Genomic DNA, 60,948 nt, shown 5'->3' on the forward strand with positions numbered 1-60,948 from the left:
GTAACATCCCGTGTCACCTAAGTGACAAACCGTGTCACCTAGGCGACAATTGTCACCTCATTCGCGATGACTCCAAATTAGTTACGTCACTCGCCTCGCAGAATAAGGGTGAGTGTAACAGCTTGTTTGATGTCGAATGCCAGAAAATGACAGATGAGAAGAACCAGGCCAAGAGTCGCATGCCCACTGCGGATCACGTCAGAACAGAGAAATATGTAAGCTTTCTGCGTATTACGTAACCAGCAGAACCAGTCCGAAGGTTGCCAACTCTCATAAGCGCAAATTCTACAGAACGTTAATGCTCCCGGTAACCCTTAACGGACATGATTCATGGACACTGAAGGAAGATGATCAATGCTTGGGGCTTCTGAGTGTAAAATTCTGCAATTGGTGAAAACGCTGTAGATCGCGTGTAAATAACAGTATGTATCCCGCTTTGTGCTCTCGATGTCTGCAGCGTGAAGTGCGTGAGGCCTGCCATTGCCGATTACGAGCACTACAGCGAGTGAAGTCTGACAATTGTACGGCGCAAAACAAATAAAAAATTTACGGCAAACTGAAAGATAATCGAATCGCCACTAGACATGTAACAAGTTTTAATTCAACCGATCAATCTGCGTATATTTTACACGAAAATTGATTTGATTCCAAAGTTGATCAACAATATTGCCGGGTAAACAAAATTTCCCTGATTGAATTTCGAAATTCCCTGATATTCCCTGATTTCCCTGATCCAAAAATGAATTCCCTGATATTCCCTGATTTTCCAGGTTTTTCCAGGAAATCGACACCCTGAGTATAGATCCACCGGGAATTTTGATGCGTTTTTGGATGAATTTCCGTCTGCTTCCGCGTATGACGGGGAACTGGTTGGTTGACCTTTAAAACCTTTGACCTATTTGTTATTATTTTTGATTTTTTTTTTCATAGATTGACATCGATTTTCGTAAAATACACAAAAGTACGACAGTATTTATAGATCAATGGCGGATCTGGCAGGAGAAAATTCTAACCGCGTATCGGCATCTCTTCAAAGAGATTTCGGATGGTAAATGGAATGTTTATGAATGTGTGAATGTTTTAACTTAACGCATAAATTCTTGCAGATTTTTTTCGATCCCTGGCTATCATTCGGTCTAAGAACCCTACCAGAGGCTGTAAGCGCACGCGTGATGCAGCCGCAACACAAGAAAATCCTTTAAACGGGTTGGTGCAATGGATTGGAGTAAGCTTTTTTAATTACTGTGCTGAATTTTGGAAGATAAAATATGAAAAAACATTTTTCTAGGTTGACGATTCCCTCCCAACCCATAACGTCAATCCAGTGCTAATAATTCGTGGTGAGATGTTGCAGGGTGGAGGCCAATGCGTCATCTCATGGAAAGAATACAACATCCCCGTTGGCTGCCATGCAGTAGTAGGCTTTCTTAGACTATGCGAATGCTACGATGTATTTGCCACCAACTGCATGCCCAACGACAAGCAATTCTTTGTGTTTATCAGAGCAACAATTTTTTCAGTAGGCAAATTAACCATTACAGGTGAAAAATTTGCTCGTTCTACCTATTAACTTTGCCATTATATTTCTTTTAACTTTACCTTTATATTTCAATAGTTTATACTATTAACTATACTATTACACTGTTAAACAATGATTGTTTAAAATAAAAAAATGCGCATATAGATTAATTATGAGTTTCATTCAAAATTTTATTGATTTTCATAAACTTATTAAAAATGCCGAGTTTTCAGCATATTAATACCGTAGTTCGGCATTTTCAGCTAGTGTTTTACCGAAAATCTCGTTAAAATTTGACAGTTTGGATCGCTTACGCTTTACGAATATTCGGCAATTTCAGCCGAGTTTCAGTATTTATTACCGGATATCTTGGAAAAACAATACCGAGATTGTCGGTAAAGTTTGACAGTTGTTTGATTTTTTGGATTTCCAAGATCTCGGTGTTTCAATGTTTTACCGAGATTTTCATCGAGATCTCAGCTGTTGGGATCTCGGCAATTTATTTTACCGTGCTCGGTGATAAAATCTAAGTGTGAACGTTAACAAAAGTAGACAGAATTAGTGAAGTTGGCACGTGGAAATTTATAATAAAACTATAGTTTAAGTTAATTGCAAATTGCATTTACGATTGATAGAAAGGTGATTCACGCTTACGGCGATTAAATAATTATCCTAAAGTGGAAACAATTTGTAGGCCGGACTAAAATTGTTAACGGTATTTAATAAATTAATTAAAACTATATGATAATTAAATTCACAATTGGTGTATTATACAGATTGTAAAACTCGGAATTAAAGGCTGGGCAAAGAGGAAAAATTGTAGATTGACAGTCTAAGGAAAAGAAGGACTAGAGAGGTAGTGAGAGGAAAGCATCTGCACGAGGAAGTAGAAGAAACTAAATGTAAGGTAACCGCTAAAACACTTATAAAATACTAATTAAAATGCAATAAAATTGTAGCTTCGATCTACAAATACGACGAAAGGGCGACTAAAGTAGATTTCAAAGCTTGGTTCTTTTTGCTCCGAACAAAATCGAAGATTTATATAGGAGCTAACCTCAAAAGATGGCAACCGATTCACAGAACGCTAGTAATGAAGGTCGAGCAATATGCCTAATCTGCAATGGTCCAGAAGAAGAAGATTTCCATATGGTGAGTTGCAATCAGTGCAATTTGTGGGCGCACTTTTCATGCGCTGGAGTCGGCGATGAGGTGCGTGATAATGACTGGTATTGCACCAAATGCAAGAAATCCGATGTCCAATTGAAAGTGCCTAAAGTCGGTAAAAAGAGCGGGAAAAAGCCTGGGAGCTCACGAAGTGACGGAGAGTCGATGCCCAGTACGAGCTCAATTCTCGATTTGGGATTTCGAAAGCTAGAAGAAGAGCAACTTGCGAAGGAAAAGGCCTGGGAGCAACAAATGGCCCTTCGGGCTAAACGTCTCGAAATGGAGAAAGCTTGGAGCAAACGCCAGCTGCAGCTTGAGAGAGATATGCGAGAGCAAGAGTTGCTCCACGAACGCGAGCTGCAAAACCTAAAATTAAAGCAGGAACAAGAATTGTTATATCAGCAACTGAAGGCAGAGGAAGAATTCCTTCGTAAGCGAGAAGATATTCGACAGCGTGGAAATAAAAGTGCTTCAAATTTGAAGCGAATGATGGACGAAGTTTCACTACACGGTATAGATGATGGCGCAGAAGGTACATCAAAGAATGAAGTGCAGCTGTGGCTAGATAAATCAAAATTGCATAATGATGCTAAATCCAAACCCGTTAGCGTACAGGTTCAGAGCGCATTAACGGAGCGCCGAGCGCCAGAAAAAACCTGTCCTGCTCCCAGTGATTTGTCTCACTTCTCGGAGGGTGATGAGGATAATTGCCAAGATTTCCCTGAAAGACGCATAAGTGGAGTGACTAAAGAGCAAATGGCAGCAAGACAGATTGTGTCCAAAAATTTAACGGTTTTCAGAGGGGAGCCAGAAGTATGGCCGTTATTTATAAGCAGTTTTGAACATACAACGACTGCATGTGGGTTTACCAATTTAGACAATCTCAAAAGACTGCAAGACAGCCTGCAAGGAGACGCGCTAGAGGCCGTCAGAAGCAGACTAGTGCTTCCGGATGCCGTACCAGACGTGATCGCAGATCTTCGTAATCTGTTTGGAAGGCCAGAGAAACTGCTTAGAACGTTGTTGCTGAAAGTGCGAAAAGCCCCGGCCCCCGACACCGATAACTTAAAAACCTTTATACATTTTGGTATCAGAGTGAAGCAACTCTGCGACCATTTAGAAGCTTCGCAACTAATGGACCATTTGAGTAACCCTATGTTGGTACAAGAATTAGTGGAAAAGCTTCCGACCAGCTACAGGTTAGATTGGGTCCGGTTTAAAAGGAATAGGCAAGGGACTCCATTGCGTATGTTCACAGAATTTGTGACAGAGATCGTATCCGATGTGTCAGAGGTGTCAGACCTTGTTGATTTGTCACGTGGCGAACCTTCGTATTCGGGAAAAGGCCGGAATAAAGGGAAAGAGTTTGTACACCTACATGCAGTGGGATCAAATCCAGTCGGCTCATCGCAAACCGACAAAGCAAGCAAACCTTGTTATATTTGCAGACGTACAGATCACAAAATTAGATTTTGCGACAGTTTTAGAAAAATGAGTTTGGCAGAGCGATTAAAAGCTGTAGATAGATTGAAATTATGCGTTCTCTGTTTGAATAGTCATGGCAATACCCGTTGCAATTTCAAGTTGCGCTGCACGGTTGATAACTGCAATGGAAGCCACCATACACTCTTACACAGGAGAGAAGAATCTCTTCGATTGATGGAGATCGAGTGTAATACCCACAATGATCGTGCGGTATGTCGATCGATAATTTTTCGCATGATACCCGTTACCCTTTACGCAGGAAACGTCTCGCTTAATACTATGGCATTCATAGATGAGGGTTCTTCTAGCACATTAATAGATAAAAAGGTAGCAAATGCTCTGAAAGCGAAAGGCATAATGGAGCCGTTGGTGGTGACATGGACAGCGGATATCAAAAGATTTGACAATGATTCACGAAGAATAAGTTTGCTGTTGTCGGCAAAAGGGTCGCACGACAAAATTATGCTGGAAAATGTACGTACCGTATCTGAGCTTGTTCTGCCTAAGCAGAGCAGTCGATATGTAGAAATAGCAGCACGATTTCCTCATCTTTCCGGACTACCAGTAGCGGATCACACTGGAGAAGAACCAGCGATCTTGATCGGTCTGGACAATTTACACTTATTCGCACCTTTGGAATCCCGAATAGGGAAAGCTGGTGAACCAATAGCAGTACGTTCGAGAATTGGTTGGACAGTTTATGGACCAGAACAAAGGAAAATTTCAAGACCAGAAACGTTTCTGAATTTGCATTCAACAGAATCCATTAGCAATCAGGAACTTCATGACATGTTGAGGGCACAGTATGTTCTCGACGAAGCTGGGGAGTCGTTTTATGGGATACCGGAGTCAGCAGAAATTAAAAGGGCGAAATCGATACAGCAATCCACGACAGTTCGTGTTGGAGATCGTTTCCAGACCGGGCTACTGTGGCGAACAGATAGTCGGCAATTTCCTGATAGCTTTCCAATGGCAGCGCGGAGAGTGAAGGCTTTGAAAAAAAGATTGGAAGCTAATGTAGACTTGATGGAAAATGTTTGCAACCAAATTGAGAATTATCAAGTCAAAGGTTATGCTCATAAGGCGACAAGGGAGGAGCTCTCAGAAACACCACTGTCTTCAGTTTGATATTTGCCACTCAACGTAGTGCTGAATCCAAAAAAGCCTAAAAAGGTACGGCTTGTATGGGATGCAGCAGCATCGGTAAATGGTATATCCTTAAATACGGAGTTGCTCCAGACTCCAGGTCCAGACATGCTGACGTCTCTGCCGGGCGTGATAAGTCGTTTTCGGGAAAGGCCGATTGCCTTCGGAGGAGACATCGAAGAGATGTACCATCAAATTAGAGTGCGGTCAAAGGATAAATCAGCCCAAAGATTCTTATTTCAGTCACCAAAGGACAACGAATTGCAGGTATATGTGATGGATGTGCTCACCTTTGGCTCCACGTGCTCCCCCAGTTCCGCACAATTCGTAAAGAATTTAAACGCGAGTCAATTTGCCGAAGAGTTCCCAGAAGCAGCCGCTGCGATAGTTGATCGCCACTATGTGGACGACTATTATGATAGTGCGGACACAATTCAGGAAGCAATTCATCGCGCTCAGACAGTAAAGTATATCCACGCCAAAGGAGGTTTCAATATTAGGAACTGGGTGTCCAATTCTGAGATGGTCTTGGAAAAAATGGGCGAAAAGAGCGAAAGATCCGCTATACATTTTAACCGAAACAAAGATACGGATTTCGAACGTGTATTGGGAATCATATGGAACCCATCCATGGACGCGTTTTCTTTTGCTGCTTTTTCAAAGCCAGAACTGTGCCAAATTCTTCAAGGCGAAGTACGCCCTACAAAAAGGCTGATTCTTAGCTGCGTGATGTCACTATTCGATCCATTAGGACTGTTATCGCCGTTCACCGTGCTAGGTAGAATCTTATTACAGGACATTTGGAGGACGGGCTGTGAGTGGGACGAGGAGATAGATGATTCATCGTTCGAGAGATGGAAAAAGTGGTCCCGAATGTTGCCAGAAGTCGAAGCTTTCCACGTACCGCGATGCTACTTCGGGAATGCTAAGTCTCATGAAGTCCATGACGTTCAATTACATGTGTTTACTGATGCCAGCGAAACAGCGTACGGATGCGTGGCGTTCTTTCGCGCCATCATTAATGGCGAGGTCAAGTGTGCCTTGGTGATGAGCCGATCCAAAGTTGCTCCACTAAAGTTAGTATCAATCCCGCGACTGGAATTACAGGGTGCGGTGGAAGGTGCCCGATTAGCGCGAAAAGTTCGTGAAAACCACAGCATTAAAATTAGCAGACAATTCTTATGGACCGACTCGCAAACGGTTTTGTCGTGGATACGATCAGACCAGCGAAACTATAAACAGCATGTTGGATTTCGAATTGGAGAGATCCTGAGCTTAACGACATTGGGAGAATGGCGCTGGATTCCGTCGAGACTTAATGTAGCGGACCAACTAACTAAATGGGGTAAAGACCCGGACTTCACTACTGAAAGCCAATGGATCCGAGGACCGGCGTTTCTATATCGAAAGGAAGAAGATTGGCCAAATAAAAATATGCCACCGGCGAATCCAACAACGGAATTACGAACCCATCTGCTGCTGCACGACGTAGTTACACCAGAAGTTGTCATAGAATCTCGACGATTTTCTAAGTGGAAGGTCATTGTTAGGGCTATGGCTTGCGTATACAAGTTTTTATCCAAATGCAAAGCGTGTACAAAACTGGAGCCAAAAGAAAGGATCAAAGCAAAAAATGATCGCAAGGAGAGGTTGGCCAATATAGTCTCACGAACAATTAAATTACTGCTGAGTCAGGAAGAGTATCAGAAAGCTGAATTGTATTTGTTAAAAGTGGCGCAGGCGGATTCATATCATGTAGAGTTGAAGATACTGATGCGAAATAAAGAGCGCCCCGCAAATCAGTGGCTTTCTTTGGAAAAATCTAGCAATCTCTATAGATTAACACCATTCATCGATGAAAACGGACTGATACGGATGGAAGGGCGTATCGATAACGCAGGACTGCTGCCATTTGATCTGCGGTTTCCTATCATACTGCCACATGATCATCAAATCACGACGCTATTAGCTCAGTATTATCATAAACGGTTCGGCCATGCATATCGCGAAACTGTAAAGAACGAATTAAAACAACGGTACTACATCCCGAAGCTTGATGCTCTGATCAAAAGAATATCATCATCTTGTATGTGGTGCAAAATTAATCGAAACGGTCCTCGATTCCCCCGAATGGCTCCGCTACCCAAACATAGAACTACACCGTATCTTCGACCGTTTAGCAATATTGGAATCGATTTCCTGGGACCTTTTGAGGTAACAATATTGCGCAGGAAAGAAAAGCGTTGGGTTGCACTGTTCACATGTTTGGTAGTCCGAGCAGTGCACCTTGAAATAGTCTACGGGTTGACTACCCAAGCGTGTGTGATGGCTATACGTCGGTTTATGTGCAGACGAGGACCCCCTGCAGAATTTTTCTCGGACAATGGGACGAATCTGCGAGGTGCCAGCAAAGAGATATTGGAGACTATACGAAACATCGGATCAGACAAGTGCGCAGACCAAGTGGACGTTTAACCCCCCTGCGGCGCCTCACATGGGTGGGGTTTGGGAACGATTAGTGCGCTCAGTAAAACAAGCACTAGTGGCACTAAATGACGGTAGAAATCTTACGGATGAAATATTGCATACTGCTATCCTTGAAGCAGAAGATATGATAAATTCTCGGCCTCTTACCTATGTATCGCAGCTCTCAGCTGAGGCTCAAGCACTGACTCCGAATCAGTTTTTAAGAGGCGTAGCACCAAATGAACCGTATTTTACCCCCCTTTCTCCGCAGCCTGCGGAAGCTTTGCGTGATGCCTATAAACGATCACAGCAATTGGCGGACGACATGTGGAAACGATGGATTAGAGAATACTTGCCATCAATTAACCAGCGCACCAAGTGGGTAGATGAGTCGAGACCACTAAAAGTTGGAGATTTGGTTTACGTAATTGAAGGTACTTCGCGAAAATCCTGGGTTCGCGGAATTGTTGAAGAGACGATTGTATCGAGCGATGGAAGAATTCGTCAAGCATGGGTGCGTACTCACAGTGGAGTATTTAAGCGAGCAACGGTGAAACTAGCAGTGATGGAGATAGATGACAGTAACGCTGGGCCCGATTTACATCCGACCAGAGTTACGGGCGAGGGATATGTTGGGGACGATATTCCGGAACAAATTAACAACACTGTTACTTGATTTACTTAACTTACTTAACTTACTTAACCTACATAGCTTAAGGGCGAAATATGCAGCCCGCTCAAGTGCACTTGAGTGACAGTGATCGATGCTGGTAGGAAATACGTATGTCATTTAAGAAATAAACGTTAACAAAAGTAGACAGAATTAGTGAAGTTGGCACGTGGAAATTTATAATAAAATTATAGTTTAAGTTAATTGCAAATTGCATTTACGATTGATAGAAAGGTGATTCACGCTTACGGCGATTAAATAATTATCCTAAAGTGGAAACAATTTGTAGGCCGGACTGAAATTGTTAACGGTATTTAATAAATTAATTAAAACTATATGATAATTAAATTCACAATTGGTGTAATATACAGATTGTAAAACTCGGAATTAAAGGCTGGGCAAAGAGGAAAAATTGTAGATTGACAGTCTAAGGAAAAGAAGGACTAGAGAGGTAGTGAAAGGAAAGCATCTGCACGAGGAAGTAGAAGAAACTAAATGTAAGGTAACCGCTAAAACACAATAAAATTGTAGCTTCGATCTACGAATACGACGAAAGGGCGACTAAAGTAGATTTCAAAGCTTGGTTCTTTTTGCTCCGAACAATATATGTATGACCGCATTTCAAGGTCAAGACTAAAAACTTGAGATTAGTCTAGATTCAGTGTTTAAAAATAAAATAGGTTGAAAGGAAGGGGTGGTTTTATGCTTTAATAAAATTGTTTACTTTCAGGACATCAAACTGGACTAGGTTTGTCGCAGTGCTAAGAAATCTTGTTAGGACAAGAGGACTTTATCACTCTTTCTGGCATACTTCCCAAGCACAGATATCAAATTAGTATATTAGCAGTCTCCATACGTACATCTTCCCAGTAAGATGTTATTTTTGCAGTCGAGTCCACATTTAACATCTTTGGCTCAGATGGTCGTCGTTATAACACAGTTTAAAACATAAACAAAGCACAAAGTTGTTATATATTAGTTTACATTTGCTAACTGTGTACAAAAAAAAACAATTTAAACAAATGATTTCTTAGTAAAAAGACTGCTCCCATTTTTCCTACTCTGAAAATACAATTAGTTACTTTACTTACCAATCGTATAAAAACAAGCAAAGCAATAATGTAATGGATTAAACTTAAATAAACAATAGATAATACAAATGGTTATGTAAACAAATAAATGTTTTAGAATTATCAAAAACGCCAAGCGCAAATATATTGCAAGTAACTCCGCCGTTTTAAGTAGGTATCTCCGGATGACGGTAGTTAGCTTGACGATTGCATCCATTGTTCCAGATCACTTCATAAAGATGAGTTCATTGCATCAGGAATACTTTTTGTGCATGGCATTAGTTACTATCCCTATAAATTGATTTACACGAATACGACGAGAATTTACACGAATCTATTGGCGATGCAGCTGAAGCGACTACAATTTAAAGCAACTGTAGGAAAATGCGTGCGTGTGACTATTGTGTCGACTATGAATAACCAGTGTTGGGCACCGTTAATCCGCTAACCGACCAATCGCGAAACGCTAATTTAGAAACTCAGACTAGCCGAATTATTGCTGATCCATAATTCCAAATGAAGTGCCGTTGTTTATTTTAAAATTGATAAACTGTAAAGCATTTTATTCATTATAATAGGTTTTGATCCAAGTTTCATTAAGAAAAGCCGTGTAATATATATAAATTAGTAATAATTTGTACAGTGATAGATTACAATGCAAGTTGTAGCGATATGTTTAAAAATAAACAGTGAAAATAATAAAAAGTGAAAAATAAAAAGTGATAAAAATAAACAGTGAATTTTCAGTTTGCGATTAGTAATTTGCGAAATTTCCACGATTATCGAAATTGTTAGCGAATTAGCGGTGCCCAACACTGCGAATAACATACCAAAATCTAAAGGGCTATGAAATTGACAATATCTAATGTAAACTAATACTAATGCGCAGGATTGCAAAAAGATAACCCAACAAATATTTTGGTTGTAAAACAGCTTATCAAACGATTGTTTCTCAGCTCAGCTATATACCAGTTGAATATCCTTTTTATTCTTTTTTTCGTGTTATCCAGCTGGTCATAGCATATACTGCCCATAAATGAAAAATTGGCTAATATGCCATTTTTTCCAAAATTGAGATCATAATATCACATGATAGCATACACTCCAACCAATGTTCCCACGGAAGCCGATTGTAAAAAAATGTATTTTTGGAGGCACAGGACGTGAAACAATTTTGGCTAATATCCAAAATAAATGAGAAGTGGGCTAATATCCATAATGATTTCAAACCGCATGCACAGCAACCGATGTGTTCTTATTTCGCATTTTTCCATCACATATTAAAACTGATCATGTGGTGTGGTGGTTTCAGACGTAAGGTTAGCAATCGCAAGATTTTTGGATCGAATCGTGTTATTTTTTCACATTTCATCTTTTTTTACAATCTAGACGGCAGGATTCGCAGCTTCCATTAATGACGGCGCATGGAGTAGCTGCTTCTTCCTTCTGGCTTCAAGCGCTTGAAGCACACGCTTCGTTGGCAACTTCTCCGGGGTGCACGGATTACTTGTTTCGTCATCCACTTCGTCTTCACTTGTGCTTCCGTACTATTTTAGGTAGTTTAAAGCCATTTTGTAGACTCACTAACACGAGATAATTCACAACGTATGGACGTTAGCCAAATTTGCTTTCGAATTGTAAACTCTACTTGTGTTTATAAATGAAAAATTGGCTACTGCGTTAAAAACGTCCGGCCGAGGGAATTTGGCCACATCTATCGCTGTTTAAACTCAACGGTGTGGCTTCGGCGTGTATGAGGGGTAATATGCACATTAAACAGGTTGCCATTACCGCGTAAACATCTTTTGCAGACATAAGTAATAAAATGGCATTTTTCTCAAGTTCATGTCGGTGGCATATTAGCCAATTTTTCATTTATGGGCCGTACAACACTCTATACTGGGCCATTTTGTGTTGTCATCATCAGAGTATCAGGGAGACCTCAAATAACAATTATATATTAGTTGAATAAGCTACTGTTACAAAAATGTTTGTTTGGGAAGCCATCGGAGCGTCATCAATCTTCAAATACAATTGTGTAACTTTTATAAAACAAGCTTTTTTTCAACAAAATTTATGCGATGAATAATGAGTTTAACTTTAAATTCAACGTATTTCAGAGTTTCCTTTATTTTTAGTTAGATCCTGGTTATTAAAATTCACAAAAGTTAACATCAATATATCATTATTCAGAAATATATTTAGAGCTAATAAGCAACGTAACTTTTAGATAGACTTACGAAATGTTCTGTCTTACTAGCTGTTTTAATCGTCTCTCCTGCAATCTTTTCAGAGCATCTTGACGCTTTTGTTCAATTTCCTCCTTAGTACATCTACGAATCGGGTGCTGCATGGAAGCTAAGAATATAATTAACTATTTTAGTTGCTATATAAACAAGAGATATTTGAAAAAAGGCATTTCTATTATTTATGTTTAAGCTGTAAATAATTATTTACATCCCAGCTAGCACCATGCTTACTATGGGCTCCACAAGCAATTGCGGTCGAGCAGAATAAGTCCCCGTACAAAGTGCACCCTGTACAAGACGCTTATTAGACCGGTTGTTCTCAACGGGCATGAAACATGGACAATGCTCGAGGAGGACCTGCGAGTGCTCGGAGTTTTCGAACGACGAGTGCTAAGAACGATTTTCGACGGCGTACAGGAGAACGGAGTATAGAGGCGGAGGATGAACCATGAACTCGCACAGCTCTATGGCGAACCCAGTATCCAGAAGGTGGCTAAAGCTGGACGGATGCGATGGGCAGGGCATGTTGCAAGAATGCCGGACAACTACCCTGCAAAGATGGTGTTCGCCTCAAATCCGGTAGGAACAAGACGACCAGGAGCGCAGCGAGCAAGATGGTTAGACCAGATAGAGCGAGATTTGGCGGAGAGTACTCGGTGTCCGAGGAATTGGAGAGCGGTAGTCCTCAACCGAGTTACATGGAGAAATTTTGTTCAACAGGCTTTGTCTTAGGACGGCAAGCCACCTAAGTAAGTAAGTAAGCTAGCACCAAATCGTACATCAACGTACGAAATTTATCGTAATAAATTTGGAATCGTAACTAAAGCAAAATAAAATGCGCCCAAGTTGACTATCAATCGTATATAGTGATAACTGTCACACATACGATTTTCAAAATTGTATAGCAGTACGGAACAGTACGGAAAGAATCATTCTCCAGAAAACCAATGCTCAGAAAGTATTAAATTCCAGAAAACCAATTCCCAGAAAGTATTAAATTCCAGAAAACCGATTCCCAGAAAGTAATATTTACCAGAAAGCTATTGACAAGAAAGAACCAATATCCAGAAAAATATTTAACGAGTAATCCGAAATGAGTAAGTAAATTACACTTCTTTTTTTCGCGAATGGGTTACGCTCGTTACAAGATGTGGCACCTATTTTAGTAGCAAACGTTTCCTATGATTCAGGGCGAGACGGCCGTAGGCCGCGAGTGTTTGCCGGCGACCCGCCGTCGGAAGCGCCGGCCACCTCTCCGCCGGCCAGAAATCACCTCTATTTAGGTGCATGCGTTTTTCTAGGTTTACTGACTAGTAGGAGTTATCCCTTAGTTGAGTCCGAACGAGCGATAGCGAGTAAGGTCAGCACATAATTATCCAACAATTGAGTAGGCCGAAAGTTGTGAATGGTTTCTATGGTAAAGCAAAGCCTAGGTGCTACATTTCGTTATCGAAACTTGACCTTCTGTTTTTTTATACGACAGACTTCGCAGCCAGCTGTTAGAGTGCAGGACAATTGCAGGGCCAGTTGCTACGATTCTATTGACTCTAACAGCCTCTCCCAGTCGAGATTCGATTCGATTAGCTTCATTCCAACTAAATGGAAAAGGTAAATGGCACTCCTTATAACTGCGCTCAATTTTGCCAGGAGCTCCATTTTTCATCACTCTTCTCAAAACATTAATGTTCTTCCGCTTATTTTTAAGCTAAACAAGAATTGAATAGTATTTCATAGAATAAATTGAGCATTTTTCAGTACAACTCAAATTTATTACGTATTTGTGACATTTTTTTCGGAAATTTCCAGAGTTGTTTACGTCTGGATGTAAACAACACGACATTTCAAAACCCCACTGACATTAGTTTGACTGCCGGATTATCGAGTCAAAATTCGTTAATCCGGCCATGAATTTGTCGGATTAGCGGGTTGGAACTGTATTCCATAACTCACAAGATACTACTTTACGACTTAACTGATTCTTGGGAATTTGTTAATAGTTTATAATCTATAAAGAATTATAAATTATAAAATTTATAAAGAAATATATAAATTATTTATAATAATTTATATAGAAATTTTATTCGAAAATCAGACTTTCAGAAAAACTAAGAAGGTTAAAGTCCTACACCTTGCTCCCAATTGTGCGCATCGCATATTTTAAATAAAAATTGAAATATTCTCTAATTAAGAACTAAATGTATACATATTTTGCGATAAAAATTCATCGGAAATCGGAAAGTTTTAACTGAAATGCGGGGTGCGTAGAATTAGGCGCGCTTACGGTAACTGTTATTTCGCGGATTTCGTCTTCAGGAATATATAATTATTTCTGGGGAATAGTATTCTGGCGATTAGTTTCTTCTGGAGAATAGCATTCTGGCAATTAGTACTTTCTAGATATTAATTTTCTGGGGATTAATGCTTTCTGGTCAATGGTTTTCTGGTTATTGGTGCTTTCCGGAGTTTGGTTTTCTAGGAAAAAAGCTTCGGCGTTTTATTTCCTGGGGAATAGTTTTCCGGGAATTGTTATACAATCAGTACGGATATGCCAGTTTTGTGCATCATATGATATATAAGTTATTAGCATACATATCTGTACGCAATGCTGATTTTTGACTTTTATATATGTACTAGCTGACCCGACAAACTTCGTATTGCCACAAACTGTGTTGTACATAAAACCTTAATCTCGGATGACCTTTATCACAATCTCGAGTTTTGCAAGTTTCTGAGGAGTTCATGGGTGTTTTAATATGCAAATTTTCCTCACAGTAAAATAGAAAACAACTCCCCCCATTGCTTAGCCTGATAAAATAAAGCGGATAGTATTTAAATATTCGCCATCATTACAAACCATAACCCGGTTGACGGTTGACCATAACGCGGAATATAGAGTTTCGCAGAATACCATTTCGCGAAAAATCTTACGCGGGATGTACCATTTCACGCAAAATCTTTTCGTAGAAAGTACCATTTCGCAGGGGTGACCCAACTGGAAAAAAGTAATAGAGGCTGGTAGATCTAGGAAAATAAATAAACCTAGATAGAGGTGATCTCTGCGGGGGGCTCCCCCCCCCCCCCCGCAGTGGCCGGCGCATCCAGACGACAGGTCGTCAGCAACACTCGCAGCCTGTGTCCGTCTCGCCCTGAATCATTTAATGTTGCTATTGATAGTTACTGGTGGTCTTGTTATCGACTAATGTTTTATGAGAGTCTAAAATTTCTCGAGTTCGATTAGTTTTTGAGTTACGCAAAAATTTCTGTTTTATTTGTATGAGAGTCGTTATCCCCCTCCCACAGGGGTGATGGTTCTCAAACCATCATAAAAAAATTCCTGCCTCTAAAACCCCCCACATGCCAAATTTGGTTCCATTTGCTTGATTAGTTCTGGAGTTATGAGGAAATTTGTATTTCATTTGTATGGGAGCCCCCCTCCTAAAAATGTAAGGGGTCCTAATTCATCATAGAAAAAATTATTGCCTCCAAAAACACCCACATGTCAAATATGGTTCCATTTGATTGATTATTTCTCGAGTTATGAGGAAATTTGTATTTCATTTGCATGAAAGCCCCCCTCCCCTCTTAAAGGGGAGAGGAGTCATAATTCAGACAGACAGACAGAAATCTATTTTTATAGGTATAGATAAAAATGCTAGCTGGGATGTAGCAACATATACATTGTAACAATATTAAAATTATAAATTGTGTTTCAAATGTGTAGTATTATTTAGGTTACGTTATGTATAGGGAAAGTAGTCAACACCGAGACATGCAGGAATAATGAGACGACGGGAATAGCTTTGCCAAAAGAATTCAAGATTCATGGTATTTTCAGACACGCAGAAAAATGATGATAGTAAGAAACAACAATATCTGTTGTTGAGTTTAACCTGTATTATATTTTTGAATCAAAAAAATATTTTTTAAACTGAATTCATACTTCTTTTGTTACTATTAGAACGTTAATAAACCCAAAACTACTTATTTTTTATAGAAGCTGGTTATTTTTAGAAATAATAAAGATTATTGTGAACTAAAGGTCAACCAGTTGAAATCAAAAATATATCTGGGTAAGCCGTGAATCTACAATATTTTTTGTTGAATTTATACAGATCCTTTTGCATTTACATATTATTTTTCTGTGTGTAGAAAGTAAAGTTAGTGAACCTACATAGCACGATGTATAGGAACAAAAATTTAATTTCTGCAGCAATCATTTTTGGGACCGCCAAAGTTAATTTTACTGTAATTATTTTCAGGTGATTTTCTACAATAAAATGCATATTAATTCAAAATCCAAGTCCAAATTAAATTTACCCATGGTACCACATAGTAATAAGAGTTAATAATAAAAAAATATGACGAGCATGCGTCTGGTACTGGCGTTGCATATTTGCCAACGAAAAATTTGCGTTTTCGTCACTAAACGAGAATGACATTAGCTGGGGCTCGTATGTATAGGGTTCAGGTGGGAGCGAAGATTGGAAGAGATGATCCGAGAGTGGAATTTGATGTTGTTGATATTATTCTTACTGTAAAAAGCTTCAGTGAGGGTCACAGCTAACGAAACGTGGTGGTGACTACCGAGGCAATTCGTCTGCGCAAGGAACCGGTGGGAACCCAGGTAGTAACTATAAGACTTCCACTGGTAGACGGAAATGCAGCCTTGAAAGTGGCTAAGCTGAAGGTGGGATGGTCCGTATGCCCACTTAGCGTGTTCCAGCAGCCGGAGGCCTGCTTCCGGTGCTTTAAGAGAGGGCAAGTCTTGGAGCTGTAAGGGTCCAGACCGAAGCCGCTTGCGTAGGAGAAGTGGCGGTACGGGCCATATAGCGAGGGACTGTACTGCGCCACCCAAGTGCCTGATATGTACCGGCCAACGGGACGCTAAGCACGCAACAGGAGACCCAAAGTACCCGACAGGCGCGCTGGCGACTAAAACACGGGCGTAGTGTAGGTAACGCAACTGAACTTAAATCACTGCTACGCGGCCCAGCAGCTGTTGTACCAAGTAGTTACTGAGTCGTTGACGGACATTGCAATCATCTCGGACCCATACCGCATCCCTGCCGGAAACGGTAACTAGGTGTCGGATAGGTCCGGGACGGCGGCTATATGGACGACAAGCAGATTCCCGGTTCAAGAAGTTGTGTCAACTGCAGACGAGGGATTTGCGGTTGCCTAAGTGGATGGAGTGTTCTACTGCAGCTGTTATGCTCCGCCGAGTTGGTCTATCGAGCAGTTTACGCGGATGGTAGACCGAGTATCACTTGTGCTGACTGGTCTTAGGCCGTTGGTTATGGCGGGCGACTTTAACGCTAGGGCGGTAGAGTGGGGAAGTCGCCGCACGAACCATAAGGGTCGGATTCTGCTTGAAGCTCTAGCAAAGCTCAACGTAGATCTGGTCAACGTCGGCACCACAAGTACCTTCAGTAGGAACGGTGCGGAGTCTATAATCGACGTGACATTCGGCAGTCCTGGTCTGATAGGAGACTGGAGGGTAGACAAATGGCTACACTCACAGTGATCATCAGATCAGATCAGTCGGTCAGATAACGAGGCGGCAGGCGGCGAGTAGAACCGACACTCCAACCACCCGTGGATGGAGGACATCATACTTCGATCCCGAAGTATTTGTGGAAGCGATCCGAAGAGAGTGCGGTGACCGCGGTATACCCGATCCGAACGCTGATCATTTGGTTGAGCTACTGTCGCGAGCATGTGACGCTACCATGCCTAGGAAAGGTCGACCTAGGTATGGCAGGTCACCGGCTTACTGGTGGATAGATGAAATTACGGAACTCCGCGGAGCGTGCTTTCGTGCGAGGAGAATTATGCAAAGAGCTCGTTCGGACGAAGGCAGGGCTGAATGTCGAGTAGCACTTGCTGCTGCACGCGCAGCGCTTAGGAGTGGGATAAAAGCTAGTAAACGAGCCTGTTTTGAAAGGTTATGTGCTAGTGCCAATGCGAACCCGTGGGGTGATGCCTACAGGGTAGTAATGGCAAAGACCAAGGGCGTGATGGCGCCCTCAGAGCATTCGCCAGAGATGCTGGAGCAGATCATAGAGGGCCTCTTTCCGCGCCATGACCCAAGGCCCTGGCCCCAGGCCGCTGAGTCGTCGCATGTTACACATTTAATGTGATTGCTACATAACCTACCGGTAAAATATTAATGTAACAATGCTACCATTTTTTTATTTAAATGTTACGTCAAATTTTGATAACTTTGTAACATTACAATGTTACTTAACAGCAGCATTGTGTTACTTTCAGTGTTGACCGGGTAATTACTATATATAGTTTCCTTGTGTAATGTTACAAAGTTATCAAAATTTGATGTAACATTAAAATAAAAAATGGTAGCATTGTTACATTAAAATGTTACCTGTAGGTTATGTAGCAATAACATTAAATGTGTAACATTACAACTTTTATCGAAATTTGACGTAACACTTAAATGAAAAAATGGTAGCATTGTTACGTTAAAATGTTACCTGTAGTTTGTAATGTAACAAACTTAATGTTACTGTTACATAACCTACAGGTAACATTTTAACGTAACAATGCTACCATTTTTTTTATTTAAATGTTACGTCAAATTTTGATAACTTTGTAACATTACAATGTTACTTCTGTGTTACTTAACAGTAACATTGTGTTACTTTCAGTGTTGAACACCGTGTGTTCACCACAGAGGTGCTGGACAAAAGGAGACTGCAAACCCTCCTTATTAAGCTAGCGACATGGGTTGGGTTATTTTGAGACACAAATTGTGCCTCTTCCTTCGTCTACTGTAGAACCACCGACCGAGAAGTTTAATGTAACTTTGTTTTTACTGGCGGGACGACGACACTATGCAGGTCCTTGCGACTTACAAGGCACTGTGTGTGACGTTTGATACTTACCAAATGAAACTGGTACTGGTATATCGATACTTGATATTTTTTTTTGAAACGATAGTTTTTAAAAATTGAAGGAGGGACGGTAGGGGAAAGTAATGAAATTTTTTTTGGAAAAGGAGGGGAAAGAGTGGAAAAGAAGGGGGGGGGGGTAATAGGTAGCTACGCTTAACAAGTTGTCCTATCTTTCGTCCAATGCTTGTTAAGCGACAACGACAACTTGTTAAGCGTAGCTACCTATTACCCCCCCTTCCTTTCCACTCTTTCCCCTCCTTTACCAAAAAATTTTCTTTACTTTCCCGTTCCGTCCCTCCATCAATTGTAAAAACCAGGGGGGTGGCGTCAAGCGTAAATTTCGTACCTAGCATCGAAATCATCATCCCCATAAAAAATTCCTCCTATTTAGTATTTGCAGTAGTATTTCAAAAACAATAATCCCAGTTCTTCTAATGTTCGTTCTTCATAAAAACACAAATACTCAATAGTAAAAAGTATTCAGTCTATTCGTAATAAGCTAACCAAACTTGTTTTGTTTGAAGGTCATTGATAATTGTCGTAATGAATTTTTATTGTAATTAATTAAAACAAGCTTAAAGTTTCACAAGCGGTTTAGTTTTATATGTAAGTCAAATTTTTTCTTCGCTGTTATTTCAATTTCTAACCAATAGGCGAGCTCGAGCAAAACTAATAGCAACCGTTCGCTACCTGGTTGTGATTATTGGAACTACAAAAAAAGTACAATTCCCAAAATGCTTGCTGGTACCTATATGGAACTCGACTTTAAATGTAATATTTTATTGAATTACCAACAGTGGGAATGATGAAAATGGATAATAAAGGTAAGAAAAAGTATTACCTTTCACTTGATATATATTGTTTCTGTTTCGGGAGATTATTAGAGCTTCGCAAGTGTATTTATGTTTAGGAACTGATAGGTTATATGTTTGGTTCTTGGCGCAGATTATGCTAATCACGAAAAAAAAATTTGAAAACACATTGGAAAACACTGAAGACTGAAAATAATTGGTGATTCTCTATCCAGGATATGTAAACTTTACATCTGACTCTATGTACTTTTGTTTCATGCGGTACAAAATCAAACATTAACATTTTTCTGTCATAAAGTTAATACATTCGAATATTTTCACTTGCCTTAACGTAAATAAACAAATTTCTTCCAATATTTCGCTATCTAAAATCCTGACAATTCAAAGGGTTAATCAAAAACTGCATTTTATTTCAGCTTTTTTCAAAAATGTATGGAGTTTGACAGGGATTTTACTTTTCATCACTTTTTTTATGCAGCGCCTCTAAGCGGGATAGCTTGTCAAAAACGCCTATTAAAAAAAACGCCTTAATTGAAAGTAAAAAAATTATAAAAATATTGCAAAAATTTCTTGGTCACTCTAATTTGGAAAAAATGGTAACCCTAAGAGCCAAATTTTTGGTGCATGTTAGTAACGCATCGAATATATGGAGTTTGACAAGCACTCCATAGCCCTGGTAAAAACCATCGTTTCAAAAAAATATTAATATTAATGCCTGACCGCATTTCAAGGTCAAACACTAAAACACGAGTTTGGTCAATATCGATACTTGTCAAACTGTACCAAAATCTGCAAAAATAACGGAATATTCAAAGTTTCCACCACTATAGGTACTACCACAACTACTCGAGCATCTACCCTACATGAATTAAAAGGAATCGAATAATAAATGATTTGGAATCTAAATGTACTTTTTATTTGTCGATTATTTAAAGAACAAAGATTGGTGACGGAGGCCGAATATATGTAAAGTCTCGAAAATACTAGGCGAATTGACTATGTAGCTGCTAGCAAATGCGCTTGCAAGCTAATCGTAAACTGCGTGAGTTTATGATCAGCTTTTAAGAGCACTTGCTAGCAGTTAGTCATACATACTGTACATACATTCTGGTGGCAAGTATTATTGAGGTGTCACAGTTAAGTATTTTTTGTGACGTTACAAAAACATTTATATTGTTACATAACAGAAATAATAGGATTGTTACATAACAATGGCAATAATGTAACGTAACGTTACATTGCTTTAATGTTATTGCAATGTTACATAAACATTATCGCAATGTTACATTGTAATGTAAATTTGGGTAATGTAAATTATGTAAAAAAGTGGGAAATTTCAACCATCCTGTTACTCTCAGGTTACATAACTACAACCTCACATCATAAACATTATCGCAATGTTACATTGTAATGTAACAATGTTACGTAAAAAAGTGGGAAATTTCAACCATCCTGTTACTCTCAGGTTACGTAACTTCAACGTCACATCATAACACAGTTACGTAACAAGCTGGTTAATGTTATGTAACAATGTTGACCGGGTTGGCCATTAAAGCGGCTATGTTAGAGGCTCCCGAGTTATTCGGGACAGTAATGAGTAGATGGCTGGAAACTGGTCACTTCTCGGACAGATGGAAGCGACAGAACCTCGTGCTGTTGCCGAAGCCGGGAAAACCTCCGGGTGTCCCCACGTCATATAGGCCGATCTGTCTGCTCGATACCGCCGGCAAGATGCTGGAGAGAGTTATCCTTAACAGACTCGTACAGTACACGGAGGGTACAAACGGTCTGTCAAGGAATCAATTCGGCTTCCGAAAAGGTAAATCTACGGTGGATGCCATCTTGTCTGTCACTAAGACAGCCGAGGTGGCAATCCAGCGCAAGAGGACAGGTATCCGCTATTGTGCAGTTGTTACGCTTGACGTGAGAAATGCGTTTAATAGCGCTAGCTGGGACTCCATAGCCAACTCACTTCCGAAAGTCCAAGTGCCGGTGTCGCTGTACAGGATTCTGGAAAATTATTTCCAGAATCGTGTGCTATGCTACAACACAGAGGAGGGTGCGAAGTGCGTTCCAATCACCGCAGTGGTTCAGCAAGGTTCCATACTGTGCCCGGTGTTGTGGAACGTCATGTATGATGAGGTGTTGAAGCTAGTGATGTCCGAAATTTTCAATTATTCGATTACCGATTAATCGGCGAGCGTTGTCTGCACTATTCGATTAATTCAACTATTCGTACTAGTGGTATTCGATTAGAAATATTCGAATACTTTTTTCATTAATTCGATTAATCGAACGATTATGAACGATTAGCGGGCATTATTCGGGGATTATTCGCATTCATACTATTTCCTTTGAACTATTCGATTAATTCAACTACTCGTGCTGGCAGTATTCGATTAAAAATTATCCGAATATTTTTAAAGTTATTCGATTAGTTGAATTAATCGAACGATTAACGGACATCACTAGTTGAAGCTAAAGTTCCCGGTAGGGGTGGTGATAGTTGGCTTTGCGGACGACATCACCTTGAAAGTCTACGGTGAATCTATCAGAGAAGTTGAGTTGACGGCTGCCCACTCTATAAGCATTGTTGAAGATTGGATGCGATCCAGCAAACTGGAGCTAGCGCATCATAAAACGGAGGTTATCGTGGTGAAGGCTTTCACAGCTATTTCGGCATTGTCTCGTATAATGTCTAATAGTTCTGCGGTATAGCGGTATAGCAGCAAGAGAAGGCTATTAGCCAACGTGGTCCAGTCCATACTCAGGTATGGCGGACCGGTGTGGTCATCGGCGTTAGGTACCAAAAGCTATCTAGCCAAGCTGGAAAGCACCTATAGTCGGGTTAGCAACATAAGGCTGAAAATCACAAGGCTGAAACACGAAAGGCTGAAATTCGAAAAGCTGAAAACGAAGTAACGCCTACATAAGACTGAAAGGACAAAAGGCTGAAACCTCGTAAGGCTGAATGTTCGAAAGGCTGAATAACGAATAGCTGAAACTTAGAATAAACAATGTGTACGTAATGCTAAAGGCAGAAATTTCAGAATTTTTCGCATTTCGATGTTTATGTGCCAAACACATATCTTTGTATACGCACAAAATTTGCACATAATAAAATGCGAATAATTTACATGTGTACTTCTGAGCGGATTTTGATTATACGAGCCACATGAAGATCATATGAAACTTCGCTTTAATCATGTGCAGAATATTTTGAGTGCGCTTGATTGTAAAATATCAGTAGGTATTTTAACCGCAATGTGCATAACATTATAAGTTATTTTCTAAGCAATCGTGGCAATATTGTGCATTAGAAAAGTTTTTTTTAACTTTTCAAGGACTGAGAAAAAAAAAACTTTCTGGTAGTAAAAAAATCGAATTTTTTCCGGCAGCGAAATTATTCGATAGGGCAAAATATGATTGTTTAGCAAAATCATTGAAAACAAATAAATCGTTTGAGAAACCCCACAAGCGCTATTTGATATGAGTCAATTTTCATGAGTTTTCGGCATTTTTTGATTCCCGGGGATACATCTTCTCTCAAATACTGCAAAAAGGTTAATTCCATAAATCCCTTTTAGTTGAGGTTGGGAACATTTTAAAAAAATCAAGTTTTTGTTATTTTCCTATACTGCCGCTGGAAGCATATCTGTCCCATGTTACAAAACACGAAAATGAGAAAATCGCACTCAAAGTTGAAAAACTGATTTTTCTAAAATTACTTAGTTTTGATGTAATTATTTGTCCCTCTTTGAGAGAATGTTGAAAAACTTCACTAAATTTTGTATACAACTTGAAAACATTTTATATGAAAAGGTATATGCAGCGAGACAAATATGCGTCCATTTTTCCAGTGGGACAAATTGTCCTCAAATTTTTTCGAGTTTTTCTTGTATAAACACCATGTTTTCGATTCATATTCTAAAAATACATATATAATTATAAAGTTAGATAACAAAATGTCGAAAATGGCAAAATGTAACATGGGACAATTATGCTTCCACCGGCAGTATACATTTGTGTCAAAACCACATATGGGCGTGGGGTTTCTCAAACAAATGATTCAATTGTAATTATAGGTTTACTAGTTTTACAGTTTTCTGCAAAATGTATTCTTTATTTTCGATTCGAAAATTCGAAAAAGCGAGGTTTAGAGAACTATAAAAGAAGAAATAAAAGAAGGGACTCAAGAAAGTCATTTTATTGTTTGATCTCCTTAGCATCTCATGTGTTCTTGTATCAATAGGTGAACAAAAGCTTCATTCGACAAGTAGTTGGCGCCGCGGTAAAAATGATGATATTTTTATTTAAAACTGTCAAAACACATAGAAAACTAAAATCATCAGAAGCGAATTTGAATTTTTTTTAAAAATACGCTCTTTGGAATCAATCAGATATTATGGTTGGGTTAGAAAATAACATATATACTTATTATAATTTTTATTTGCCTGCATCTTGTTTAAAACTATTGAAATTTTATTACATAATAAATACTTAACAATAAGGACATTAATTCAGCATGCTTTGGATGAAATATTGTTATAATTTTGTTTAAAACCATTAAAATTACCTTAAACAATTAAGTAGAACACTTTCATGAATATATCTGGATCTAAATTTTTCGGTCCCGCACCTATAAACATAACCATACACACCTAAACTAAATCCGGATCTCAATTTACTTGTCCTAAGTACACATTTCATTTGCAACCACCAGTGCGCTAGATAGTAAATAAGATTTCTAACCCGCTGCTGAAAATTTAATGTTCGCAATATTCATTTTACTGAGATTTAAATAAGAAACGTTTTCATTTGTATATCCGTCCAGCGAAAAATTGTAACTGATCATCATTTTCCTAGTTCGGACAACCAAATGTAGGAGTCGCATGGGCTTCATTAGTTTTGCGTTTATTCGCCTATCGATGTTATTTCATGCATACCTAAATCACACAGATAATTTAGATGAAATGGTATAAATTTAAAACGTGTTTAAAGCAATATTTTTCTGTGAAAGCAGTCATGCACCGCGTGGTTCGACGTCAGTTTTCTGGTCATATCACTTTTCCTCAAAAACTTTTTTCACGAAAACGATTTTCCCGAATAAATTAGCCTAATAAAGTCTTTCCCAAATAGACTACTTTATCGAATTTTTCTCCGAACTCACTGTTTTTGCCGGAACTGTACCTCGAATAATATTGATAGGAATATTTTACCCCCTTTACTGAATAAGTTCAGTATTTAGCTGCGTGAGCATCAAAAATTATTTTCGTGCGTTTCAGTAAGATATGAAATGAAACATTTCGTAAAATTCTGCACCTTGGTCTCAGAAAAACAAGATACATACACATACACATGCAACCTTATTTTTATTTTGGTTTTTTTTTGTGTAGTTCAAACAGTAGAGTATAGATGATTAAGACTTCTTTTATTCCCTTAAGCGCAAATGAGTTACGCTAATTACAGGGTGCGTGACCTATTTACCGGTTCAGTAGTAAACGTTTCCTAGATGATTCAGGACGAGACGGCCGCAGGCCGCGAGTGTTCGCCGGCGACCCGCCGTCGGAAGCGCCGGTCACTGCGGGGGGCAGCTCCCCGCAGAAACCACCTCTATTTAGGTGCAAGCATTTTCCTAGGTTTACTGACTAGTAGGGGTTATCCCTTAGTTGAGTCCGAACGAGCGGCAACGCGTAAGGACAACATATAACAAACACTTGAGCAGGCAGAAGGCTGCGAAAGTTTTATATGACATACTCGCCCATATGAATAAAACAGTTTGCTTTGCTTCCCCCTGGCAAACCTCATAGACGAAGTAAAGCATACTCTTTCACTCATACGCGAATTTTTTTACTGCAATTTTTGGGACGCTGTTGATCAATAAATATTTTCAAAGAAATTTTGCACGAAAAAGCGAGGTTTAGAGAACTATAAAAGAAGAATTAAAAGAAATAAAAAAAGGGACTCAAGAAACCCAAGTATTTTAAATGAAATTTACCTTAAAATACTCAAACACGGAAAAAGCACTACCTTGGCGGATATTCTATACTCGCAACGTAACGAATTGCAATATTTTAATCTTACTGTTAATACATATTTAACGGTTTATGGGGTTTTTAAGCGAATTTCAGGATTTGCGCGATTTTCACGCGAATTTCGGAATTCGCGGATCCTTTTACGCGAATTTCGGGATTTTCGTAGAACACACCCTTTGCGTAAAAAGTGACTTGACTATACAATATTGCCGCGTAGCGCCACTTATATTGCTTACTGTTAACCCTCTGGTAATGCCTCCCAGTTGGCCTCGAGGTAAGACGCTGGTCTAAATAAGCCAGTCGTCGTATGTTCGAGTCTCGGCTGGGAGAGGCTATTAGAGTCAATAGGATCGTAGCACTGACCCCGCACTGTCCTGTATTCTAACAGCTGGTTGCGAAGTCTGTCGTATAAAAACAGAAGGTCGAATTTCGATAATGGAATTAGCACCCAGGCTTTGCTTTTGTTAACCCTCTAACGGGTAAGACCGTCTGTCGCAGTGGTCCAAGGTCCCCAACAAGGAAAAAAAGAGACCGTCTGTAGACGGCCTTCGCTTTTCGAGCTCCACAGCCACATACGAAATTTGTCTTGGATTGACAATATGAGAAATAAGTTCAGAACAAATTTCCTGACATGTTGATACTAATATCACAACATTCTGACCATGCGTTCAAAAGTTATCATCTTTCAAAAATAAGAATTCCGAAAAATTCAGAAAAAAATCATGGTGCGAATATTCCCTTTTTTACGTTTGAAGAAAAAGGACATCTAGAACAGAATGTTCGATCGCAAATTTTTCCTATGAGTAATTTACATGCTTTTTTTTTCAATTTTGTGATATATTTGAACTGAAAAAAATATTTGAGTAGAGCGTTAGGCATGAAAAACTAAAAAGAGAAATTGGACTATTTCATACCTAGCGGTCCCCCAGATAAATAATTTCCCATGCAAATCAACACTTGAGCTTCTTTTGAGTGTACTTTCATGATAAAGTAATCATTTGCTAGATCGCATGTTTTTTACGATGTTGCCCGTTAGAGGGTTAACCCTTAACCCAACCCTAAGTTTCTTGGAGAAGAAAAAAAAGCTTGGAATTGCTATTTCCTAGCAAAGTAGAACGTCGCTTCCAAGCCTAGAAGGAAAACCTATCCGTTTTAAAATGGCTTTCTATGAAAGTAGTCACTCATTTTTGATTTTTAACAACCTGCTTTCCGGGGAACTGGCATTCGAGAAACTTATACTTAAAACATTTTTCGGCGAAATTGTTTTCGAGAAAAAGCGTTTCGGAAAATATTCGCGCATACGAAACTGTAAGGTGACGGACACAAATTTCCTAAGACGGGCATGTCGATTCTCGTTTGTCGCTCCGCCTGCAGAGTGCTTTAATTTTAATTTTGAACGAGCGGCAGTGAACAAGGATAACACGTACTGGGTTATTGAAAAGGCCGAAGGTGGCGAATACTTTCGGTTAGATTGTTGAAATTTGGTAGAAACAGCAACCATACTGCATACTGATTACAAGTATTACTTCAGGCATTGACAGCTTATTACCGGGAGCTGGATATATCCCCCCCAATCTTTTTAACAGTTTTTCGACAGCAGATTAGAAATTAGAATTAAATGCTAAATAAGTAATCGAGTCTTATTAAAGCGACGCAAATAAAAATTGCACTTAAGTTTTCATTTAAAATAATAAGCTAAACTTATTTTTTTCTTATGTCTTAAGTTTTAGCCCAAATTTTTCTATGTGGGGCTAATTCTTTTCTACGAATAGCAAGACATTTTTCAACTGTTTCAAAAACCTAACGTTAGTTATTTTTGGATATTTGTGTGCACTCCATCCAACTATGAATGGCAAATAATAACTGTAGTAGAAGAATTTGATTCAGATATAATCTTTATGTCAATAAAGCTATAATATTTGGCAAAAATCTGTAAAACAATGCACTTCTTTTCAGCCTTATGATTTTTCAGCCTTACGTCATATTCAGCCTTTTGATCTTCAGCCTTTTGTAGCTTTCAGCCTTTTGAAATTTCAGCCTTTCGGTTTTCAGCCTTTCGATTTTCAGCCTTTCGTAGGAGACCCCTATAGTCTCATGTGCTTGAGAATGGCGAGTGCGTATCGCACAGTTTCACATGACGCAATCTGCATCTTAACGGGTATGATGCCTATTGGCATCACCATCAGCGAGGACGTAGAGTGCTTCAACCAACGTGGAACTAGAGGCATACGGAGTACCACAAGCAGTGGTGACTCGTGGGGGTTTAGCTTGCCTGTTCAACAAGCGAAAAATACAAATTAATACGCAGCTTTTTTTATTATCGCATTTCTATATTTTAATCATAAAACAAACATTAGGGGTATTCACCGTAGCGCTTGCTATGTTGCGTAAACGGTGTATTTCGTGTATATACTGCCGCAATTCGCATTGCAGTTCCAGATTCTGATGATGAAAGATGAACGAGACAATAAAGCGCCCGCGCTTTCGAGTAAAAGCTGTGTCACATTCTGCATTGCATTTGCATTGCATATGCGTCGGTGCAAACAAAATGTTGTCGGGCTGAATTTTGTTTGCCTGTCCTATGAACAGGTTGAACAGGCGGGCGAGTCGCCACTGACCACAAGATCGGCCTCGATGACCACATGGCAGCGGGCATGGTCTAATTCCACAAAAGGTCGGTGGACACATCGACTTATCACGGAACTAGCCGGGTGGGTCAACAGGCGCCACGGCGAAGTCAACTTCCACCTTCCACAGATTCTGTCAGGGCATGGTTGTTTCAGACAGCATCTGCACAAGTTTGGGCATGCGGAGTCCTCCGCGTGTCCCGAATGCGTACATGTTTGGAAACTGCGGAACATGCTTTCTTCATACAACCTCGTTTCGCGGGCGTGAGAAGCAACATGATGGCAGTGAGCGGACAGGACACTACTCCGGATAACATAGTCCAAAGGATGTGTTCCAGCTCGGACGTCTGGGGAGCGGTCAATGCGGCAGCTACCCAGATTGTATTTGAGCTACTAAACTGGCCAGGGGGGATTGAGGCTGGAGACTCGAGTAGGGTTTTAGTGGGTCCGGATCCTCACGTCCCATTAGGGGGGTCGGGATACCAAACCCCACTTCCTGAGTTGTCTTCTCAGGTGTCCGATAGTACCGTATCTTCTAAGGTGCCCAGCAGATTTCCCTACTCGTAAAATATATATGTCGGGATGTTCCTTATAGAATCAAAAACTACTGAACCAATCGGCGTGAAAATTTGCATGTAGAGGTTTTTGGAGCCAGGAAAGGTTTTAGTGATGGTTCGAGACCCCTCCCCCCACTAAGAGGGGGGGGGCTCCCATACAAATGAAACACAAATTTCTGCATAACTCGAGAACTAATCAAGCAAATAGCAAAACCCCTCACATGCCAAATTTGGTTCCATTTGATTGATTAGTTCTCTAGTTATGCGGAAATTTGTACATATTTGATTTGTATGGGAGTGTTCCCTTTTATAGTGGGGAGGGGTCATAATTTACCTCCTGAAAAGGGGAGAGGTCTCAATGCAGCATAGAAAAAGAATTTGCCCTCCAACACACCCACATGCCAAATTTAGTTTCATTTGCTTGATTAGTTCTAAAGTTATGAGGAAATTAGTATATCATTTGTATGGAAGCCCCCCCCCCCTCTTAAAAGGGAGAGGATCCATAATTCCCCTTCTAAAGAAGGGAGGGATCTCAATTTACCATAGAAAAAATTCTTGTCACCAAAAACACCCACATGCCAAATTTTGTTCCATTTGCTTGATTATTTCTCGAATTATGCAAAAATTTGTGTTTCATTTGTATGGGAGCCCCCCCCCCCTCTTAGTCGGGGAAGGGGTCTCTAACCATCATAAGAACCTTCCCTGGCTCCAAAAATCTCTACATGCAAATTTTCACGCCGATTGGTTCAGTAGTTTTAGATTCTATAAGGAACATCCCAACAGACAGACAGAAATCCGTTTTTATATATAAGATACTAGCTGACCCGACAAACTTCGTATTGCCACAGATTAAACTATTAGCGAATTTGTTTATTCAATCCGGGTTGGAACTGGATGAATTTTATCTGTCAGATAGGAGCAAATGAACACAAAAAATTCATCCGGTTCCAACCCGGATTGAATAAACAAATTCGCTATATGTTGTACATAAATAGTGAATCTCGGATGACCTTTGTCACAATCTCGAATTTTGCAAGTTTCTGCGGAGTTCATGGGTGTTTCCAAATTTTCCTCACAGTAAAGTAGAAAACAACTCCCCCCATCGCTCAGCCTGATAAAATAAAGCGCATAGCATTTAAATATTCGCCATCATTACGAACCATTTCGCCGAATACCATTTTGCGGAACACCAATTCTCGGTTGACCATAACGCGGAATATAGAGTTTCGCAGAATACCATTCCGCGAAAAACCTTACGCGGGATGCACCATTTCACGGAAAAACTTTTTGTAGAAAGTACCACTTCGCAGGGGTGACCTAACTGAAGGAAAGTAATAGAGGTCAGTAGATCTAGGAAAATAAATAAACTTAGATAGAGGTGATCTCTACGGGGGGCTGCCCCCCGCAGTGGCCGGCACTTCCGACGTCAGGTCGCCGGCAACACTCGCGGCCTATGGCCGACTGGCGCTGAATTATCTAATGTTACTATTGATAGTTTTTGGTGGTCTTGTTATTGATTAATATTTTATGAGTCTAAAATTTCTCGAGTTTGATTAGTTTTTGAGCTACGCAAACATTTCTGTCTTATTGGTATGAGTCCTTATCCCCCTCCCACAGGGGTGAGGGGTCTCAAACCATCATTAAAAAATTCCTGCCTCCAAAACCCCCCACATGCCAAATTTGGTTCCATTTGCTAGATTACTTCTAGAGTTATGAGGAAATTTGCATTTCATTTGTATGGAACCCCCCCCCCCTCTTAGTGAGGGGAGGGGTCTCTAACCATCATAAGAACCTTCCCTGGCTCCAAAAATCATTATATGCAAATTTTCACGCCGATCGGTTCAGTTGTTTACGTTACGTAACTATGAAAGCATCCCAGGTAACCAATAAGCATCACCAATGCTATTCAAATATAGGCCAATAAGCATTTAAGTCGCCTTAAATGCTACTTAAACGCTATTTTAGCAAAATATATAGCTACTTTACTGATAACCGTCTTATAGTACTGACAATGCTAATTTACAGCTAATTACCGACACGAAGAATTTGAATACAATTTTGGATGCCAATTTACAACACCTATGCAGTCAAAAAGCTAATATACAACAACGTGCAGTGTAAAATGCCAGATACGCTGATTTGCTGCTTATGTTAATGCTTATTAGTTACCAGGAATGGGTAGTTTAATATACAAACTTGCAATTTTTCCTCACAGTAAAGTAGAAAACAACTCCCCTGTCCCCTCATTGCACAGCCAGAAAGCGGATAGTAATATTCGGCATGATTGTACTCCAGTTACTCCAGGGTGCAGCATTGTAACTCTTCCAAGCGGCCACAGAAAGGGGGGAGCATTTTTATCGATCATCAGCACTAGAGCACCTACGGGAATCTCGATCGTCTTCGTCCACTTTGACCTGTTCTGCAACTCCGGTAAGTACTCAGCCGTCCATCTTCTCCAAAAATGTTGAAATAGGGTTTGATGCAGCTGCCAACGTGATAGTGTGGATTGTTTCAAGTCTAAATAGGATGGTTCGGGAATTGCTTGCATCTCATGCCCAATTAAAAAATGGGCAGGCGTAATCGCTGTAAGATCACTTGGATCATCTGAGCACGGCGCCAGAGGTTGCGAATTCAGGTCAGCTTCTACCTGAGTCAGGGTAGTGTATAGTTCTTCATAAGATAACAGACAACCTACGACGATTCGTGTAAGGTAGTGCTTTACCTGCTTAACTCCGGCCTCCCAAATCCCACCAAAATGGGGGCTTCGTGGTGGAATAAAAGACCAATCAATTCCGTGACTCTTACAGTAATCGGTGATTTTCTTGACTTCTGGTTGGTTGTTGAAAAGTCGTAATAATTCCTCCATTTCACAACCTTTCATTACCAACGGTTTTCGTCCACTGATAAATGATTTGATCGAGAATGACCCTGCGTAGTCCACACCTGTATAAGCAAAGATGGGTGCTGGACGGACTCGATACGATGGTAAATCACCCATTAACTGAGCGGACCTTGAGGGATTAGCGCGAAAACAGATAATACAACTGCCGATAATTTTTCGAATAGTAGATTTTACTCGCAACGGCCAAAATCTCTGACGGACTACAGCTAGAAGACCCTTCTGTCCGATATGTAAATTCGTACGATGTAAACTTCTTATTAATGCTTCTGTAAAAGGATGTCCTGCTGGCAACAGCATTTGGTGTCGACTGTCGTACGGTATTGGAGCATTTTTGATTCTCCCACCGACACGAATTAGTCCATCCGAATCAATAAATGGTTTCAGGCTGTTGAGACGATGTTTAAATTGGCTTCCTTCTTTAATTGCTTTCAACTCAGACTCAAAAGATTCAGTTTGAACACATCTCACGGTAAATATCAAAGCACCTTTCAATTCAGCTATTGTCAGCTCTCCCTTAACGATGGTTTTTTTCCTGGATATTATGTAATTCGCGAAACGAACTACATAAGCCATTACACGAATCATCTTGTCATAATCGCTTACTCGTTCAAATACGTTCAATCGCTTCATCACAGGAATCAGTGCTAACATTACACCCAGCGTTGCCAGATCAGCGGTTTTCCCGCTAGATTTAGCGGGATTTCAAGTCGGACAGCGGGACTTAATAACCAAACAGCGGCTAGCGGGAATCTAGCGGTTTTCTTAAATAACTCAGCGGGATTTTAGCGGGATCTCGATTTAGCGATATTTGATAGGCAAAAAGAGTGCTGAAAGAGAGGTTGACAGCAAAACACTTCGTTTAGTGACATTCTAATGTCTGCTCATGCATTGGCAGATGGTTCAGTATATTCTCTTGATTATAAAATTCCGTGGTTTTTACCTAGAATGGGATAGTTCTGACAAATACTCATTAGAACTTACTGAAAAAGAAGACCACCAAACAAATCCGTTTTGCACTAATTCGTTGCCAATGGATGGCAAAATCCAACTGATTCATGAATTGGAAACAAAACAACACTTATGTATCTATATACATCATAGGGCCCTATTCTGTAAGTCACGTCGAGCAACTCGGCTCGACTCAGTCACTGTCGTGTGTCGAGTGCAAGAAGAACGGGTAACATACAGGGTTGCCACATGCACAGATTATTCTGTGTTTAACAGATATTTGAAAGAAATTGCCTGTACAGAATCTGTATGCATAGAATACAGATTTTCGCCAAATTACACAGATTAAACAGATTTTTGAGCTTTTACATGAGAGTGAAAGAGACGGAAATAGTCAGCAAAATGACTCTCTATCTCTTTCACTCTCATTGTTTTGCATTGAACAGATTTTTGCACAGATATTTTTCCTCGCCGTACAGATTATCAGATTTTTCCAACAAAAAACACAGAATTATATGTGGCATCCCTGGTAACATAGCGGCTCAATGCACGATTAAAACAAAGCTAACTCTGGCGTCATTTGCTAACCGTTTAGTCACTAGCTTTTTGGCGATGGACTTAGTCGTGTTACTCGACAAAATTGGGTCGCGTGTGACTTACATAATAGCAAAAGTCGACTATTCGAGCAAAGTGACACTCGACGTGACTTACAGAATAGGGCCCATAATTTGGTTTGTATGATAACAAAACCAAAACAAATCGGTGCTAAAACAAAATAAAGGCGAGAACAAAGAGCCGATGCGCTTTACAGATATTTTTGATTTTTGGGTGCTCCCAAAGATTGAAACATATCTTCTTTTGTCACCAAAAACCATAACTATTTGCCAGCGTTGCTGAAATTTTGCATGATTTTTATCATAGCTAGACACAGAAAAAGAATTTGTGCTAAAAGCTTCTTTCGAAATTTTCGCCTGTGTTCTTAGACTCCTTAATCTTATAATTCTTGCGAAATTTCGCAGTAAACTGTCATTATATAAGGGATAACTTAATATTTCGTTTTCTGTTTCCTGAATCCCAAAACTTCGTCAACATGAATGCAGTAAATTTGCATAATGTTCATTCAATTGCAACCTCTCAATTTCAGCCGATCATCCTAATTTCAAATGCGCAAGCCTTACTGAAATATTGCACCAGAAACGAAAGAATAATATGACTTTTGATTCAGCGGGATTTCTAGCGGGAAATTGATCCTGGCCAGCGGGATTTCAGCGGGAAATCAAGCTCTGGGCAGCGGGAAAATGGGCAATCGACCTGGTAACACTGATTACACCACCTTTCACTTCTGGCAAATTTTCGTCTGCTATCGGTGCCAGCTGCACTTCTTTTATCGTGACTGTTTTTAACATTGAAGGTCCCGTCCACCACAGCTGATTACATAAAAGTTTACGAGGACGTTCCCCACGCGAAATAATATCTGCAGGATTTCCGTTCGTAGGTATATAACGCCATGTATACACACTGGTAATACGTTGAATCTCTCGAACTCGATTTGAAACATACAACTGCAACCTGTCAGGCGATTTACCGATCCAGCAGTGCACAATTTGAGAGTCGGTCCAAAGGTTAACCGATTCAAAAACAACTTCTATCGCAGCAACCGTTTTTTCCACTAGTTTTGACAGCAGCACAGCCGCAAGCAGTTCGGCACGAGGAGTAGTGATTGGTTTGCGTTTACCAATTTTCTTCGGAAGCACTCGGGATTTACTACATATTAAACGCATTGTAACGATTCCGGCCTGGTCAATAACACGAGAATGAAGGCACGCCCCGTAGGCGACGTCCGACGCATCGGAAAACCCGTGGAGCTGTACTGTTACCATTTTACCAGAAGAAATCCACCTCGGCACTTATAATTCGTTCAAGCAAATCAGTTCATCACGAAAACATCGCCATTTATCTACAATAACCAGTGGAACTAAGTCATCCCAATCGATTGGGAGAACACTGACTTCCCGTAGAATCAATTTAGCAGCAGTAACTACCGGACCAACCAGACCCAGTAAATCATAAATTTTAGCAACTTCACTAAGAATTTTTCTTTTAGTTGTAGCTTCACTTGCCCTAGGCGTAACGGAAAACGAAAACCAATCATCAACTGGGTTCCAGACGACTCCCAGCGTATTTATAATGCTAGAATTATCGTCATTCATCTTGAAGTCAATGCCACGGTTTTCTGCTTCAATCTGCTGCAATACTTCCGAGTTGTTTGCACACCATTTGTGTCCGCCAAAACAACCCTTCGCTAATAAACCACTGACTTGCTGCTGGAGTGCGCATGCTTGCTGAATACTATGGGCACCCGCTATAATATCGTCCATGTAGGTGCTAGTTTGAATCACCTTCGCTGCCTGTGGGAATTCATGTTTATAGTCTTCCGAAGCTTGACGTAAAGCCATTGTAGCTTGAAACGGGGAAGGAGCCAACCCGTACGTTACAGTTAAAAGTTCGTATATTATTAACGGTTCATTTCGGTCGTAGCGCCATATGATTCGCTGGTATGCATTATCTGGAGGAAGAACTCCAACCTGACGAAACATTTTCGGAATATCCACTGTGAACACGAATTTAAAGCTTCTTAATTTTAACAAAATCGATGTTAAGTCGTTCTGGACTGTTGGTCCGACAAATAGAACGTCGTTGAGTGCTACCCCCGATGATGTTGCAGCAGATCCGTCAAACACGACGCGTAGTTTAGTCGTCGTACTTGATGGTCGTAACACATAATGGTGAGGAATGTAATAAGCAGCACTCGATTCATCATCGTTGACAGTAATTGGTCCAAGTTCAGTATATTCTCGCATAAATGCGGAGTACTGTTCCTTTACATCTGGTGCTCTATCTAGTCGTCGTTCCAAAGAGAGAAATCTTCGCGTAGCCATGGTTCGAGAATCACCTAGTTCATCCTTTCTTTCGTTAAAAGGGTGTCGCACGAAATACCTCCCTTCATGATTTCGTTGATGAGTTTGTTGAAAGTGTTCCAAGCAATATTCGTCGGTCGGCTTACTGGAATGTTGGGCTTCATCGCAAACTTCTAGTTTATAAAAACTTCTTAACAGGTCGTTTAAATTTTCATTCGTTGTTTGACATAATGACCGGGCAATGACCGGTGCATCCGTCGTAATTACTCCTCCAGCCACCCAGCCAAATTCAGTGTTTGAAAGTATCGGCTGATTCAATCCTAATCTGACCTGATCACCTTTCAATATATCCCAGAAGAGCTCTGCGCCAATAAGCATATCGATTCGCCCTCGCTTATTAAAGTTCGGATCTGCTAGTCGAAGATTTCAGCGGTATGTCTCCCGTTATACGCGGCGCTACAAGAAACTCTAATTCAGCAGTGAAATCTCCGACACATGATTCTATTGTAGTGCGAACCATGCGACGAAGTCTTGTATTGGATCCGTTAAGACCACTGACCAGATAATCCACCGGCTCTGATTTTTGTGAAATCAGGCTAGCGAAACGTTCTGTTATAAAATGCATCTGAGACGCGGAGTCCAAAAGTACTCTGCATGGGTAGCTACCGGTATTCGATCCTCGTACTCTAACTACTGCTGTGGATAATAACATTTGTTTCCTCTGCTGATCCACACTAGTACATAAAACCGTGCCGGTTCCGTTTCGAGTTACACCAACTTGATTATCTGTATTTGTCTGCTCGCAAGGTGTTGGAGTGTTTCTACTATTCGTAGCCTGATTGTTTACAGCATTAGACTGGCCCGCGTCACTGTGTAGTCCCGACGGGCTCGCGTCACTGTGTAGTGAAGTATGAGGACGTTTACCACACTCCTTACAGCTATGTAACGAAGAGCAACCGGCCGTGCGGTGACCTTTCTGTAAGCAATTATAACAATGTCCGAACTTTTTCAATGTCATATATTTATCATTAATTTTCATTTTCTTATAGTTTTCGCACTTCCAAATTTCGTGTGTGGTTTTGCAAACCGGGCACTTTAGTTCAGGTTTCGCTTCACTTTTTGGTTCATTAGTGTTCAGTAACGAATGGGCTCGCACCGCAACATTCGGTTTTACACTTTCCGCCTTACTGTTTATTTCGATTTTTTCTGCAATTTTGCACTGATCTTGCAAAAACACCATTGTGTCTGCATAACTGGGCAGAACTCCCGCTCTCTGTCGTGTCTCCCAGGCGACTCTAGCCAGTGTGTCCATTTTCGATGATACAAGGTTAACTAGCATCTGTTCGCCTAGTCCTTCTACTGGCAGATCCAAATTCTTCAGCGCCTCTACGTTTTTATTGCAGATGTCTAGTAACTTTCGAAGATTTACTGAGCTTTCCTTATTGATCTTCGGCAAATTGAACAAGCAATCAATGTGTTTGTCAATTATCAGCCTCTTGTCCTCAAATCTATTCGTTAGGAATGCCCAAGCAGCATCGTAATCATTATTGTTCACGATGTCTTGATCGATGATTCCTGTGGCGGATCCCACGAGAGAATTTCTTAAATGATAAAGTTTCATAGCGGGCGTTTCATGTGTGTATCGGTCCAAGATGGTCGTAAACATCGATTTAAACGAGAACCATCGCTCGTACGAACCGTCGAACGTCGGCAAGGGTGCATGAAGTTGAGGAAGGAACGGGAACAATCCGACCGTCGAAGCGTTAGCTGCCGCTGAGGGAACAGCTAATTCTCTTTTCGTAGTATGTATTTCTGTAACATCGTCTATCAACATATTCAATCGAATCGTCAAGTCGTTGTACACCGATTCGAATTCGACAAACTTTTGTTCCTCGTCATCTCGCCGCTCTTCAGAGAGTGGTAGGATATAGATTTGATTCTGTAGTTCATTATACTCGGTGTACGCTTGCTCAACTGTTTTCAGATGCAAACGAAGGTAATGCACATTGGCAAGATACGGATTTGGACTGGCAGCGGTATGTTGTAAGGCATTTCTGACTCGAATCAGCTTGTTTTTTACTGCTTCTCTTTGATGACTGAGAATCCGAAGCTGATCTTCCATTTTCACGTGTTCCTGTCTCTGCTTTTGTTCCGATTTTTGTTCACTGACTGATTTCACTGACGTGTTCTTCTTCGGCGGTGTATCAAACATTTCGTAATGCTTTCGGGTTTTTCACGAGTGACGGCCATTTGCAATTATGAAACCGCGTCACTGCATTCAACTAACGACTTAGTCGAATGCTCAATTTCAGTTTTTTCAACGAATTTTCACGGAAAAATACTTCGCGACGTATTCTCCGTTACTTCTCGAAATATTCGGCTATAGAAGGACCAAAATGTACCTTCAAACAATTAGTGGACTGCAATAATTTTGCAAGACATAAAAAACGCGTCTTCTTCGAATGAAATTAACAATGCTTATGAGCTTTTATTTCTCTGTAAATGTATTTGTGAGATATCAATCAGAGCTGCCAGTAAACCGTCAATTTCTCTCCACGACAGGTTCCATTTGATTAAGTCTCGAGTTATGAGAAAATTTGTTTTTCATTTGTATAGGAGCCCCCCCCCCCCTCCTAAAGTGGGGAGGGGTCCTAATTCACCATAGAAAATATTCTTGCCTACAAAAATACCCACGTGCTAAATTTGGTTCCATTTGTTTGATTAGTTCTGGAGTTATGAGGAAATTTGTATTTCGTTTGTATGGGAGCCCCCCCCCCCCTCCTAAACAGATAAGGGGTTGTTGGCACTGTTTCCTTAGCAAAACGCAACGATTCGATGGGTTCAGCTTTAGCTGCAAGATTTTAATTATTTATTAACAATGTTTGGTATAATCACTTTTCAACTTACAAATTTTCAGTACAATCTACACCGACGAGATTCTTCCCTATACGTTGAGCGCTTTTAGGTTATCCAACTACAATTTTATAAGCTTTATACATTAGCTTTCTAGGCAATCTGAATTTCCTTACTTTTAATTGTAAATAGTAATTTTTGTTATTTTAGCAAACTATGTTTTTATCCAATTTAGAATAACAAATTCACTTTTAATTTTAACTATAAATTTAAGATTTAATTCACAAGAACGAGAGCGTGAAAGATTTTAACTAGCAAAGATTTCTTGTTTTTGTTTACAATTCGATCCGTCACTGTGACGCATGTCAATACGCCCGGTAAAAAATGAATGCTCAGCGTGTAGTCTACACTGCCAAACATCTGGGGGCTATTCGCCGTCACATACCCCGGCCCGTGATCCATTGCAATCTCCTTGCTCAGGATCACCATCCATCCTGACGTCGAACAAAGTCAACTTAACTGCCGACCTTCGAGCAACTCCTCCTTTCGTACGCACCCAAGTCTGCCGTACCCGATCTGGTCTCACAGGCACCTCCTCTATTCGTGTTCCTTCTTCCTTCTTCATCTCCTGCATGCGCACATCAGGTTCGTTCTTGAACTGCGAATCGTGCAGATGGAACTTGTTCTTCCGCCGATTGAAGAATGTCGCACCACAGTTCCGCGTTGTTCGCACTTTGGGTGCATTGCCATTAGCCTTGTAACGCCACAGCTGGTGGATTGCATCCTGTCTTCGCCCCTTCCACTGCAGCTGCTGACTTCTCTGACAGGGAATCGCCTTCGCCAATATACCGTCCAGCGGGAAACGATATCGCGCCTCGGCACTGTGAACCATCGCTTTATCTAGTTCATCGTTCTTTGCCAACTGGGCGGATGGATTATGCAGACGGTTCGATTCAAGGACATCAGCCTTTCGCCTTGCCACCTTCATAACCTGACGAGTGTAGCCCTTTTCTTGGTTCAAATCAAGCTTTGAATTGGTCCATCCTCCAACGTGAAACCCACAAGTGAATGATTCCGATACCGGCTGTACGCAGCCGTAGATACTCCAGCCGAGTCTACACTTGGCAGCAATTGGTTGGTCCCAACCTCCTTGCCGAATCTTTAACGGAACCGTGAGTTTCAGGTTGTCAAGACCAATCAGTAGCTTTGGAGTAAGATCTCCGTAATTGTCGATTGGCAAACCTCGTAAATGTGAGTGGTTGTTTGCCAATTCGTGGTATCGCAATGACTGCATCGGCAAGTCAAGGCTGGCTACGGTTCGAACGTTGAACTGCACATAGCGTTTGGTAGATCCACTACCCGAAATCTCCATTCGTATTCGTTTGGAGTTCGGTTCATTCCGAGTAACATTTCCAGTCCACTGTAAATTTAACGTCTCAACCGGTCCACTAATTCCCATTTCTACAGCAACTGCTTCATCCAGCAGTGTTACTTGTGAACCTTCATCCACAAACGCATACACTTCAACCTGACACCGTTCCCCGTACAAAGTTACTGGAAGAATCCGGAAAAGAGGAGCACCAGTAGTCTGCTGGCCAGTATGGCTCGTAGAGACTTCTCTGTTTACTGATGGTGTCGTCGCGTGTAACAATTTGTGGTGACGTAGACGGCAACCTTCAATCCCACATCCTTGCCAGGTCTTGCATGGCCAATTCCCGTGTTGATTGAGACACATCCAACACAGCGAATTTTGACTGACAACCTCGCACCGCTCATCTATGTTTAAGGCCTGAAACTTGAAGCAATCCGCTACCCTGTGTCCCTCTATCTGACAAAAGATACAGTACTTGTTTGATTGTTTTACGTAAACGACTGTGTTGCTGTTTGCCGATGATGGCCCAGCCGTGGGTTGCTCCGAACGAGCTTGCACAAACCCTCGGTCTTTGGGCTTCTGGTAAGTTCCCTTGGATGTCGTTCCTGTTGGAGTGTCGTCCATCACCTCGAATGCCAACTTTACCAACGAAGACGTGAACGCTCCAAACGTTCCAAGATCAACCTCCGCGAAAGGACTTTTATATGCCAACCATTTCATCCGGTAATCAACAGGAAACTTCCCCACTAGCTCGTGAAGTAGAGACGGATTCATCAAATGCGATTGCTGCTTCAGGCAGTCTTCAGATGTTCCACCAGATTATCAACTGCTATACCGAAGTCAACTATACTCTCCAAACTGTCCGTGTTTAGTGGAGGAAGACGATGAATCCTTTCAGTTAGCGTTTTAATCAACGTTTCTGGCCGACCATATCGTAACTGCAATATTTTGATGACATACGGCACGCTGGTTGGACAAAGAAGCCTACTACGCACCATTTCCAACGCTGGACCTTTCAGGCAACGCTGCAACCGCATTAAATTTTCATCCCGGGAAAACCCACACGTAACCGTAGACCGTTCAAAGTTACTGATCCAGATTGGCCACTCCTCTGGATTCCCAGAAAATACCGGCAGATCTTTCCCCATTACTTGTCTCGCCGCTAACTGACGACTGGTCGGTGGTATCTCCGCTTGTGCATTGGAATACTGGCTATCATCGTCCTTACTTCTCCCGGGTTCCTTCGGCTTCTGGATACTTCTACGAATATGATTGCGTTTGGGACGGGGAACATCACTGTTGACCAGTTTACCGGAATTCCGTTCCAAAACATTGTCAACTGGTTTCTTATTCTCTCCACCTGTTTGCTTATCTGATTGCTGCAACCACAAGTTCACCTTTTCCACGGATTTCGCCGCCTCACTTTGACAAACGCTGAAGTATCACTACCGCCGTGCGACAGTTGCCGGACAAGACTATTCATTTTTTCGAGAGACTGCTGTCTCATTTTTGACTGAGCTTTACGAAACTTTTCCTCATTCGCGAGCTGCTTCTCTTCGAACGCCTTTTCCTCAGCCAACCTTTTGGCTTCTAATGCTAACTCACGCTCTTTCATTTGTCTTTCTAGCTGTAGCTTTCTTTGCCTAATCTCCTTTTCCTCTATCAACTCTTGCTCTTTAATTCGCTCTTGCTCTTCTAGCATTTTCAATTCTATCTGAATAGCTTTATCCTTAACACTAGAAGCAACACTTACAGACCCCTTGGCTGTCGACTTCTTCCCGGTGTTGGATTTGTTTACATCCGATGTCTTCGAAGACTTCCCTGCGTTGGATGGTACAGTCAACGTCTGCGGACCTGCTTTCTGTGACTGCGCGCAACCTGCGTTGCCACACGAAGTACAATTCCACGACTGATCCGCTACACTTTCGTCTACGTTCGCACAACTAAAATGATACCAGGAACCGCAGGAGTCACATGCCACCATGTCCTCAGCATTGTCCGGTCGATCGCAGACTGCGCAAGCGGATTGCAGATTGTCGTCACCCATTCGGCTCATTTCCAGGGGATCTCTCGATGAAAATTTCTAAAGAATTGTTGGCACTGTTTCCTTAGCAAAACGCAACGATTCGATGGGTTCAGCTTTAGCTGCAAGATTTTAATTATTTATTAACAATGTTTGGTATAATCACTTTTCAACTTACAAATTTTCAGTACAATCTACACCGACGAGATTCTTCCCTATACGTTGAGCGCTTTTAGGTTATCCAACTACAATTTTATAAGCTTTATACATTAGCTTTCTAGGTAATCTGAATTTCCTTACTTTTAATTGTAAATAGTAATTTTTGTTATTTTAGCAAACTATGTTTTTATCCAATTTAGAATAACAAATTCACTTTTAATTTTAACTATAAATTTAAGATTTAATTCACAAGAACGAGAGCGTGAAAGATTTTAACTAGCAAAGATTTCTTGTTTTTGTTTACAATTCGATCCGTCACTGTGACGCATGTCAATACGCCCGGTAAAAAATGAATGCTCAGCGTGTAGTCTACACTGCCAAACATCTGGGGGCTATTCGCCGTCACAGGGGTCCTAATTCATCATAGAAAAAATGGATGCCTCCAAAAACACCCACATGCCAAATATGGTTCCATTTGCTTGATTAGTTCTCGAATTATGAGGAAATTTGTATTTCATTTGTGTAGAAGCCCCCCCTCTTAAAGTGGGGAGGGGTCCTAATTCACCATAGAAAATATTTTTACCTCCAAAAACCTCCACATGCCAAATTTGGTTCTATTTGCTTGATTAGCCTTTACTTCCCCGACATCAAAAATGATGGTACTTGCAGTTACACTTTTGGCACTATCTCCACGTATTTTCATTCGATTTTAACGCAATAAGTCCTAAAAGAACCACATTAGATTGGCTTTTAATAAAAAAATAAGTTGATCAATTATGGTTCCATTTTCCCGGAGATATTCCAGGTCTCAGTGGGATTTTTTTTGACGTCATAAGTAGCATGAGAAATAAAACTCTGAAATCTGCTTAACAGAGTACGCAAAAGTTATCCATTTCATTTATGGTCAATAAGTCAATAATTTTCCACACTTCGGAAGCAAAAATTGAAATGGTCAATTTTGAATTCCGGTAGAACCAACAACGAGCTTGCACAAACCCTCGGTCTTTGGGCTTCTGGTAAGTTCCCTTGGATGTCGTTCCTGTTGGAGTGTCGTCCATCACCTCGAATGCCAACTTTACCAACGAAGACGTGAACGCTCCAAACGTTCCAAGATCAACCTCCGCGAAAGGACTTTTATATGCCAACCATTTCATCCGGTAATCAACAGGAAACTTCCCCACTAGCTCGTGAAGTAGAGACGGATTCATCAAATGCGATTGCTGCTTCAGGCAGTCTTCAGATGTTCCACCAGATTATCAACTGCTATACCGAAGTCAACTATACTCTCCAAACTGTCCGTGTTTAGTGGAGGAAGACGATGAATCCTTTCAGTTAGCGTTTTAATCAACGTTTCTGGCCGACCATATCGTAACTGCAATATTTTGATGACATACGGCACGCTGGTTGGACAAAGAAGCCTACTACGCACCATTTCCAACGCTGGACCTTTCAGGCAACGCTGCAACCGCATTAAATTTTCATCCCGGGAAAACCCACACGTAACCGTAGACCGTTCAAAGTTACTGATCCAGATTGGCCACTCCTCTGGATTCCCAGAAAATACCGGCAGATCTTTCCCCATTACTTGTCTCGCCGCTAACTGACGACTGGTCGGTGGTATCTCCGCTTGTGCATTGGAATACTGGCTATCATCGTCCTTACTTCTCCCGGGTTCCTTCGGCTTCTGGATACTTCTACGAATATGATTGCGTTTGGGACGGGGAACATCACTGTTGACCAGTTTACCGGAATTCCGTTCCAAAACATTGTCAACTGGTTTCTTATTCTCTCCACCTGTTTGCTTATCTGATTGCTGCAACCACAAGTTCACCTTTTCCACGGATTTCGCCGCCTCACTTTGACAAACGCTGAAGTATCACTACCGCCGTGCGACAGTTGCCGGACAAGACTATTCATTTTTTCGAGAGACTGCTGTCTCATTTTTGACTGAGCTTTACGAAACTTTTCCTCATTCGCGAGCTGCTTCTCTTCGAACGCCTTTTCCTCAGCCAACCTTTTGGCTTCTAATGCTAACTCACGCTCTTTCATTTGTCTTTCTAGCTGTAGCTTTCTTTGCCTAATCTCCTTTTCCTCTATCAACTCTTGCTCTTTAATTCGCTCTTGCTCTTCTAGCATTTTCAATTCTATCTGAATAGCTTTATCCTTAACACTAGAAGCAACACTTACAGACCCCTTGGCTGTCGACTTCTTCCCGGTGTTGGATTTGTTTACATCCGATGTCTTCGAAGACTTCCCTGCGTTGGATGGTACAGTCAACGTCTGCGGACCTGCTTTCTGTGACTGCGCGCAACCTGCGTTGCCACACGAAGTACAATTCCACGACTGATCCGCTACACTTTCGTCTACGTTCGCACAACTAAAATGATACCAGGAACCGCAGGAGTCACATGCCACCATGTCCTCAGCATTGTCCGGTCGATCGCAGACTGCGCAAGCGGATTGCAGATTGTCGTCACCCATTCGGCTCATTTCCAGGGGATCTCTCGATGAAAATTTCTAAAGAATTGTTGGCACTGTTTCCTTAGCAAAACGCAACGATTCGATGGGTTCAGCTTTAGCTGCAAGATTTTAATTATTTATTAACAATGTTTGGTATAATCACTTTTCAACTTACAAATTTTCAGTACAATCTACACCGACGACATTCTTCCCTATACGTTGAGCGCTTTTAGGTTATCCAACTACAATTTTATAAGCTTTATACATTAGCTTTCTAGGTAATCTGAATTTCCTTACTTTTAATTGTAAATAGTAATTTTTGTTATTTTAGCAAACTATGTTTTTATCCAATTTAGAATAACAAATTCACTTTTAATTTTAACTATAAATTTAAGATTTAATTCACAAGAACGAGAGCGTGAAAGATTTTAACTAGCAAAGATTTCTTGTTTTTGTTTACAATTCGATCCGTCACTGTGACGCATGTCAATACGCCCGGTAAAAAATGAATGCTCAGCGTGTAGTCTACACTGCCAAACATCTGGGGGCTATTCGCCGTCACAGGGGTCCTAATTCATCATAGAAAAAATGGATGCCTCCAAAAACACCCACATGCCAAATATGGTTCCATTTGCTTGATTAGTTCTCGAATTATGAGGAAATTTGTATTTCATTTGTGTAGAAGCCCCCCCTCTTAAAGTGGGGAGGGGTCCTAATTCACCATAGAAAATATTTTTACCTCCAAAAACCTCCACATGCCAAATTTGGTTCTATTTGCTTGATTAGCCTTTACTTCCCCGACATCAAAAATGATGGTACTTGCAGTTACACTTTTGGCACTATCTCCACGTATTTTCATTCGATTTTAACGCAATAAGTCCTAAAAGAACCACATTAGATTGGCTTTTAATAAAAAAATAAGTTGATCAATTATGGTTCCATTTTCCCGGAGATATTCCAGGTCTCAGTGGGATTTTTTTTGACGTCATAAGTAGCATGAGAAATAAAACTCTGAAATCTGCTTAACAGAGTACGCAAAAGTTATCCATTTCATTTATGGTCAATAAGTCAATAATTTTCCACACTTCGGAAGCAAAAATTGAAATGGTCAATTTTGAATTCCGGTAGAACCAACAACGGATATTCCGGAATGTCCAGAGCGGGTCAAAATGCATCCAAAAGTCCAAACAAGAACTCGCGTTGAAAATTCCTTTGATTTGATTCACCGTTTGCCATATTATTGAAGAGAATTCAAAACGGCCAATTTGGAGTTCCGGTAGAACCGATACCGGATGTTCCGGAGTGTGGTACATGAACCTGCGCTCTACAGGATAATGTAAGATTCTTATTGACCACAAATGAAATGGATAACTTTTGCGCACTCTGTTAAGCAGATTTTTAGTTTTATTTCACATACTACTTATGACGTCGAAAAAAATCTCACTGCGAACTGGAATATCTCCGGTAAAATGGAACCAAAATTTGATACCCTATTTTTTCATTAAAGGCCAACCTTTTGTGGTTCTTTTAAGACTAATTGCATAAGAATCAAATGAAAATAAGTGGTACCATCATTTTTATGTCGGGGACGTAAAGGTTAGTTCTCGAGTTATGAGGAAATTTGCATTTCATTTGTATAGGAGCCCCCCCCTCCTAAAGTGGGGAGGAGTCCTAATTCATCATAGAAAAAATTCTTGCCTCCAAAAACACCTACATGCCAAATTTGGTTCTATTTGCTTGATTAGTTCTCGAGTTATGAGGAAATTTGTGAAACGATGGTTCTACAATTGATGAAGGGACGGTAGGGAAAGAAATGGAATTTTTTTTTTTTTTTTTTTTTTGTGAAGGAGGAGGGGGAAGAGCGGAAAGGAAAGGGGGGGGGGTATTGGTAGCTATGCTTGACAAGTAGTCATTTTGACTCCTACCTTTTGTCCAATGCTGGAAGGTGCATGAGTCGAATCAAGCTGTAATCTGAGATTACAACCGGATTCGAACTCACAACACCCTCCAGGGCATGTGGTTCGCTGGTACTTGTACCTTTGAACCATAGAGGCATGTCATGGCATGTGTACCTTTGAACCATAGAGGCGCTGGACAGTCCAGCGCCTCTATGGTTCAAAGGTACAAGTACCAGCGAACCACATGCCCTGGAGGGTGTTGTGAGTTCGAATCCGGTTGTAATCTCAGATTACAGCTTGATTCGACTCATGCACCTTCCAGCATTGGACAAAAGGTAGGAGTCAAAATGACTACTTGTCAAGCATAGCTACCAATACCCCCCCCCCCCTTTCCTTTCCGCTCTTCCCCCTCCTCCTTCACAAAAAAAAAAAAAAAAATCCATTTCTTTCCCTACCGTCCCTTCATCAATTGTAGAACCATCGTTTCAAAAAAATATTAATATATGTATGACCTCATTCCAAGGTCAAGACTAAAAACTTGAGATTAGTCTAGGAAATTTGTATTTCATTTGTATGGAAGCCCCCCCCTCTTAAAGGGGAGAGGAGTCAGTTTGACCATCACTGGCTTAGTCTGATAAAATAAAGCGGATAGCATTTAAATAGGGGAACTGTGGGTAAAATGAGCAGGGGAGGTAAAATGAACAGGCAGCCAAATTCCCAATAAATCGATTAAAATCTGTTCCACATCAATAGGTATCTTCTCTTAGAAGTATTTCAAGCTGTTTGAGACAATATGTGGTGATCATAACAATGTGGAAAAAATTGAAAAGTAAAAAATATTTGCTGAAATCTGACGCCGATGGGAATTTCCACTATTAGTAAATAAGCTATTTTGGCGAAACAAATTAAATTTCGACTATTGATATCATTTAGTGTTGTTTGCTTATCACTATCCTGCGGATCTGTCGAAAATTCCAAACATTTTTATCAACTGTTTGTTTATAATAAACACTTGAAAACAATTTGTGTTTTGGGGGTAAAATGAACACTTCACTATGGGGGCAAAATGAACAGTGTGTATAATGATGATATAATTACAATTCAAGCAATAAAAATGATCGAGTCTCTCGAAAAATGACCGAATGCTAGAACATCATGCGAGTTGAAGGTCAAGCATTGTATAAACGTGGTGTAGATACATTATGTTAACTTTGTGAAGTCCCATTTTAATTCCAACAGCCCTGTTGAATATCTACGGCTTATGTAGAACAAGGATAATGTAAAATAATGTTTAATTTATCTAAACTGCATGTTAACTTTAGTTTTCTATGACATGTTCATTTTGCCCTCACTGCATGTTCATTTTACCCACACGAAAAAAATCAGACTCGAATGTGACGCTTTCGAAAAAAAGGAATTTTTCATGACAAAAGGTGGAGGTCCTTTTTCAAACATCTTTATATATTGCTACGTGGAATATGAATCCAGCTTTCAATTCATATAGTGCGTTCAGCATTTGGTTGGTTCCTGGGGGAGCAAATGGCGAAATTGCTAAGGGTGTTCATTTTACCCTCAGTTCCCCTATTCGCCATCATTACAAACCATTTCGCCGAATACCATTCTTCGGAACACCAATTCTCGGTTCGCGAGAAATTTAGAGTTTCGCAACTGAAGGAAAGTAATAGAGGTCAGTAGATCTAAGGAAATAAATAAACCTAGAGAGAGGTGATCTCCACGGGGGGCTGCCCCTCGCAGTGGCCCGCGCTTCCGACGGCAGGTCACCGGCAACACTCATGGCCTGTGTCCGTCTCGGCCTGAATCATCTAATGCAATGATGACCAAACTGCGACCCGCGGGCCGCATGCGACCCTTCAAGATGTTTTATGCGGCCAACGCGCTGATTTGAGAGGTGGAGGACTTATGGGTAACTTTGTTGATGACACAGGGGTCAATCAAATCAGTCATAATGCCTCGTGCATTTTGTAGTTTCGAATGCTTTCCGGTTTGAATCTTGTGGTAATTTCCAGAAAATGGTTGTTATTGCCGCATATTTTGCATTTTGTTATGCGCAGGAATGGCGAGAGGAATTTGCGGCCTGCGACATTTATGGGGCGATCTCGTTTGGCCAGCACCATGCCTATGCCTGGGCACCACTGATCTAATGTTATTGTGCGCGCATTCCCTTACTGGACACGACGGTTGAAATAGTCGTGTTTCTGTACGGTCGTAAAAAGGGTCGTTTTTAGCTTTTGACAGATAAAATGTCAAATTGTGTCATCATCGCTGTTTCATTATTGGAACCAATCGAATCAATCGAGCAAAGTAAATAAACCTAGGAATTACCGTTCTATCAGAAGAAACGGAATGTAATTTAGCATGAAATGAATTTGTATTTTCAACGCCGGTTTGCCGAAATTTCATAGTGAATAAAGCGTAGTTTATCCTTCATTATCCAAACAAGCAATAACAAAACAATAATGTTTCGAATACGAACGATTTGTTTAATGCTTTTGTATGATTAACACGAAGTCACGATTAAGGTTGCGACAGAAACGCAATGAGCCTGTGTTGCCAGTTATGGCGATAAAACATTACGAACTGTGTTGCCAATTTAGTCATTTTTTTACCTTTGGAACGTTTGAAACAGTACCTGAACTCCCCTCGGAATCCATCGATCAAGTAAATGCACAATACTATTGATAGTTTCTGGTGGTCTTGTTATTGACTAATGTTTTATGAAAGAGTCTAAAATTTCTCGAGTAATTAGTTTTTGAGTTACGCAAAATTTCTGTTTTATTTGTATGACAGTTCTTATCCCCCTACCACAGTGGTAAGGGCACAGAGAACAGACATCCAAGCAAAAGGTCCCCACTTGGATAAAACTTATGTCAAATTAGTTGGGAAACTTTAGTGATGATGTCGCTAAAGGCGCATAAAATTCTTCACTAAACTCACAACAGCTAGCTTCTGGCGCTAGCATAATACTTATAGTCCATATATACTAGCGCCAGAAGAGCAAAGGTTGTCAGTGTGCAAATCAAAAGAATCATTTAGTTGGGAAACTATAGTGGTGGTGACGCTAGCATATTAGATGATTTTAATTTGAAATTTTATCCAAGAATACCCGAAAAATTAGTAACATTAGATCAGTGGTGCCCAGGCATAGATCTACTGACCTCTATTACTTTCCTTCAGTTGCGAAAATCTAAACTTCTCGCGAACCGAGAATTGGTGTTCCGAAGAATGGTATTCGGCGAAATGGTTTGTAATGATGGCGAATATTTAAACGCTATCCGCTTTATTTTATCAGACTAAGCAATGGGGGGAGTTGTTTTCTATTTTACTGGGAGGAAAATTTGTGTATTAAAACACCCATGAACTCCGCAGAAACTTGCAAAACTCGAGATTGTGATAAAGGTCATCCGAGATTCAGGATTTATGTACAACACAGTTTAATTTGTGGCAATACGAAGTATGTCGGGTCAGCTAGTCTTATATATAAAAATGGATTTCTGTCTGTCTGTCGCGAAGTTCCTCATAGAATCAAAAACTACTGAACCAATCGGCGTGACAATTTGCATGTAGAGGTTTTTGGAGCCAGGAAAGGTTTTAGTGATGGTTCGAGACCCCTCCCCCCACTAAAAGGGGAGGCTCCCATACACATGAAACACAAATTCCTGCATAACTCGAGAACTAATCAAGCAAATGGAACAAAATTTGGCATGTGGGTGTTTTTGGTGACAAGAATTTTTTTCTATGGTGAACTGAGACCCCTCCCCTCTTTAGAAGGGGAATTATGACTCCTCTCCCCTTTAAGAGAGGGGCGCTTCCATACAAATGAAATACAAATTTCCTCATAACTCGAGAACTAATCAAGCAAATGGAACCAAATTTGGCATGTAGGTGTTTTTGGAGGCAAGAATTTTTTCTATGATGAATCATGACCCCTCCCCACTTTAGGAGAGGGGGCTCCTATACAAATGAAAAACAAATTTTCTCATAACTCGAGAATTAATCAAATGGAACCAAATTTGACATGTAAGTGGTTTTGGAGGTAAGAATTTTTTCTATGGTGAATTGAGACCCCTCTCCTCTTTAGAAAGCGAGTTATGACCCATCTCCCCTTTAAGAGGGTGGGCTTTCATACAAATGAAATTTCCTCTTATCGAGAAGTAATCAAGCAAATGGAAGCAAATTTGGCATGTGGGAGTTTTAGATGGCAGAAATTTTTTCTATGGTGAATTACGACCCCTTCTTCTTTTAAGACGGGGAGCTCCCATACAAATGAAATACAAATTTTCTTTATAACTTAAGTACTAATCAAGCAAATGGAACCAAATTCGGCATGTGGAGCTTTTAGAGGGCAGACATTTTTCTATGATGAATTAAGACCCCTCCCCTGTTTAGGAGGGGGGGCTCCCATACAAATGAAATTTCCTTATAACTTGAGAACTAATCAAGCAAATGGAACCAAATTTGGCATGTGGGAGATTTTGGAGTCTTTAATTTATTTTATGATAGTTAGAGACCTTTCACCCCTGTGGTAGGGGGATATGGACTCTCATACAAATAAAACAGAAATTTTTGCGAAACTCAAAAACTAATCGAACTCGAGAAATTCAAGACTCTTCTATAAAACATTAGTTAATAACAAGACCACAAAAACTTACCACAACCACAAAAAGTTACAGATCATTCAGGTCGAGACGGCCGCGAGTGTTGCCGGCGACCCGCCGTCGGAAGCGCTGCCCACTGGGGGGAGGAAACTCCCCGCAGAAATCACTACTGTCTAGGTTTATTTGTTTTCCTAGGTCTACCTGGGTTTCCTGGAACGAACGACAGCGAGTAAGGAGAGAATCGCGAAATGGTACTTTCCACAAAAAAGTTTTCCGTGAAATGGTACATTCCGCTTAAGGTTTTTCGCAAAATGATATTCGGTGAAATGTTGTACAATCATGGCGAATATTACTATCCGCTTTCTGGCTGTGCATTGAGGGGACAGGGGAGTTGTTTTCTACTTTACTGTGAGGAAAAATTGCAAATTTGTATATTAACCCTAGAGCGGTCGCGTTAAAAAAAGTTACGTAAGCGGTCGCGTCGTGTACTGAGTACACGGCGAATAATACTCCCTATATCTCAGGACTGGCATGAGATAGAAGGTAGCGGTTTTCGACAAAGTTGTTTATCTATTTAAGGCGCATCTGGAAACGAACTATAAAGTTTAAGAACTGATTCGCTAGATGGCGCAAATGGCGACCAAAACAAATGATTCTAGAATCTCGATACTAGAATCTCTAATATCTCGGAACGCAGAAGAGATAGAAGGTTGCTGTCTTTGGCAAAATTATTTATCTGGACGAGATCAATCTGACTGCGGACAACAAAATTCGGAACTGATACGATAGATGGCGCTTATAACGAGCATATTGATTTTTTTTTGGAATATCTCAGAGTCGTGACGAGATAGAATGTGACTATGTTCTACAAAGTTATTTGTTCGAACAAGGCACGTTTGGTAATGCATAACCAAGTTTGAAACTGTCTCACTAGGTGGCGCACGTGCTCAAATTATAATCTTATGATGATATCTCATGACGAAACGATAGAAGGTTGCGATTTTTGACAAAGTTGTGTGTCTAGACAAGACGAATTTGAAAATGATCGGTTAAATTCGGGACTGTTCCGTTACATGTCGCAGTTGGTAAAATCATATTTCTTTTTGCGATATCTCAGCTTATATCGAATAAACGGTAAAATGGCTTATCTGGTCTGGAAACGAACACCAAAATGTTTGCAAATAGTATTCTCTTGGAGATTTTCCCAAAACAGAGTTTGTGAATCATAGACAATGTTGGCAAACTGAATAATGCGCATATCTCACCTAGAGATACATGATACTTATTCAACTTACCCAAGTAGCACACTTACGATACTTTAACTTATATCAATTTATTAATGACTCACATTAGTTATATAACAACCAGGTGAACAGTTGTATAATGAGTATGTTATTAGGGAAGTTTGCTATGGTATGTTGAGGTAATGCTTTAAACATTAGAATGTTAGAAGTATGTTGACACTTACCATAAAACAATACAAAACGAGCATTTGTTTGTTTTATTTCTTACTATGATAATGAGAATGAAAAATGTAAATTAGATTCCTAACAATCCTATAATATTCTTATTCCGGTCACTTATGTCATACAGGAAATAACACGCACGTAATACAAGGAAAGAGTAAAGCATTCGAGCCCAATGAAAAAAGCAAGCTGTATACAAATGAGTATCAAGATAGTGCACTTCAGTCGTGTTGTCGCGTTAGCAAAACAAATAGTTTTGGTTTTAACATCACGCACATGTTAATAATTGCAAGGATCAACGTTGCCATTAAGCCTGCCCGCCAAGTAAGCTCCGGGGTACGATGCTGGCCCAACAAGCCAGTCGTCGTATGTTCGAGTCTCGACTGGGCGGTGCCGCTACAGAGTTATTAGGATCTTTGCACTAGTCCCGTAATTTTCCTGTACTCTAATAACCTGCAGCGAAGTCTATCGATAAAGAAGGGTCAAGTTCTGAAGGACCCCCATGGTTTTGCTTTGCTGATAAATCTAGATTTTACCAGATTTTTTATTGCATGCCAGTCAAAGTTCAAAATCGTCCAGATATATGGTCCCAGATTTTTGCCAGATTTCTGTTTCTCCATTCTGAAAAAGAGTCATCACTTCTAATTTCAGACAACATTTTGTATCTGCGTTGAACAAAACTGGCAAGACGTTTCCCGAAAAAGTCCTCCCCTTCGATCAAGTTGATCGCCAGATTTTGGCCAGACATTTATTCGTGTTTGCCAGATTTTCGAATAAATCTATTAGCAACCCTGGGAAGAATAGGGACTCAAACACTCTCTAAAATATTTTTGAACAATGTGATGGAAACGCAGCACGGGTTTCCAGGAATCTTTTTCTGGTGATCTTTCTGGCTAGACGATGTAGACAACGAAATTGCTTCGTCAAAAGAGTTTTGATCAGTCTGTGCTCTTCATCTTGTCTTTTCTTAAGGGAGCATAGTACTTTTTACACCATATTTTTTGCCGTATTTCAAATATTTTTTTCTCGATAACGCGAAAAGCGCATCGATTCGGGTTTATTGCTTGCTAAACATTGCACTTTATACTAATATTTGCAGTTTTGTTTGCATATGTGAACCTCTTCCCCTCTCCCCTACGGCTCCTTGAACATGATCATTCGAAAAAAACATGATTTGCGGTACAGTAAGATTTCGAATTTGGCAACAAATGCGTGTCGCTTATGTTGCCAAAATCGAAACCGTGCCAAAATCGAGACCCTTTTTCGATATGAAAAAAGTTAATGTAAATGCTTTAGAAAATGACTAAATATCATTAATCAACGATTGCAACCATTTTATGTTTGAAAAGTCCGCCAAGAGCTATCCGTCCGGTGCAAATAAAATATTGACACCCTGCGGTAAGACGTAGTCCTACGGCAATGAAAATATTGTTCGAAATCGCATAACTTTTTTTCGTTAACATACTGAGGGCATCATTTTTTCGTCATTTAAAGCATGTATGCAGAAACTGATTGATATTTAAGCATATTTCTGGAAGTGAAATATCTTGTGTTGCTAAAAACGAATAGGGTCTTTTTCTAATTCCCGTCGTAATAGGGAAAGCCATTCTAATTTTCATCATTTGCTGGATGGATTTAATGAATACTCCAAAAGTTCTTGTGCTGATTTGACTAAAACACACCTTCCGATCCGTGAACTTTGAAATCACTGAAAAGCGACTATTAAAGCATATTTTTGAAATTACGCAACTGACTTCATTGCTAAAATTCGTCGTACAGTTTTAAAATCCGTCCATCAAAATTTTTCATCGTCCGAACTAAAAATAACAACAATGTTTACGAAGCTAACGCGCATGTATTTGTGTAGGACGGCATGACAAATGTTCTTCTACAAAATTTCTGCAGGTCAGGCAAGTTTTTCTGGCTGTAGAATAACGACAATGCCTTGCGTAAGTTATTTTCATTTATGAATGACGGAAATTAAAACGATTAGTCGACATTGTCTTCTTCGTCGCACGAAAAAAACGTAGGAAATTTGGCTGGTAGGACTTCTTTAATGATAAAAAGCATTTAAATAGATCTCAGCTCACTTTGATTGATCGCGTATGATAGACAACCAACTAAAATAGTAGGGAATAACTAGTTTTGCATTGTGTGTCATAAACATGCTGATATTTTTAATAATTTGTGTTGGATAGGACGGGAATAGGCAATTACGACGATGTAGCAACATACCCTACTTTTGTTGCCAAAATCGAGGCATGCCAAAATCGAACCATGCCAAATTCGAAATCCAACTGTACCATGGATTGGCGTTGGGGGGCTTATCCGAATTGAAAAATTCCAAAACGACATGAAAGAATATTAAATTATCTCGTGTTTAACCCATCCTTTTTTTAAAATTCGAACCCATAACAAAATGGCGGACATTCAAACATAAAAGTAAGGGTTTTAGCCGAAAAAATTGATTTTAAACATTTCTAAAAAATACAAAAATTGTAATATCGAAAAAAGGATGGGTCAAACACTAGATAATTTTGTTGGCTTTGAAACAAAAAAAGAATCATGAGATTAATTGCTTCAGCAGTTCTTGAGATCTTGAGATACGATGCTGGCCCAACAAGCCAGTCGTCGTATGTTCGAGTCTCGACTGGGCGGTGCCGCTACAGAGTTATTAGGATCTTTGCACTAGTCCCGTAATTTTCCTGTACTCTAATAACCTGCAGCGAAGTCTATCGATAAAGAAGGGTCAAGTTCTGAAGGACCCCCATGGTTTTGCTTTGCTGATAAATCTAGATTTTACCAGATTTTTTATTGCATGCCAGTCAAAGTTCAAAATCGTCCAGATATATGGTCCCAGATTTTTGCCAGATTTCTGTTTCTCCATTCTGAAAAAGAGTCATCACTTCTAATTTCAGACAACATTTTGTATCTGCGTTGAACAAAACTGGCAAGACGTTTCCCGAAAAAGTCCTCCCCTTCGATCAAGTTGATCGCCAGATTTTGGCCAGACATTTATTCGTGTTTGCCAGATTTTCGAATAAATCTATTAGCAACCCTGGGAAGAATAGGGACTCAAACACTCTCTAAAATATTTTTGAACAATGTGATGGAAACGCAGCACGGGTTTCCAGGAATCTTTTTCTGGTGATCTTTCTGGCTAGACGATGTAGACAACGAAATTGCTTCGTCAAAAGAGTTTTGATCAGTCTGTGCTCTTCATCTTGTCTTTTCTTAAGGGAGCATAGTACTTTTTACACCATATTTTTTGCCGTATTTCAAATATTTTTTTCTCGATAACGCGAAAAGCGCATCGATTCGGGTTTATTGCTTGCTAAACATTGCACTTTATACTAATATTTGCAGTTTTGTTTGCATATGTGAACCTCTTCCCCTCTCCCCTACGGCTCCTTGAACATGATCATTCGAAAAAAACATGATTTGCGGTACAGTAAGATTTCGAATTTGGCAACAAATGCGTGTCGCTTATGTTGCCAAAATCGAAACCGTGCCAAAATCGAGACCCTTTTTCGATATGAAAAAAGTTAATGTAAATGCTTTAGAAAATGACTAAATATCATTAATCAACGATTGCAACCATTTTATGTTTGAAAAGTCCGCCAAGAGCTATCCGTCCGGTGCAAATAAAATATTGACACCCTGCGGTAAGACGTAGTCCTACGGCAATGAAAATATTGTTCGAAATCGCATAACTTTTTTTCGTTAACATACTGAGGGCATCATTTTTTCGTCATTTAAAGCATGTATGCAGAAACTGATTGATATTTAAGCATATTTCTGGAAGTGAAATATCTTGTGTTGCTAAAAACGAATAGGGTCTTTTTCTAATTCCCGTCGTAATAAGGAAAGCCATTCTAATTTTCATCATTTGCTGGATGGATTTAATGAATACTCCAAAAGTTCTTGTGCTGATTTGACTAAAACACACCTTCCGATCCGTGAACTTTGAAATCACTGAAAAGCGACTATTAAAGCATATTTTTGAAATTACGCAACTGACTTCATTGCTAAAATTCGTCGTACAGTTTTAAAATCCGTCCATCAAAATTTTTCATCGTCCGAACTAAAAATAACAACAATGTTTACGAAGCTAACGCGCATGTATTTGTGTAGGACGGCATGACAAATGTTCTTCTACAAAATTTCTGCAGGTCAGGCAAGTTTTTCTGGCTGTAGAATAACGACAATGCCTTGCGTAAGTTATTTTCATTTATGAATGACGGAAATTAAAACGATTAGTCGACATTGTCTTCTTCGTCGCACGAAAAAAACGTAGGAAATTTGGCTGGTAGGACTTCTTTAATGATAAAAAGCATTTAAATAGATCTCAGCTCACTTTGATTGATCGCGTATGATAGACAACCAACTAAAATAGTAGGGAATAACTAGTTTTGCATTGTGTGTCATAAACATGCTGATATTTTTAATAATTTGTGTTGGATAGGACGGGAATAGGCAATTACGACGATGTAGCAACATACCCTACTTTTGTTGCCAAAATCGAGGCATGCCAAAATCGAACCATGCCAAATTCGAAATCCAACTGTACCATGGATTGGCGTTGGGGGGCTTATCCGAATTGAAAAATTCCAAAACGACATGAAAGAATATTAAATTATCTCGTGTTTAACCCATCCTTTTTTTAAAATTCGAACCCATAACAAAATGGCGGACATTCAAACATAAAAGTAAGGGTTTTAGCCGAAAAAATTGATTTTAAACATTTCTAAAAAATACAAAAATTGTAATATCGAAAAAAGGATGGGTCAAACACTAGATAATTTTGTTGGCTTTGAAACAAAAAAAGAATCATGAGATTAATTGCTTCAGCCGTTCTTGAGATATTTATGGTACCGACTTTCAAAACCTGGTTTCGAGAAAAACGACGTTGAAGTTTTTATTCGCTGTGCAATCGCTCCAGACATGCGCGGTACAAGTAGCTGTAACTTTGTCAATTTTTGGAATTCATCGAAATGACTTGAAGCACATATGGTCAAAATGTTAATCTCTCGAAATAATCAATAAAAGAAATTTTGATTTTTTTAAATTGAAAAAGTACTATGCCCCCTTAAAAGTTGAAGCAATACGTATCAATTGCTTCTGTCAGGAAACCATAAAAATAGCTGTTGATTGGCTGGAATTGACAACGCAATCAATGGTGAAAAGGACAACGATACGTTATCTAATGTGTTTTGACTACAGAAACCACTTTGTACCGAACAGCAGTGTTCAATGTCATCATGATTCCGCAATATTCCGAAAAGAATTTGATTTTCTTATCATCTCCACCAACTACTGACTTAATTTCGAATTTTATTTACAATCATCAGAAGTATCTTGACCTGATAAACAACTTTGTCGAAAACATCAACCTTCTATCTCATCATGGTTCGAAAATATCGCCAAATGAATTGAATTTCGCCGTGTACTCCATCTAGCGGACTAGTTCCAAACTTCAGTGTTTGTTAACAAATGCGTCTTGATTTTACAAACAACTTAAATAAATAGCAACCTTCTAGCTCATTACGGTTCTAAAATATTCCTAAATGAATTTAATTTCCACATTATTAGCGCCATCTAGCGAATCAGTTCCGAACTTTGTTGTATATCACCGGATGTGTCTTAACTAGATAAGCAACTTTGTCGAAAGTCGCAGCCTTCTACTAAGTACACGACGCGACGGTTTGTGTAACTTTTTTCATTTCAAAAAAGTTACGTTAGTGGTCGCGCTAGTGTACTGAGTACACGCGCGCGGACGCACTATTTTTACAAGCAATTTTCGACCACTTTTTTTATTTCTTTTTGCAATATTTTGGCATCATTGGAAAGAGGAAGAGTAGATCTTCGAATACAACCAAAACCTGGTGTAATTTGATTAAAATTTCGATGATTTTTTCACGTTTTTCGAAAACGCGTGTACTCAGTACACTAGCGCGACCGCTCTAGGGTTAATGCATTAGTATCGCCGAAAAAAGCGGGAGAGGAGACACGAAGAGAATCTCTCATTTGCAGATACGTCGAAATGAAAAAGTATCCGAGAAATATCGAAAATTTCGAATATAGATTAAGTGTGTTTTTAGGAGCCAAAGTTGAATCACTTATCCGAAACCCCTCGGTCGTCAAACGAGAGTTCTGCAGATTTAAACTCTCTTACGTGTTAAGTGCGAATCGAAAGGTTTTAGGACCTCTTCCCTTCGCGTCGCGTGTTCCCTTCGAGTAGAGTCGACACAATTTTACACACGCTATGAAGGATAAAACTTAATTCCACTTACATATTGAAATATTTGATACTGTCGGCAAAACTGCACCTACTGTACAATAAGTCGTAGTTTCCGAGGCTGCAATTAAAAAAATATTATGAGGAAATGAAACATGCTTATGAACTTCAAAACTACCTGATACTGATATGGAATCTTCTGGTGAATAATTCAACCGTTGGGGGATTCTGCTGCTACAAACCTTCGAACTTGTAGATTCCGGCATAGATTTATGTCGTGTTAATGCATTCACTCTTTTAGAAACTGACGTTGTCTCCTCTAACATTTTATTCGTGCTAATATCAGAGCTTTCTATCTTTTGCGAAGCTTCAATAAGAAATACATCATTCTCGGAATCATTCAACAATTCAAATTTTAAATCTAAATTGTCTGCCGTTCGGTTTTTAACGAAACTTTTCCTTTTTTCTGTGTTATTCTCCTTGTTGGCTTCGTCAGTAGGCAGTTGGTATCCAGTTGGAGTCTGTACTGTTTTATGTGAATGATTGTCCGCTTTCTGAGTAGCTTGTACTAGCAAACGATTCAGATCAGAATCGTTGAAAGAATCAAACTGCCAACCTTTATGCGGCACGTTAATTTGTGTTTTATCGGCAACATAACAGGAATTACACTTGTTTACGTTGTTGGGAAAGGGTATTTTTGAAACAGGAATAGAAATAGATAATTTTTCTTTCTCCAACTTTGGTCCATCAAATGATCTATCAGTATCCTGCAGTAATTTCAGATCTGATTGGAATTTATAGAAACCAGTAAGCGATTTTTTTCGTTGTATTCGGGTACTGTCTGAATTTTTGTTTACATTACTGCGTAACAAATTTCTCGGACGTTTCTGTTTAACGGTTGCAGTAGTGCGCTTTGGACTGTTCCAGGCCCACGTAACACCTGTAACCATGTTTACTGAGTCCTGAGATAGAGGAATTGTTGGAGATTCGCCCCCTTCTTGTGTTAAAGAATCATCTTTGTAGAAACTGTATCGTGGTTTACTTCTTGGAGAGCTACAATTAGGGGTTGTACCATTACTTGGTTCACTAGCCGACGAACGTGTGCAAACAGTGCCGTCACCAGTCTTAGTTGCAGGCGATTCTAAAACAGAAAAACTTAATACAAAGTTGAATTTTCAGATTATCTAACCTCACCTGAACTTCGAACAGACGATGCCCACATAGCATCCCGTTCTGAAGACTTCTGAATGTAAATTACATAAAGTTTATTTTCTAATATATATCCTATAGCGGCTACAGCTATTAATGTATATTTATAAGGTTCTACTTTTGAAGGAATATTTTTATTTATTTTTCCTTACTTACACGGTTTACGTGAAAATCGTTGACAGCAAAGATGCCAAAGTTTTTCTATATAAAAAACTGAAGATAGAATTCGCGTTGACGAACGTAAGCTGCTGCCACCTCCAAAAGTTTACTGTGGGGGTGAAGCGGAATAAGAATTTCTTAAAGAGCGCAAGAGATCGAAACATTTTGGCAGATTTTCACCCACACGTATTGCGCTCTTCACACTCAATTGGACTGCATAGTTAAGCGGGGTACGCTGCTGAAAAGTAATGGGTAAAAAGATAGGACAAGAAATGTTCAAGAAAACGATTTCTTTTACGATTTCTTAATCAGTACGCACCACCCCATCGACATCTCTATATCGAGCTGCAGTAAACGTCAGCGACAGCATGTCCGGAGCTCAAAATTTGACAGCGGGCCCAAATCAGACTGCTGGCAGTTGAGTGAAACGCAGTGCTGAATTGCTATCTCATTTTCGCACACACGAGATGTTGGCGGCGAGAACATGGTTGTCTGCCATGGGCTTGGTACGCACCTCAGAAGAAATATTGTTTCACGTTCAGATGGCGCAGTTTTACACGCAAGTGAATTAAAACCACATCAGAGAACAGATTAACAGGCTCGAAGGAAGTAATCGATTTTTTGTGTGTAAAATCTGTCGGCAGCGCCCTCCAGAAATAGTTTGCCAAACGCATCAAAAAATATCCATGTACCTTTATCAATATTTCTTTGTGCTGGAGTTACATAGCAGCGATGGCAGCGACATCAAGATTTAGTTTGCCACTTACTGCTCGAGGGGTGCTCTATTGAAGGATTACTCGTTGATTACATAAAAACCTTTTACACACTTTTTGTCAATTACCTGGTAGTCTGTTCTCTGTGTTAAAACGTCACTTTTCCGTACGGAATAATATCCGCCGCAATTATTACCAGTAGAGTGACTATATACAGAGTGGCGACAAGTCATCCCAAATGTATGCAATGCGGTTTTTCCAAGGTTTTTCTTTCTCTTTCCTGCATACGCGTTGGATAGG

The 60,948-nt window shown here is 40.1% G+C and overlaps 1 protein-coding gene across 1 annotated transcript; it reads right to left on the bottom strand.

Moving 5' to 3' along the window:
• Positions 1–11,614: 11,614 nt before the first annotated feature.
• LOC128737876 (uncharacterized) lies at positions 11,615–59,972 on the bottom strand. The gene is made up of 5 exons (XM_053832621.1): positions 59,933–59,972; positions 59,762–59,810; positions 58,746–59,708; positions 58,623–58,688; positions 11,615–11,881 (listed from the first exon to the last, which is right to left on the bottom strand). Exons 2-5 carry the CDS (start codon positions 59,787–59,789, stop codon positions 11,760–11,762), a joined length of 1,179 nt encoding a protein of 392 aa, XP_053688596.1. The 5' UTR covers positions 59,790–59,810; positions 59,933–59,972; the 3' UTR covers positions 11,615–11,759.
• Positions 59,973–60,948: the final 976 nt, after the last annotated feature.

The sequence above is a fragment of the Sabethes cyaneus genome, chromosome 1 (assembly GCF_943734655.1).
Source record: "Sabethes cyaneus chromosome 1, idSabCyanKW18_F2, whole genome shotgun sequence".
In the NCBI taxonomy this organism is placed as follows: domain Eukaryota; kingdom Metazoa; phylum Arthropoda; class Insecta; order Diptera; family Culicidae; genus Sabethes; species Sabethes cyaneus.

Excerpts from the sequence above, each read along its gene's own strand:
- LOC128737876 (XM_053832621.1), bottom strand. The coding sequence starts at position 59,789 with ATGTGGGCATCGTCTGTTCGAAGTTCAG. Across the intron at positions 58,689-58,745 it reads AGATTCCATATCAGTATCAG|CCTCGGAAACTACGACTTAT; the intron begins GTAGTTTTGAAG and ends TTTTAATTGCAG. Across the intron at positions 11,882-58,622 it reads AGTATCAAATATTTCAATAT|CTTCCATGCAGCACCCGATT; the intron begins GTAAGTGGAATT and ends TTATATTCTTAG.